Source organism: Nuphar pumila, chromosome 3 (genome assembly GCF_984573655.1).
Source record: "Nuphar pumila chromosome 3, dmNupPumi1.hap1.1, whole genome shotgun sequence".
Taxonomy (NCBI): Eukaryota; Viridiplantae; Streptophyta; class Magnoliopsida; order Nymphaeales; family Nymphaeaceae; genus Nuphar; species Nuphar pumila.
The window spans coordinates 124984945-125036817 of record NC_143251.1 but is presented as its reverse complement, the minus strand read 5'-3'; the positions used below and the strand labels follow the sequence as shown (position 1 = coordinate 125036817).

The window sequence follows — 51873 nt, the reverse complement described above, 5'->3', positions numbered from 1 at the left end:
TTGATTTAAAAACAAATGTCCAACCATATCAGGTCTATTTGCACCCTAATAAAGGATAACTAAAAGAAGCACAAGTGATGATCCAGATTTGAAGTCAGTCCTCCAACCCTACGAGAGTGATACTGTGCTAGGAACAAGACATGACTTGAGATCACTTTTCGTTCATATTCGGTTTCTAGAACTTTTTGGATTTTTTGACCTAAATTTAACCTATACTAAACATATTTAGAGTTAGGGCTTTAAATCCATTTTATCTATAAATAAGCATAAGCAGTAGTAGAGGCTTTTAATTAGAGGTTGGTTTGGGTTTTTGAGTTATCATTTATTTTTCAATATATTTTTAGTTTAACCTAAGGAAGATGAATTAGGATTTGATGTATATATGATAATTACTAAAACCACGTATGGTTCAACTGGTTCCGTGCTCTGGCCAATTAGCCCTTCCTCAAACTATGACTTGGATCATCAATGGGATGGGTGAGGGAGGGTTAGTTTAAAAATAGGGTACACATTTAATACAGTCGAATATAGGTACAATCTAGTCAGAATCTTATGATGCTAAGTTATTTTGACTCAATCTAACCCCATGAATGTATTCAATATAGTCCATTTAGTGAGAGTTATTTTGATTCAATCTAACCTCATGAATGTATTCAATATAGTCGATTTAGTGGAATCGACTATTAAAATCAAGTTTTTTGACAAAAAAGTGCGTTTTAAGTCTAAAAAGATCGGTACATTTACAACCATTAATTTGCACATCCCCAGAAAAACCTGTATACAAGTCAGATTCCAGTGATTCAAAAGCCAATTTCGGCTAGAAACATGTAAATAACATCCATAGGGTTGTTTTAACCAAAAAAGCAAAAAATAGTTGAAAACAAAAAAACAGAGTTTGTCAGGTTCTTTGTACATGCAAATGATCGTGGCAAACTTTCACCCTTAAATGAGATGGATTAAAAGATTGGATCATGACATGCAATACATGACTCCAATTTTTTAACAAAAAATAAAAAGATCATAAAATGAAAACAGAAGAACAGCATACTGTCACACTATGATCACTTTGACAGCTACAACTGACTGCACTCAACCAGGATGAGAGAGATGGAAAAGGAAGTTTATGAAGAAGAGAGGGTGATCAGAAGCACCAAGAGCATCGCTGCTGCAGCAGCAGCAGCTGCCCTTCCTCCAATTGTAGATCCCCCACTTGAGTATGAATCGTGAGAACCCGTGACGCCAGTAATACTCATTCCTCCTGAACCCTTCTGGCCCCCACTCCCAACCGAGAAACTGCAAAACCATTATATGACAACAAAGTTAGGATGGTTAACTGTGACCTTATTACGGATTTGGATGAAGTATCTGAATGAACCAACAACCAAGTCCATTTAGTCAGATTTGGTATGGCCCATCATTGATCATGCCCCCGCCTTGGGTCTGTATCAAGTACATAGCCTGAATTGAACCAGAATAATCGGGTATGGGCATTGAATGATGCTCAGGCCAACCCAAACCTGACCCAAGTAATATGTTGGTAGGGTTTGATCTATGATTTTGTTTGATATCTGACCTGTCCCAGCTTGACCCAAGTAATCTATATGCATTTTTAGCTATATCTATATTAGTTCTTCTATTATGGTACTGAACCACCATAACTTAGTTACAGTGGCACACACTTGATTTGTATTAGATTTAATCTCCAAAGACAAAAACTAACATTTGGATCATGTTTAGTATGTTATATATATATATATATATATATATATATATATATATATATATATATATATATATATATATATATATATATATATATATATATATGAAAACTGAACATATTAGGCCCCTTTTTCGTTAAGTCTGGTTCGGCCCTATAGGATGAAGTGTTTTATGATAGATTTAAACTGTTGGATGATCATGTTTTTCCAACGAAAAAATGTATTTTTATAAGCCTAAAAAAAATAAACAAAACGAGAAACTTCTTGAGAAAAGGAAACAGGGAATAGGTGCATGTGAAACGGAAAACAGTAAACCTATTGAAAAATGAACCGAAAAACGAATTAGAGAAACAAGGGAGGAACGTCTAACAAAAAGAAAAACATTTGCCAAGCATGTACGCCCATAAAAAGGAAACGCATGAAAAACGTGTGAGAAATGCATGGGAAACACATTTCTCAAATATGAGAAACGTCTTTCCCATGCTTCCCTTAAGGTGAAAAACACAGTTACTGTACGTTTCGGAAACGTGGTGTTTTCTGTTTTGGAAACGTTTATCGGAGAACGTGTTTCCCAACCTTCTATACTGCTTCTGGTAACCCTGATTACAACTGTGTGAGACCGGCTACACTTGTGAGTGTTGAACATGGTTCAGGTTTCAAAAATCGACGACCATGTCGGTGCCTTGCAGTGTGTTCAGATCGAACCCATTTTTTGCTCTATTTTTGATAGGCTAGCCGGGGTTAGGCGCAACCCTACCAGTTCATTAACAGTAAAGAATATACAAAAAGCTAAGAGAAAGGAAAGTTGAATGTTTGGATCATCATACCGTGGGAACTGAAACGAAAGACTATTCTCAGTCAGGACCTGGGATTTCAGTCAGAGTGAACTAACGAAAACCAGGGACACCACAGAAATAGTAAAACCCTTCACAGAATCACAGAACCCCAGAGAGAGAGAGAGAGAGAGAGAGAGAGAGAGAGAGAGAGAGAGAGAGAGAGAGAGAGAGAGAGACTCACCTTGATGGGAACAAACAATTACCATGGCCTGCAGAGATTCAGATTCAACAAAAGAAGAAAACACAAAATTAAGAATAAATCAGGGAAAGCGAAAACCACCATTTCCCATTCAACAATTCTAAAAGAAGAGAAAGATGCCCAAAAGAAAGAGGGAAAAGGCAAAATACTTGGATTGAGGGAGGTGAGGGAGGCGGAGCCAGAGAAGTCGCAGCTCTGAGGGGAGAGGCCGCTCTTGAGGAAGTAGTCGTTGAAGGCGAAGGAGGCGTGGGACTGGAGGTCGGTGGGGAGGTAGCAGGGTCCCCCGCGCTGTATGGCCGAGCAGTCTGCACCCCCGTACCCGCACACCCAATCCAGTGCCCCCAACAACGCCGTGTCAGGCGCGTTGTTCTTAGCCACGCACCACATCTCCACGTTCACATTGGACTTTTCTCCCGCAGACGACCCCCCAACCACCACCACCACCACAAGCAAGTTCATCAACAACCAGAAGCAGAAGCAGAAGAAGGAGAAGGAGGAGGGGTGAAGGGGTTTCCCCATGGTTGGTAGAAGAGCTCTGTCAACTGTGTGTGTGTGTGTGTGATAGAGAGCATAGAAAATAGCCGTTTGGGATGGAATGGTTGCGAGGGAATCGAGTCGGATTTTGATAATTCGTTTGAAATGAATCTCCGTGTCGTTATGTTGGGGTTGCGGGGTTCGGACGCGATTGACCGTTGGAAAAGCAGCAGATGCGTGTCAATCGGCGTTCCCAAACCCCTCCCATTTCGTTATTTTTATTTTATTTTAGTTTTCCTATACGGTGCGATGACGTTGCATACTTTGAATCTGCCGTTACACTCGCCTCTATCCACAAAGATGCATGGCACTCAAAAACCCATCCAAAAGGTCGGCTTTTACCTATAGACGGGCCTCACAAAAAATTTGATGTCGTTTACTTTCTGGATGAACAACATCAATGACAGATAAATGGACGGTTGAGAATCGAAAAAAAACAAAGTGCAGGTGTTGGGTGTTGTTCATTTCTATGATGAACGGCATCCAGGTGCTTTGGACGGTTGTTATGTCCATGGCTCCTTGAACCTGATCCTCTCTCCAACACTGCCTTAGATGAAGTGCAATCACATTGCACACTTTGAGTGTGCCGTTGCACCTGAGATCGCCCTTCACCTACCATTGAACCCTCACAATTGACAAGCTGTGAGCCAAAGATGGATGGCGACCGACCAGGTGCAGGGACGTCACACTCAAAGTATGCAACATGATTGTGCGCCTGATCCGCTCTTGTCTGCTGTGAGGCTCAATATAAGATGGAGGGGAGACTTGGTGCAGCAGCGCACTAAAGTGAGCAATGTGATTGCAGCTGATCTGCGTAGCACTAGACACATATCAGGTCATGTTATATCATCGGTTATATTCAATCTCGGTCGCACATCTCATTTGTAAACCATGCATCTCACTTGGAAACCCGTGATAGTGGGGCCCACTCTTTATCTCCATCGAGTGAGATGTGTAGTGTGGGAATTGATATAACCGAGTAATGAAAGTAGTGCTTCCTTCTGCTTTCTCTCAAATGTGAAAGTATCTTCCCCACTCCATCCTCCATTTCTCAAAAGTAATACACAAACTTTTGCCATTTTTTTAAGCAAATATCTCCTCCCCCTACTGATTTTAGTTTTAGAAAATTGGGTTAATGCTGATTATGAAGCTAAAATTGTCCCATTACCCCAAGCAAAGTGCTTGTACACAAATTTTCTTTGTGCTAAATACGAATTAGTTTTTTGGTTAAAACACTTATGCTGTTGAGTGTCAAAGATTACCAAAGCCAGGTAATTAAGGCTTTCATTTGTCAATGAGTTCTGCTGCTTGAGATGAATAGCTAGGTCAAGTTGAGAGATTATAATTAAGGATGTACATTTTCTACAATCAATTGTACTGAAAATTTGCTACAATCTATTGTACCCACAACCCACTTAGCAAAACCTATTCCTTTCACTTTTTTTGGAATAAATGTAACCTTATAGATATTTTTTTTGTACTGCTGAATTCTCACCAGTGTACAAGCTGTTTTGGCTATGCAAAAGTTAATCACCATACAAACACCATATCTTTTTGACTTTTTTTTTTTAATTTGTAAAGATAAATTGGTCATTTCAATATTCGCATTTATTGGTGGTTACCTCATGTGTTTATTTACTTAACCCAGGTTAAAAATTTGGGAGGCATTACATCGTCCATTTTCCCATATATTTATTTTGTTTGAAGTCTATGATTTCTGAGATTTAAGCCTAATAAACATTTTTTATAAATGACAAAAAATGGATGAACATATTAGTTAGGACTACAACTTGGAAAAAGCAGATCCAGTGTTCGGGGAATCCGCCCATACTTACAAATATTTTTAATATTATTTTAATAACTTTAACATGTGTTGCATTCTAATTGACACATAATGTTTTTTAATTATTTTTGGATCGATTCAGAATGACTCACTTGAGTATCGGTATCCACCGATTCACCTGAGTTGTTGGCCAAACGATACAGGGCAGATACCGATACTGACAACATTGCTCAAAGCATAGAAAATGCAAAGACAAATTTCACCAAAAGAATCACCAACGGGGGGCTCTGCTTGTCTGGTAGGAGCAACGGGTGCACGTCACCTTGTGTTGGGTGTCTGCCTAACCTAGGGGTGGCAATTTCTGACCCGACCTGCCAACCCGCCTCTTAGGCGGGTTCGGGTTGGGCTTAAGCCAACCCGTTTAATAAATGGGTCGACCCGCGTAACCCGTTTATTAAACAAGTCGGGTTTGGGTTGGGGGTATGCCAACCCGGCTAATAAACGGGTTAGGCGGGTGGGTCGACCCGCCAACCCGTTGACCCGTCAACCGATCAACCCGACCCGTGAACCTGAGAACCCGTTTATCCGACCCAGCCCATTTATTAAATGGGTTGGCCGGTCGTGTCGGGTTACCCTTTTATTAAACGGGTCGGGTTCGTGTTTGCCACAGCCGACCCGTTTAATAAACGGGTCGGGTTCGAGTTGAGGTATGCTGACCCGCAAACCCATCGGGTCGACCCGCCAACCCGACAGATTGCCACCCCTAGCCTAACCCCAGCTTGGGGTTTTGGGCCCGAGGTTTCATAGTAGCTAATACAATCTTTACCATCGAACTATCTCATTTGACCCCAAATTTTAGTTTCTTTAAAAGTCTAAAAATTGCAATGAAACTTTTTATCACAAGTAAATACTTGAAAAAGTATATCTTAAGAAAACAATTTTAGCAAAAAAAGTTGTAAGAGGTTGATGAATTATTTATGGTTTTATTAAGATTATCAGAAGAATACAAATGAAAAATTGGGGGACGCCATGGATTTAATGACTTGTTAGTGACAAATTTATTTCCCATATCAACTATAAGTTTTTTTTTATACATATTGATTTGGAAGAAAAATTCCTAAAAATGGTTAATCAATAGTGAAACTTACAATCCAGATTCCACTCCGTCGTGTTGTTTGTTTCATTATTCATGTAGCAACGTGTGTTAATACTTAGACTGGAAGCAAAAAAACACATTACAACTCTCATGTTATTTTAGCTTTCTCCTCCGCATCAGTTCCTTCGTTCCCAATTAAAGAAAGCAATCACTCCCACCAAAAGGACGCTCTTTGTATCTTCTATGCGTTCCATGTGAGATTCTCTGACTGAAAGTCGTTGTCTATAATGCTCTTTTTGGAAGCCTGTGGGAGGAGTGGTTGGGATGTAACAAGGGATAGTTATATGATGTGATACTGAATATGAGTAATTGGCTGACGTTTGAGAGGAGTTGGAGGGAGGCACGATTTTAGGCTGAAAATTATCTAACTCCAACTTCTCCAAAAATACCCATCTGATTTCATCTTAAAAAGAGGAGGCATTTGCAATCATACATATTTTGGTGGGTTCCTAAATTTCTGATGGTTCAAAAATTTTACTCCATTTTATCTCAATAAATCTTATATTCACCTATTTTACCTCACTATTAACTGCAATAATGGTGCTGTTAAGAGGCTAACAACTAGGGGTCGACAATGAGTCGACCCAGCCCGCTAATGGACCTGGCCAATCAAAGCTTGGCCCATAAATTGACGGGCTGGGCCAACAGCCCGCTTTGGGCCGGCCCATTGGGAAAACCTCGGCCCACACCCTGCCAGTTATGCTTGTGGGCCAATATATTTTATGTTATATATACATATATATGTTTACATAATATATGTATATATTATAAAATATATATATATATATATATATATATATATATACAAGCCACATTCCAATCCATTTTGGGCCAGGCTTAGGCCTAATTTATAGGCCCTAGCCCGGCCAAAATACCATGCTACGGGTTCCCAAACATGGAGTATTTGCAAGCCAGAAACTTTGAAAGACTTGTTTATGCTTCCAAAATAAAAGGAGTCCAGAACTCCTCCCAAATCCATTTCTCTTGATTTGTAGTAATTTTACTACACCAACTCCTTGCAACTCTCTCCACCAAGGGTTGCCAAACAAAGTCTAATAGGAACTTAATTTGAGAGGGTGACAGGAGGGTAGATAGTAATCAAACTGAGTCTCCTACTCGACTGTTGTTGGGGAGCTCGGATTTAGGACATGGGAGAGAGAGGTGTTGGATTAACCACCACGATTGACGTGGTGGTTATCCACGATGTGGATTCATCCCCACATCTCGGATGATCTCTTTCGATAAACCGACATAGGATCAAAAGAGAATGGTTACGCAAACCATTTCCACCCTATGCCCTATATAAGGGTGTCATGAGTAACCTTTAAAGTATCGGTAATCTGCTACAGAAGGGAAGAGGTCTACTCACTAGCTGTATTCAAAAGCTTGCATTTGTGGTGGCTGCAGCCCGATTGAGCAGAGAAATCTCCTTTGTCCTGAACGACTATCACCCTCCAGCAGTGACCTTTGCTTCACTCGAACCCCACCATCGAAAACAGTAGCCCGACAATGGCTGCCTCAGGTACGCAGCACCTCCCCTGTGTTTTTGCTATTTATATAACCACCTTTGTTTATTTGGCTGCCTAAATACAGGGTCACCGGAATCAACAGAGGAGGCGATACCGAACGACCCCAATAATGGGTTATGGGCCCAGACTCCGCTTCCACTGCGCGGGGTGTGTCCTGGTCATTTGGCTGTGCAGGTCGCCGTAGGGCGACGCTACAGTTGGTCGTCGGCACCGGCGACTGTCGTCGTAGGGCGACAGAACAAAAAAAAAGTTTCGGGTTTTTACCTGTGGCTGTTGGGCTGCAAGAGCATCAGCCATCAACGGTAGCAGCCGCAGAATGACGCCGACTTAATGGTTGGCATCTGTCCGATGACGCAACCGGCATCTGTCCGATGACGCAACACAAGGGTTTTTCTGTTTCCTCTATCGTCGGGCGAGGAGAGATGTTGCACCGGTCCAGGCTTCGTGAGGGTTGCCGACAGGTGTGGCGGCTCACCGACAGACGACGTCGGTCGCTGACAAGTAAATGGAACCCCCCTCCCCTTTTCGGCTTCTTTCATTGTTTAAAATAAAAAACAGAAACCCGAGGGTTTCAATTTATAAAAATAGTGAAATCGGGTCCGAATATTGGGTTTGATCCGATTTATTTCGGGTCTGACTCAGATCCAGCTAGTGTCGGGTCCGACCCGAATACGGATTCCTTCCGGGTCAGATCCGGTTATAAACCCGGTCGGACCCAGATCTAGTTCAAGTCGGGTCCGACCCGAATTCAGTTCAATCTGGGTCTGACTCGGATCTAGTTCAATTTGGGTCCGACTCGGATCCAGTTTTAACTGGTTTTGACCCGGATCCAGTAGGGTCCAGGCACTATTTGGCCTGAACCGGATCAGAGACTTATTCAGCCCCTTTCAGAACCGGTTTATTCCAGTTTCTCATCGGTTTTGAGATGCTAAGACCTTGTTTTCATAAATATAAGAAAATACATGGGTTTTGGCATACGGTTATAGGATTTTTATGAACTTTTGTTCATACTTGACACCAGTTCATAAGGTTTAGAACCGGTTTGGACTCTTGGATAACCGGTTTGGGGCTGTTTCAAAGTGCTTTCAGACAAGTTCCTGCGTAAGGACCTAGGGTTTTACCCATTTAAGCCTGACTTTTGTTATTGTTCATGCATTTATTTATAATTATGCATGCGTAAATGATTGTTTAATATTGACATCAAGGATAGCTAGATGACTTAGTGAATTCATGTCACCAAAGTGATTGAATACACGTATGTTATAAAATTTTATATTATCATATGGTTTTAGCCAATATTAATGTTGTACTTAGATTCATGAAACCATAAATGACCCAAAGATAATTTTATCGTGTTTGAAATTTTAGTAGGGTAGAATAAGATAAATGTGTCGAGATACATCACATGTGTATCCAAAGGTACCTTATGTCGATGGTCTAACTTCACAAGAACTTTAGTTTTACCAAATATGGTCGGTAGGTGAAGTGGTTTCGAGTGTCGGAGATCTTACCAAAGTAGGACTCCGATGACCCTCTTCACTCGCCTAGAAATAAGCATATTAAGAGCTTTTATTCTTTTGCTTTTTTCATTAAAGTTTTAGTCTCGTACGAATGCTTCTTGATATATGTCTTTTGTTGTGCAGTTTCTAGTCCTGTGATTTTAGATGGCTATAGTTGTATACTTTTTTCTGGATGAATCAAATTTTAGTGATTGGAAAGAGAATGTACTTTTTATATTAGGGTATATGGATCTGAATCTGGCCCTAAGGATAGAAGAACATGATGCTCTAACTGATCAAAACACTATTGATCAAAAGACTGTTTTTGAGAAGTGAGAGCGCTCAAATAAACTTAGCCAGTTGCTTTTGCAATCTAAGGTGGCTAAGAATATTCGTAGTGTCATACCACAATGCAAGTCAGTCAGAGAGTTTTTAAGTGCTATTGAAGCACAATTTGTGAGTTCAAACAAGGCCAAAGCCAATACCCTGATGTCTAAACTCATATCTATGAAATACACCGGAGGGGGAAACATTCACCAACATATTTTGTAGATAAGGAACATAGCGTCTCAGCTGAATGACATGAAACTCACTATCTCTGATTCTTTCCTAGTGCATTTAGTTCTAGCGTCCTTACCCTTGGAGTACAGATCTTTCAAAATCTCTTACAATACACATAATGATGAATGAACGTTCAATGAACTTATGTCCAAGTGTGTTGAAGAAGAAGAGAGGTTGAAAGGTGAGAAGATGCAGAGTGCACATATGACTTCTCATGCATCCAAGGTAGGACCAATGAAGAATGCATTTAAGAAAAATGCTAGGAAAAAGCCAACATGGGATAAGACATCCCAAGGCAAGCAATCTGACTCTGATCCCATAAAGTGCTTCTTTTGCAAGAAGAAGGAACACAGAAATATAGATTGCATAAAGTACAAAAAGTGGTTGAAAAAAAAAGTAATTTATCATTTATTTCTTATGAATATAATTTATTACAAATTTTTGAAAATAGCTGGTGGATTGATTCTAGTGCTACTGTTCATATTTCCAACTGTCTACAGTTGTTCCTGAGCAGAAGGGAACCAATAATACATGAGAAGAGCATCTATTCGGGAAACAAGATGCGTTCACATGTGAAAGGTGTTGGAACCTGCATGATTACTCTAGATACATGCGTAGTTTTGGATCTTCATGATGTCTTTTATATTCCATTATATAATAGAAACTTAATTTTAATTTCAAAATTGGATAAATTTGAATATTGTTTTAAGTTTGAAAATTTCAAATTGTTCATTTATAGAAATTCAACTGAAATTGGTTCTGCATCAGTTTATGATGGTTTGTATAAATTGAACGTGAAGATCCAAATTGAGGATTTCCTGACTTCTAAATACACATTGGTTGAAAATAAACATAGCTTGATAAATGATAAACCTTACGTGCTTTGGCATTGAAAGTTGGGTCATATCTCTGAAAAAACTAGGTTTTTGGTCAGCCAAACATCTAAAAACATTGGTTTTTGGAAAACCAAACCTGATTTAAAAGAAAAACTTAGGCCATGTTTAGATGACAAGAAGTAAACCATGGTTTTGGCTATTTGCATGACCAAAACCTGGTTTAAAGGTTTTTGGCCACCAAAAACTAAAAAAAAAATAGGGTCGGCCACTTTCTAACCAGATACTGGCCGTGGAGTGTCCTGGCCTGTGTCGCCTAAAAAGGGCGACACCGACCAGGCCACTTCCCGAGTGGTGGCTGGCTGAAAAGTGGCCGGCCATTGCCTGTAAAAAGAAAAAGCCTATAAGGAAAAGGAACTTTAGCGACCCATTTTTCAGACACTGACTGAGTGAAAAATGGGCGAGCTAGTCTCCCCCAGCACGGGTGGCACTAGCCCGGCCATTTTTCGACCAGTGGGTGTCAGAAAATGGCCGACCGACAAAAAATTGAAACAAAAAAACAAGAAAAGAGTAAATCACCGGCCAGCAACTGGCCGGGGACTAGCCATTTCTCGTCCAGTAGCTGGCTAGAAAATGGCCAGCAGTCTGGCTTGGCCGAAAATGTCCAGAATATTGAAAGGTATGGGAGGAGGGGCCAAAACGATGGAGAGGGAAGGGTGGTGGGGGTGTGATTTTGCAAAAATGAGTTGAAAACCCAGTTTTTACACAAATTAGTTTTAACCCAAGCCTGGTTTGGTGGCGCCCCAAACAGCCAGCAAATTAGGTTTTTGGGATAAAACCTGGTTTGGCAGCGAAACCATATTTTGGCCATGGTTTTGGGCAATGTTGTCAGTATCGGTATCGGCCCTCAATCGTTTGGCCAACTATTCAGCTGTATCGGCCAAACAATAATAAAGAAACATTACTTATCAATCAGAACGTGATACATGTTAAAACCATTAAAATAATATTTTAAAAACATTAAAAATTTATTATTTTTTACATTTACTAAAAAAATAGCATATTCAGAGGTGATGGGTATCGATTTTCTGACGATACAATATGTATTGGCCGATACCCACCGATATTGAAAACATTGCTTTTGGGTGTCATCCAAACAGGACAATAGTTTTTAAAAAACTTGGTTTTGCCCTGTCATGCAAACAGGGCTTAAGAGTTTGCTAAAAACCTAGTTTAGAAGCAAAACCTAGCTTTTAAAAAACATGGGTTTGCCTCTGTCATCAAAACGTGACCTAACTCGTCAAAAAAGATGATCTTTTGTGTTCATAAATACTATCGTTATAAATGACAACAATGACTAATAATTAAAAAAGTGTGATTATTCTTACTTTAAAATTTATTTCTAAAAATTATCATATTATATTAATAATTTGTTGTTTTAAGCATTTGTGTGTGCCAAAGTTGTCAGGATCGTATTAACCCTGAATCAATTTTCAAAGCGATTCAAGGAATCGGCCGATTCCTATTATGAGCTAAATTGAACAGAATCGGCCAATTTTTAACCCGAAAATCATGTCACAAAAATATTAAAATTAATTTAAACCATTTTTATTTTTAAATACTGGATCAGATTGGTTTGGTATCGCTTTCTGTCTGTCGTTCTTTGTTGATCCATAATCAACATATTGTCCGAATGAATGCAAAAATGTTGGGTATTCTTGATAAACAAATTTAAAAAAAAATGATTTTTTTTTTCAAAATTAGTTCAACAAGGTCTTTGACATCTTTATTTTAAAAGAGATCCAACTCAAACTTGACTGCTTAGAAGGATTGGGGATGTAGCAAGGCAGGAATTGGAGACGGGGATGTGGCAGAAACAAAAGTAAGTTCATCTCTGCACAGGTTTTAATTTTAACCTCCATCCCCGTTTCATATCGTTTCATTCCCGGTCCAAACGGGGAAAAATATCGGCAAAAAATCAATTAATATTTAATTAATATAGGGCGAAGATAAGATTCAAAACGAGGAGATACGTAAGAAGGTAGGTGTTGCACTCATCGAAAATAAGATGAGAATCGTTTACGGTGGTTTGGACATATTCGGCGAAGACTAATGATGCTCCAGTTAGAAGGATGGAGAAATGGGAAAATATATTAGTTAAAAGAGGTCGGGGTAGGCCTAGGAAGACATGGATGAAGGTGATAGAAAAGGGTATGAATGGTTTGAACCTCACCAAGGACATGTCATTGGATAGAAATGATTGGAGGAGAAGGATTCATGTGGAAGACCCATAATGATTTTCTTTTTTGGTTCATATGGCCGGCCTCAATTATTTTGGGATGAAGGCGTAGTTGTTGTTGTTGTTTGTAGGGCAAAATAAAAAATATAGAAAATGATAGTGTTTAATAAGGTCATGTTCAAAATTGAAACTTTTAAAGAAAATCATTTAAAACTTCAAAATATGGGTTTAATTTACTCGTTGGACTTTAGGAGACATTTCCTATTCTCAACCGATTTAAAGCATTTAATTTTCAAGATAGATTTTAAGAAACGGTTTTCTATTATCAACACTTTTGAAAGCTGCCTTGTTGAGAAACTAGTTTTATGTTTTTGGTGGATGAGAGAAAGTTTTATAATTATTAAATGTGAGAGAGATGGAGAGATTGAATTAAAAGATAGTTTCACGAGAATTTATTCATTTGAAATTAATGTTGTTCCAGGAATTTAAAGTGAATTTAAAGCAAGGGTCTCTCTTTTTTTAAAAATCTCGTAATAAAAACGTAAATATTGATGATAAAAACGTGATAATAAGCTTTGCCGAAAATATCACGATATTTTAACGTTTAAAAGTCAGATAATATATCGTGCTTGTTCACGATTATTTTTTAAAATATCACCGATATTTGTCACTATGGTACCAGGCCCAGAGGCGGTACTGTTGCTTTTTGCTGACCCCACAGTGACAAAACGAGACATGGGTCTGTGGGGTTTGGATTCAATGTTCCTGACCCACTGTGATAAAATCACCATTTTCATTTTAAAATTTATTAACGCTACGTGCCTGGCATTGAGGCAATCCCAATGAATTTAATTTCTTTCTTTTTATGGATATTTAAAATCAATTAATAAAATAAGACGTCCTCCCGTACTCTCACATTGCCCCCAATAAAGCAACCCACGTTGCCCCGTAAATACTTTATTAATAATTATTAGTATTAAATAGGTCTTACGGCGATGCTATCATCCCCCTATGACCCTATCAATATGATAACCGTGTTGGGCATAGGCTAATAGCTACACAATCATTGAACTTCCAATTCTACTTCTTGGTTTTGGACAAAACCGGATCCGGATCCAAAACCACAAAAAAGATTCAAGCTTTAAGTTCAAAAGAGGTAAAAAGAGTGAGTTAACAGGGACTGGCAGGCAGCAACTGTGCATGGATTTGTAGACAGACATAGACAGCTGATGCACGTTCAACATCTTACATAAGAAAAGGATAGTACACGTACGAGTGCAGTTAATTTTCATAAGAAATCAAAATCCAAAAAAGGAAAAAAAGATTCAAAAAATCATTACATCATGTCTCACCTTACAGTACTGAACTTTTCCATGCTTGAACCTCATGATCTGTGCCAACACTTGACGAACCGAGTGGCTCCAACAGACCTTTAAGGTCTGAGCCTACAACCGGGTCACTGGGCTCAGCCTGGGTCCTGCAAACTGGGCAGGTAGAGTGACAATGCAACCACATGTCAATGCACTCAACGTGAAATATGTGGTTGCAGTTGGGAAGCAGCCTTGCCATTTCCTCTTCGTCGAAGGCGCAGAGGCAGATGGCGCATTCTTGGCAATGTGAATAGCACTCACGTTGATAAGCAAAGATGGGAAGAGACGCCATCAACGATGCGTCGAGGCCGATCTCGGGATGCTCCGGTGCGTCCTCAATGGCGATGCTGATGCTCTGGCTGCGCATGCGTCGCTGGGGCGTGCCGGTGAAACGTCGAGTCATGAGGCAATGTGCGTAGAGATGAAGGAGTGCAATGAAGAGGATGACACCCGACAGAGAGAGTATAGCAGAAAGCATGGCTCTTGCATAGTTGTTTGCCTCTACGCCATTGTGATCACCATCCATCTTCATGAGAATATGTAAGAGCTGTGGGGATGGAAGTGTTCAACCCTTTTGTAGGGTAGTGTCTTGAACTCTTGATGAAAGAAAGGGATGCTACGCCAGAAAATTGTGAGGGCACCTCTCTCTCTCTCTCTGAAAATTGAGAGGGCACCCCCCTCTGTCTCTCTTCTCTCACTCTCCAAATTGAGAGGGCACCCTCTCCCTCTCTCTCAAAGTTGGATGAAGCTATAGGAAGGGAGGAAATGTTTCATAGAGGTGGAGGAGAATTAAAGGTGGCGCATTGATGGCAATGTACCACCTTTCATTTTTACCCTTTTTAGGCCTGTCTGGGCTCCTCGGTACTGAGTTTTTTTTTTTTAAAAAGGAAGTTTATTAATAAAGTAACCGGCCTGGTTGGATTTTGTAATGTTTTGATTGCGATGGCGTTGTACTGATGAAAGGAAATTAATCAATATACCTTCACAGGAACAGGATACGCTCATCCCTGTTATCAGGGTAGGGTTCATAGCCTAATTAATGTTATTATACCCTTGTGAGATTTCCTTCTTGTGGGTTGCTTTTTACTAAATCTGACACCATTGATGAATTTAACACAGTCGATTTGATAGGAAAACGACCCTTTCATTGTGTTAAAAAGTTGATTATAAAATTTTGATGATTTTATAGCTATTGATTTTTTAATCATCCAAAAATCCTGCATACTGGCATAGGAAGTGACATAAAACTTAAAATACACTTAAAAACTTTTTAAGTAAAAATTATTTTTCTTTTTCCACAGAGAAAGCTGGGGTTAGGCAGACCCCTACCAGTTATACAATTAAGTAAAAATTCTTATGGTACACTTAGGTTTATAATAAAAGCAAAATTACTAAAAAGAAAATAGAATTCTTTTATCATGAAAATGCAAGTTCAAACTTCCCATTATTTGAAAGTAAGTTTCCAAAAGTTCATAGTTTCATGCTTTTGATTTGAAGCTTTTAGAAACTTTAACTATTTACTTAAGCAAACTTGTGCACCATTAATTTTGTAAAATTACATTTGCATTTGACTTAACCTAACGTGCTAATCTATGTGTGCGATTGAAGGGTGCAGATGGTTTGCAGCTGCAGTTGGGAGTGGTAAGCCTGTTAAACAAACCAAACGAGCCTAACAAGGCCATTAGGCCATTTTACCAATACACTCAACTCGTGACTCAACTTATGCCCTTCAGTCGAGTGAGCTAGTGATGTCACTACTCAAGTAAAGGAGTTGTCGTTAGGGATGGCAGTGGACCGGGGGAAAGCGGGGGCCCGCCCCGTTTGGACCGGGGATGAAGCCTATGAAACGGGGATGGAGGCGGGGGTGGAGGATAAAATCCATCTCCGCCGCGGAGGCGGGGGTGGACGTGCACTTTTCCCCGCCCTGCCCCGTCCCCGCCCCGCCCCGCCTCATCCCCGTTTGGACCGGGGATGAAGGGTATGAAACGGGAATGGAGGCGGGGGTGGAGGATAAAATCCATCCCCGCCGCGGAGGCGGGGCGGGGGTGGAGGATAAAATTTTGAGGCGGGGCGGGGGTGTCGTCTTTCAAATGTTGGTTTTAATTAACACTTCCAACGTCAAGACATTTATGAAAAATCTCGTGCAAATCTCGTGAGAAATTACCTTAAGGTTAAAACCGATAATTTCTCACGATTTTTTTATCAGAAACATATTAATGTTTTTATCGGCTATTTATCGTAAAAAATCACGTGTCTTTTATTTTTAAATATTTATAATTTTTTTATTGCCGGGATTTTGCCACAAAAAGCAAGATTTACAAAAAAAAAATTTAATTTTTAGCGAGTTTTTGGCTCCTGAGATTTTTGCCGTTTTTTTTACTTTTGTCACAATGGTTTTAGGTGCCACCATTTTTAACGCTTTGAAAATGAAACATGGTTCCAGTCGATTTAAATTTCACAACTTAGATATTAAAATCCAAAGCATGCATATTCTTAAGGCCGACCTAGGACGTTCTCTACGATCTTGTCCTGTGTTTGACAACAGAGCCAGAACTAGAACTCGGTTGGGATTGGTTCGGGCCTCTCCATCCTTATACGAAGACCCTTATTGGTATCTATTTGGCTCGTCAAATCTGTATGGACGGGAACAAATCGGTAGGGATGCAAACCGTTTGGATCCGGAACAGCTACACACATGGGCGAGTCGGATTTTTGGTCGGATCCAGAACAACCAAAAAATTGCAAAACGTCCATGCTGGATCCAGCCCATTTGCATCCCTACGTGTCCGACATGTGCAAGGCCGCAAATTAATCAGATACTGGCCAGATCTTGTTAGATCTGAATCCAAAATGCGCATTGTAGTTACATATCTGGATCTGGATCCAGATCAGATCCAATAAGGTAAGGTTGAATCTGGATCCGGAATCCATGTCGTAGTACTGGATGCAGGAAAACAAAAAACAAAAAGTATATATGCTTTTTTCATGTAAAAAATGAAATTCGATTTGGATTTAATCAAGATCTATATAAATTACATCTGACTTGAAATATTGATCCGAATACAACGTCCCACAATAAATTTAATTTAGCAAATCCGAATCTCATCTGAATCTATGTTCGGATCTTATTGTAGGGACCTGGATCCAGAAATAACATATTGGATCTGGACCGGATATCCAATCCTTTTGCAGCAATAGACATGGGCCATGGACAATGTTTGTTTCCTGCAGCCATATCCGCGTACACTAAAATGCCTTGCGTCCAGATCCATACCATTACCAACTCGATCCTTTAATAAGATACTAAGCAACGTTACATGCTGGGTTATTCTGAACATGGTGATGCTAGATCTACTAAAAAAATGGATCAATCATAGATGTAAGTAGGAGGAGGCAAAAAGGGCAGTTCTGACCCAGATCCGAATTGAATATGCTACCCCAGATCCAAATCCCATCAAGCTCTAGCTAAGCCAGATTTAAATGGAGAATATGTTTTATATCTATAATATCAGTCCTTCCACATTGCGTGGTTGGTCCCGTAGCTCAGTTGGTTAGAGCGTTGGTCTTATGAGCCGAAGGTCGCGGGTTCGAGCCCCGCCGGGACCATTCATCAATGCTAAAATTGTGCATTTGGTTGAGGTTGTTTCTAGTGTGATTTTTACTGTTTTTTTTTTCCAATTTGTGGTTCCTTTGTAGTGATGTAGTCGTTTCTACATTTTTTAAGTTGGCGATCATTGGGTAGGGTGCACACGAGCCGAGCTTCTCGTTCAAAAAAATAGCTATTCAAGCTCGGCTACAACTTTTGTCCAAACTCGGCTTGAGTCAAACTCGAGCTTGGCTTGGCTTGGCTCGAGTCAAGCATTTTTTATTTAAAAAAAGTTTAAAGTATGGTGAAGACAGTGGGTTTTGAACTACCCACCTCCTCCGAGAAAGGTTAACATCTTTACCCATCTTAAAGAAAACAACATAATGTATTTACTTTACAAACAAACTTTATACATATACTATACTTGGCGAGCATAATCGGGCTAATCAAGCTCAACCCAAGCTCGTCTCGTTTATCTACCCGAAGGAGTTCAAGCTGAGCCCAAGCTAGCTCTGCTCTTTGTGCACTCCTATCATTGGGTTTTCTTTCTTGGTTCCAATGCGATTAGTGCCTAGTCTAGTTCAGATTAGTGAAAAAACACAGAAAAAAATTGCAGATTTTTATCCTGTGGGTGGCTTCAGAATGTCTTGCCAAGTACCCACTCCCAGTTTACTGGATCATTATTTCAAACTTTAGTCATGAATATCTAGAAATGACCGACTCCCAGTTTGATTAGTAATTTTCAATGAACTAAAATGCTTCAGATAATCATGTATGCTTTTCACATGTTGGTCTAAGTAGATGCTCTCTTCAGTGTAATTTGTATTTGGCTGATGAAGGTCCTTCACAGTCTTCAAATGATGTAGCAAGTGTAGCACACTGCAAGAAATTTGTGGATTAGTGACAAATGTAATTCATCGCTAATTTATCGCAAATCCATCGCTAAACAATTTGGGATCCACTATACTGATACTTATTGTTGCAAATTCAATAAAATTGTCAACACCATTCATATATTCGATCGATACCTTATTATCAACTATCATGCGGTGCATCCATTCACGGTTTGCAGTCATTTTATCCTATGATGTTACGAATATTATCTTTACCAGTTAAAAGAGAATCATAATAATGCTATGATGAAGAAAATATCTAATTTATCATGCATTGATGGTGGATGTAATGCTTTGATATATATATCACACACACATATATATGATGTCATTCAATCACAAGAACTATGATACATGCATTGATAACTTAATATTTTCATGTGCAAAACCATCACATCATATTTACACTCATCACAAGGATATTTAGAATGATGAAATCACATTCATCAACACGATACATTCATTTGAAACATGTTTTCATGATACAATTTCACATGAAAGGTATAATCAAATTGAAAATAACTTCATGCAAGCATGAATACAATCACATCAAACATGACAATACAACCACTCATTCATACTACAATAATGTCAAACATATACCTGTAACAAACACACTCCAATATCCTGCTAACTACTACCATAACTAGCATAAAATCCAAACTCCAAAAATAAGAGCACTTCTATTTTCATACATTCAAATCATGCTTAACATGATTTTCAAACTTCAACAAAGCAGTTCTAGATATCTACAACTAAGTGAGTATGTGTACAGAAAAGTGTTGCATCAAGAAAGTAAATAACCTGTGATGCATTTGCATCACTTACTCACCATGGGTAATTACCCGATTTGCATGCTTTTGCCTTTGCATTTTTTCTTACTTCTTTTTGCATGGCATTTTTAGCTGTATGCGATGCTTAGCACTAAGCATCACGCAATTAACTCAGTTACGCATCTGTAAAGCACAAATATACAAACGAGAACTCGGTTTCTCCAAATCAAACGAGAAACCGATTTCATAAATCAAAAGAAAACATTGACTCTGATTGGAGACATGAATGAGGCCAAGCACCTCGTGGAAAAAGCACAACACATAGCCATGACAACACTGGGTACCAAAGCCAACTCCACTCATGCCCAAAGAATGCACAGCAGGCCTCAACCTCCCCCCACTAGCCGACACAACCGCCGAACGAGTGAGTAAGCAAGCCGGGGGCACAGGCACACTGAACGCGAGAGAGGGGGAGCACAGGGAGTAGGGAGGGTCTTGCCCTCCCCTGTCGCAACAGGGAGACAAGAAATACTGGCAGGAGCTTTAGCCCCTGCCGAATTGCCATGGCTGCCGACCTGATGGAATACTGGCAGGGGCTTTAGCCCCTGCTAAACGACCATGGCTGTCGAAAAAGACAGACAAAGGTTTAACCACTGCCGGTCGATAGGAAAGAAAAAAGGAGGACAAGAAGAAAAATACACACAAAGGGGAAAGAGGTTACCTACGGAGGTGGCTGGCATCGCGGGTTACTCGGCAAGGGTCATCAGTGAGAGCATACGAGGGAGGCAAGGAGGCATCCGAGAGGGTTGCCTACGTCGATCCTCATAAATAAAAGAAGAGGACGAAGGAGCGGGAAGCAGTGGTGGTGGCGCTGTCGCCTGGCGGCAGTGCTCACCGATGACGGTGGGTCAGGAAAGGCGATGAGAGGGAGAGTGCTCGGGGGTCGTCGATGGTAACACACAACGGTGAGAGAGATGGAGTGAGAGAAGGAGGAGGAGGTGAAGGAGAGGGCGACGGGCGGTGGGCGACAAGATGAAACAGAAAGAGAAAAGAAAGGGGCTCATATTAGGGTTTTACGAGAAATTTAGCGATGGAGTAGCGACGAAAACATGTTGTCGTTCATCCGTCGCGAAGTTGTGACGGAGTTTGAGACGAAATTTTTTGTTGTTAATCCGTCACAAATTTGCGACAGCGTTTGTGACTAAATTTTTTCGTCGCTAATTCCGCAACTAATTCCAAATTTAGGGATGGATAATTTTCTCTCGTTAATCTGTCGCAACTTCGCGATGAATTATTTTCGTCGCTAAATAACATTTTTCTTGTAGTGGCTGGTGAAAATAATAATTCAATCGGATTAGAATTTAGTTGGAATTTCATTTTTCTGTTGAGCACGAGCACCCCAGATGAAGAAATGGAATAATATAATTAGAGCTGATGCCAACGTCTTGCTGAGCCGCTAAAATTTTATTGTATCAAATTTCTGATGTTGGGTGTTTGTTTAAGATCCAAGTGAAAGTGGTTGGATCTAGTCTTTTGAATGATTGAAAGTGCATACAACTATCACTGGACTGACTTTCTCATCTCATCTCATCACAACACTATCTTCCTGGGTTTTTAATAGTTCTTCCTCTATCAAAACATTGTTCACAAATAAGCAAGGGTTTGTAAAAATGATCAATGCTTGAAATATTCCTACTAGCCATGTTGGTACTATACTTTGGTTCCTTGCACTTTTATGAAGTAGCTGGCACATGCATAAAGAAACACTATTCATGAGGCACGGTGTCATTTCTCATCGGTTCATTTTATTCAATTTTCAAAGAGTTGTTCTTTGTGCAATTTGTTGTCTTGGCAAATTCAGCAGCTGGCACATGTATGCTGAAAATAAACAGGGTAGCATGCTTGCTAGTGAATGTAATTATCAGTGATTTAATTTCCATAGTGTAAATTATGCATGAATATTGAGAGGAATATATCTAATGTTCTTGTCCCGATGTGCTTCTGCAGTTTGTTTCTCCCTTTGCATTCTTCTGAGAGCAATAGAGGACTCCCTCGTTATGGATTTGAATTGACAAATCTCCCTTCTGATTTCACTTGTCTTCTGATGCAGCCCTATTTTGTGATGCATTCTTATGAGTAGGTATTCGCATTCGCCCAACCGTTTCTGCTATTTCTAATTTAACCTGATTCTCCATATGATGCATTTTAATGTATTTCAAAGTTATGTTAAAGCTTGTTACCTGTACTTTTCCAGAGTAACTTTCATGCATGTCAGGTTCCCAGCATTGCATATGTGGGTTCTGGAGATTGTCTCAAATCTTATTAACATAGATTCGAGTTGGATCTATTTGGATCCGACCTTCGGATCCACTCTGCAAAGCTGTTGAGGATCCATATCGTTTGAGACACACCGATCGAACACACAGTTGGATCCCGGGTCTCGGTCTTAGACCCGGACCCGGATTGCACCCTGCGTACATACGGTAAGTAAAAAAAGAGAGAATAAAACGTAATATAAGGCAACCCGATACAGGTTGCTCAATAGAATGAAGGTGGTTAGGGTTCAGAGTGAACCCTAACCCCGTAAGGGGAAATCGCAAAGGGGCAAAGGAGGGAGGGGGGGGGGGGGAGGGGATGCGCAGCCCCTGCAGGTGAGGGTAACGACCCTCTCTTTTCGACCAACCTTCTACAAAGGCCCTTCCGTTACTCTCTTCCTCTCACACTCTCTATTTCCCTCTCGGTTGTGCCCTCGCTTGTTGCGGTATCCCACCCAGCCCGTCGTCGACTCATTATTCTAATCGCCATCGCCAGCGACCTCACACGGCAGCCCAACATCGACGTCGTTGACCCCTCTTTCAGAGGAGCGAGTGTAGCCGATGGCAATTCCGAAATCAGGGCTGTTGGAGGAAAGGGTGGTTGGCAACACCTCCATCCATGGCATCTCCGAGGAGAAACACCGAATTAGGAAGGATTTTTGTAGCTTTTCCTGTAGCTATACATATGCTCGGGTGTGTGCGTGGGAAACCAAAAAGGAAAACCCCAAAATCAAACCCTTGGGATTTAGGAAAAGGGTTTCAGTGTTTTTCATGCGTGGATGTCCCGTATGCACGATATTGCGATATGAAAAGTTTCTTTATGAGATCTCGATTTTTCTGTCAATGTTTCCATGATTCAGTAGAATGATTGTCTCAAGTACTTTATGAGAAGTTACTCAGTTATTCAGGTGGATTGAGTTTTGAACAATAGTCTAGAAAATATGCCATAAGGCTTGCTGATATGCTTGCTCACATATAATACGAAATCTGTATCATACACATAGGTTGAATCTGTAGAGTGACACTGAAATATATATATATATATATATACATTTTTTTATTTATTTATTCAGTGTTAGCCTGATCTTAACATGGATTGTGGGAGGTATGGAATTTTGACAGAAACTGGTATGGATGGGGTTTGATGACAACAAAGTTTGTATGCACTGATTGAAATCAAATTCTGTTTGAACTCCAAGATCCAGGAAGTATTGATCTGTTGAGTACAGGGCAGCTACCATTTCGTTGTTGTTCCTCTTGTTAAAAATCAATAACTGCATTATTGTAAGTAGCCAGAAAGATGTGGTACGGTCTTATCATAAACTGAATATAATGTCAATTTCTGTTCATGGGTGTTTATATATATGATTGGCAATATGAGAAGTCTGTCTTCATTTTTCACATACATAGTCTCAGTAAACTTGCATATTCAAAAACACGTACAAGGTATTATTGAAGTATTCAATGGCATTAGGTATGTTTAGTTTTTCTGCATTTGATGAAGCACCAAATATGTTCGGATAACGAGTGAGAACTTGAGCTTAGTTGCTAAATGGCCATATAGACTCTTTAAATGCTTTTAGCAAACCTAGTATTTCATAGGATGGCCTCCTCACATTGTTTCCTTCCTCGTTCGATTAAGTGGTGATCCTTGGTTCTCATTGATTAATTATGTGTCTGTTTTCCCTATGGAATTTCTGAATTTCTCATTAGTAAATAAGTGATGTTTTAGATGTAGAGGTCAGAAGTTCTTGCTTGCTTTGCTGTGCATGTAAGATTTATAATAAATGTCGGTTGCGGTTTGTGTTCTGAAAAGGGGGTTGCACAATCCCCTCGATATCATGATGTTGTAATAGCAAACAAATAGTTGCATTTATATCCTATGTGGTTCTTGATAATATAGACAATATATAGATGTATCAACGTTATGACTTAATTAAGATTTCCTTTTCAATTGAGTTCTGAAAATCAGTCTTGACTAACCCTGTTAGAGGATGTCAAGCACTCGGTTACAATATACATAATCTGAGTATTGGTCCGAAAAGTAGACCTCGTTGGCTGAATGAAAACTATTGTGCAGGTTCTAATATGGTATGACACAGGCCAGTATTCTGAATTCTTAAATTTTTATACTTGTCACATGTTCTGAAAGTGTTAATACTCGAAGTTTGTACGATTATTTCTCCGTTTAAGTACCACAGATTATGAAATTGTAATATTCAAAGCATGGCATGTTCGGAATAGTTTCTCTATGATTATTGCAATTGCATATTATGATGCTATTATGTTTTATATGAAATTGCATAGTAACTTGATGCTCATTGCCTAGTTAGCTGCCTAATTGATGATAATATTTTGTTTCATAGGAAGTTGCTTACTAAGCTGATACTTAGTACATTTTTAGATGCATATTAAATTGTTAGTCGAGTTGATATGAGCTGCATATGAAATTGATATATGAAAATGATTTATAACACTTTTGAGATTACATGTCATGGTCCGTATATGAATCAGGTCTGCATAACTAAATGGATACCCGATACGGGTACTAGGACTATTAGCTTGTATGCTATGGCAATAAACTGATGAAAAACTTAATATTAAAGGTTGAGTGCCTGACTGGTTTAAAGGTACTGGGGCATCGGTGCTTGACAGTTTAAAGGTACCGAAGCACTTTGAGTAATAACCATAACATTGATAAGAAACTTAAATTTAAATCCTGTGGCCTGACTGTTTTAAAGGCACCGGGGCATTCGTGCTTGATTGGTTTAAAGGCACCGGACCACTTCGAGTGGGTTATGCAATCAATATGACAAAGGATTGAGATTGTTCTATACACCTTGGTAAAATGACTAAGGTTGAGAATTCTACTGTTGTGGTAGTAGAAGGAAGTTGGGGAAATGCCCTGTACTTCGGGAAACAAATTAAATGAAAAGATTAATCCATTCAGATTCGGGCTTACCTTGGAGAGGGTAGGTGGTACAAAACTCTGGGGACATGTGTTTGTTTTCGAGCGTAAAGCAACTCGTTGGTCCCAGTCCTTAGAGTTGGGGGACCCAAACTACCAAATGTGTTCTAGGTGGTAGCTCCATGTTCTTCTGCAGAAGTTAGGGATACATCCTGTTTTGGTTTTGGCCTTTGGGAGTTTCTCTCGGTCACTGGACGCTCCCTTGAGATTTCAGTCACAGTTAGAATGTTTGGGTTAATGAAACAACTTAGAATAATATACCCCCGAACGTTCTCTTCTGTGATGGTTGTCTCGGCCCGTGTGTACCCGCAGGATATGAAAATATAAACATCAATTAGAACATGTTAGGTATCACAGTGAGAGGAGTTGCTAGGGAGACATGTTTATATTCTCCCAGCATGTTCTGAGCTTGTGATAAAATGACATCCTGCAATATGTAGATATGAGATAATCAAATGCATATTGCGATTACTACATGTATGTTATGCATGACTGTTATTGTTGTTGTAGAATATGTTTTAATTGCTTAATGTCTTACTTGCTTAATTGTTGTCTTTGCGTAAAATGCTTTAATTGCTGCCGCATAATCTGCTTACTTGCTTAGATATATGTCTGTTACTGATGTTACATAGTCTTCTTTGTGTGAGTCTTAATAGGCTGAAAATTCACACACGACAACCACATCACATACTTGACACATGATATACATGCATAAAAAATTACAGTTTTCCTACTTAGACGTGGTAGTCTAATTCCAATCAATCTACTATTTTTCAGGTAAAGGCTAGGGTTTATGAGCGGCTGCAGGATGAGGCATCGGATCGAGTTTTTTGGATTTATTGTTCCAGGAATAGTTTGAGTTCCTTTTATGATTTTAACTCTGATGATTTTCATTGATAAATGGAATGAAATAAATGTGTTGGGTTTTTCAATCCACCGTAAGGTCTCGAAATACTTAACCCTATATTATTTCTTGTTTCTGCTATTAAAAAAAAATCCTATTAAATTTGGGTTAAAATTTTCGAGTGTGAAACAATCGGTTAAGGAATCCTCCCAATACTTGCTCCAACAATCAAGACAACAACAATTCTTGCATTGTGACATCCAATTCAGAAAAACCAAATTTGAGCCCCGCCATACCGCAACTCACCCAAGAACAATATGACAAGTTCATGGCCATTGCCAACTTGTGATATATGTAGATATGACAAATTGAGGTTCTGCATACCAAACCGAGAGTGTGTATACCAAGCTCCATCTATGCCAGGAGCTCAATACTTCTTGACCATAGTGGATGATTATACCCGATGCACTTGGGTATAGCTCATGTAGCATAAGTTAGAAACGTTCAATATTATTAAAAATTGTATTTTATTGATTCAAACTCAATTTAGTACCAATGTTTTAAATATTAGATTCGATAATGGTACTGAGTTTTTCTCTAATGATATGAAAACATATCTTAGAGAAAAGAGAATCAACCATCAATATAGCAGCATTGCAACTCCACAGCAAAATGAACTTATTGAATGCAAGTACAAAGGTTTGCTTAATGTTGCTTGCGCTCTTAGGTTTCAGGTCAATTTACCAATCAAGTTTTAAAGGAGAATGCATCCTTACTACAAGATGCCATATGAGGTTTTGCATGATAAAACACTCAAATATAACTATTTAAAGGTTTTTGGATGCCTTTGCTATGCTTTCAAATTTTATGAAAATGACTTTCTTTTTCGAGATTATAAGATTCCTAAAGATGATGATGGTATAATATTGCCCATACCTATACTTGAATCATAAGAACATAAACTTGTGATGCCAATTTAAAATCAAGATTCTCAACCAAGCCCTATTACCCAAGATGTAACAAGTATCCTCATATCCACTACCAAGTATACCTCTCATGAAATACCTCAAAATTGCAAATTCGATCGAGACCATCATATCTCAAGGATTTCAAGTGTTACTCTACAACTCTTGAAATTCAATCCAACACTTCAAGTGCTATGATCCACAATACTAACCATCCTCTTTGTCATTACCTTGGCTATAATAGATTTTCCAACCGTCACCGCGTGTTTTTAGCTGCCATCACCCAAAATCTAGAGCCAAAAATCTTTTCTCAAGACATGAAACACCAAGAGTGGCATGATGCTGTGGCGGCTGAAGTGAGATCACTTGAGGAGAATAACACCTAAACAGTGACAAACCTATATGAAAGAAAACAACCTGTTAACTGTAAAAGGATCTACAAAGTCAAATATAGATATGTTGGCTTCATAGAGCGTTACAAAGCTTGGTTAGTTGCAAAGGGCTACACACATATCGAAGGACTTAATTATAATCAGATTTATGCTTCGGTGGCTAAACTCGTCATAGTCCGATACTTGTTTGTCATTGCTGCTATTCGTAAGTGGCACCTGTATCAAATTAACATCAACAATGCATTTTTTTATGGGAACTTAAATGAAGAAGTATATATGCCAATACCACTCGACTTCTTTAGTTAAGGGGCACAATGTGTTTGTTACCTCAACAAAACTCTATATGGTCTCAAGCAATCTTCGAGAAATTGGTTTACAAAGTTGTCATAACAATTGAAGCAAATTGGGTTGGTATCTGTGGGCTTAACTTTTCTGTTTATCGACTTTATCATCTTAACAGTTTACCATCTTAACATGAGGTAAATTTTCAAATATTAATGATTTAAAAAGCTTTAGTAAGGCTAAACAAAATCTCAATCTCAACAGAAATTGGCCTCAATTCCCTGCTGCATGTTAATCTCCATAACACAAAATAATGCCTATCGACAACATTTTAATTTGATAAAAGGGGTCCAATGTGAAACGAAACCCCATAGAAAGTATTGGTGATGCGCAATAGCAAGATATTTTAGGTGCAATTAGGACCAGAAAGGTTGATCTTGAAATAATTCCATCAGATCGGTTTGAGTCATTGGGTGACTTGCAATAAAAGGGAAATGTCAACGGTTAGCATTGTTTACCTTTTTTTTAGCTTTAGGAAACAAGGCACCATTATAATTAGGGGTATCAATGGGTCGGGTTTGACCTGGACTTGACCCATATCAAACCCTATAGGGTCGGGTTATGGTGACAAAAAAGATGGTAAGATTAGAATCTGGGTTGGACCTGAAGGGTCCAATTAATATAAGGAGCCAGGTATGGTTTGTGAAATTTCATACCAAACCCAGGTCCGAACCCAATTCTGACTAAAATCTGCAACTTTTTAATGTAAAAAAGAAAAGAATATTATTTTACTGGGTATGGTCTGGGTCTGGTTCATGTAATTGTTATAAGATTTGGGTATGGTTTCTCTCTTGGCAGATCCGATTGGACCCATGTCTGAACTTGTTTCCAACATCTAAAATCAGGTATGGGTCTTGTTCTACTTGGATCTGAACCAAACCCTACCCATTGACACCCCTAATTATAACTGGAGGTGGGCACTAGGCTGCGCTGCCCGCTGGCCGGCCTGGCCCGGCCCAGCCCGAATTGGGCCTCCAGCACCGCTCAGCCCAGCTTGAATATATATATATATATTATATATATATATATATATATATTATATATATATATATATATATATATTATATATATATATTATACTCGTGTGAAATTTTATGTATATATAAATAAATATACATGATATATATATATATATATATATATATATATATATATATTCAGGCAGCCCGTTTAGGCCACATGCCTAATGGGCGGGCCATGGGCCAGGGTTTTCCCAATGGGCCGGGCTGTCAATTGACGGGCCAGGCTTTGACAGCCCAAATTATAACCTTCCTGCACAAAGAAAAAGACCCAACGTATGACCCCCAGGCTGTACTTGATTTTGACCACTGAAGGGAATTGGAAAAGTCTCTCCAAGTTGCAAACATTTGACTCATTTTCTCATAAAAAAAAATGTCTCAAATGGACATGTAAGTTTCACATGTGAGAGAATTTAGTTAAGAAAGTTTTCGCATCCTTCACCCTAAGTAAATAAATCTCAGCAACGTTCTTAGAGGCAGCAGTCTACTTTCTCACTGCCGCTAGCATGACCCAACTATAGATAAAAAGGATGTGCATCAATTCTCCTTCAATGCGAACACCAGTAGTTGATGCAACTTCATAGGGCTCGTTTGGATGACACATAGCAAAACATATCTTTAGAAGATTATGTTTAGACTAAAAATCAAGTTTTTGATCAACCAAGTTTTTGATCAACCAAGATTATGTTTAGACCACACACACACACTCTCTCTCTCTGTGTGTGTGTGTGTGTATGTGCATGGGTGCACATGTTTGTTTCATACTACATTCATGGGAAAGTACTGAGCTCGCAATCTTGATGTAATCCTTTCCTGCATGAATAAAAAAATGTTAAAAATATATATTTTACTGTGTATGAACCGGGTCTGGTTCATGTAATTCTTATAGGACTCTGGCATGTTTTTTTGTATGGCAAGCCTGATGGGACTCGGGACCAGCACCTCAAAGTCAGACATGGGTTTGAACCAGCTCTGACCCGTTGACACTTCCCAACAATACATCCTTATTTCAGTACCCCATGCATGCATAGACTGTGGGTCCAAACTAGTCTTATACCTGAAGATTGATAGGAATCCAAATCTCAGTTCGAAAAATACAATCATGCTAGTCCCAACCAGATTTGGATTTAAATTCGGATCTAAATTTAGGATCCAAAATCTACAAAATTATGTCAGATTCAGATTGTGGTTCCACCCAATGCAATCCATTTGCACCCCTATGACAGGAAGAATTTTGTGCCCTGTGTTTTCTTTGGCTCCTAGCATGAAGATGCTAAAACTGCCCTATAATTCAATTCGTCACTACGCAGCATGATTGACCATCAATTTGGTGTTACTTATTTCAGACTGCATAACTAAAATCTCCAGAATTAGTGATGGCAGTGGACCGGGGCGGGATGGGGGACAAGGTCTTCACCCTCCCTGTCTCAAAATGCCATCCTCCATCCCCGCACGGGTTTTGATTTTAACCTCTATCCCCGCCTTCATTTCCATTTCATGTCCTTCATCCCTGGTCCAAACGGGGCAAAGCGGGGTGGGGCCCTGTTTCCCCTCGGTCCACTACCATCTATAAAGAAGGATGGGTGAGGCATGGCAAGGCAAGGCGGAGATGGAGGACAGAGATGGGGTGGTTGAAAGCGTAAGTCCATCCCCGCCTCTATTCCCGCATGGGTTTTGATTTTAACCTCCATCCCAGACTCCATTACCGTTTCATGTCCTCCATTCCCGGTCCAAATGAGGCAAGGCGGGGCCCTGTTTCCCCCAGGACCACTGCCATCCCTATCCAGAAGCATTGGCCTGATTATGTAGGCTCTGTCTGATTAGGTAGATTGCGTTGGGAAGAAAACTTCATTTTCATGTGTTACCAAAATATGGCATTAAAGATGAAGTTGTCGAAAAGATCCTCCGGTGAATGGTGTTGAAATGTGGTATCGGGTCTGCCAACTCCATTCCCAGTGCAGTGTTTTAGCAAAACCACAACTCCCAAACAGCAGAAAGGGCGAGGCATTGGAAGAAAGCGCGACACACGCCTGATTTAAGGCTCCCAAAGCGAGCCTTAATGTAACCATGACTTCAATTCCCTAGGAAATTCTTTACTCATTGGCTAAAATAATTCTTGAAATTCCATGAGAATCACTCTCATACAGAGAGATTAATGTTTCTCATTGGCTCATTAGACTCGTTTTCTCACTTGCTGCAAGAATCGAACTCACAAGCTGCCCCTTTTCATTTTGTTTTATACAATTCCAAATCACATTTGATTTTGAATCTTATGTGGTCCATCCATCACATTCGATTCCGACGAGGAATTCCAATTTCTAAAAAATATGAACAAGCAAGAATATGCAAATTTTGATTCCAATCGATCTAAAAATAAGTGGTCCATAAGTACTGGTAACCACAGGAGCGTAAACAAAGAGTTCAGATCTTTCAATGCATCAGGCCAAAACAATAAAGATGAGATGGGAGGACCCCAGTTAAATATCATCTGTTTTTACGATAGATATTTGGATATGCTCAATACGGGTACAATATCTGCGATGGGTCCAGCCTCATATGATGCGACATCTCTATGTTGATCCATAACCATCTCAAGATGGACAAGGACAGACAAAAATGTTCCGTAATTTTTTGACATGGACACCATTCTAAGTTTTTTTTCTTGTTTATTATACAGATAAAACCGCACCCGAGATCAGAAACCTAATTCAGGCAGCGGACAATAGCACCATCAAATCCGCCTTCATTATATTCAATCTCCACCACACATGGATCCCCACCCCCCTCTCACCATTCTTAAATGAGATATGCAGTAGTGGGGATCTCTACATATATGACAATTGGTTATATACAATATGACCTGATCTACTCTCCCCAGATCCATACTCGAGACCTTTATATAATGAATAGCCAACAACCATAACACATGCATAGGGCTGGTAAACAAGCTCGTTTAATTACCAGTGGATCGAGCTCATGACTCAGCTGTGCTCGCGTTTAGCCAAGCCGAGTTCAAGCTCGTCTTGTACCTGAACGAGCCGAGCCGAACACGAGCTTGTTCATGTAAACTATTCCATGTTATTTATTTCATAGAATATATGTATAATGTTTATATTTTAAACTAAAAATTATATATATTTCTCTACTGTACACAAAGAAAAGAAAGAGTACATGCCATGCTCATCTGGATAATGTCTAGACTTTAGGGTAATTTCCTGATACAGATCCAGGCATGAAATATCAGGTAAAAGGTGGGTCTGTATCAGCAAATTACCCTAATGTTTACGCATTATGGAGTGTCTGTCCTGACGATCTAGCAGAAGCTAGCCAAGGACCACAACTTTGACATATCTAGCAACCAACCGCAATGAAGTGAGGACGTTGGAAGAGGGTACCCACCAAAAGAAGCTCACATAAATCTGACACCAATCTTAAGTCATTTACAGAACAAATAACCAGAAAATTCTCTAAAATGAAAACCGATCCCATCATTTGAAATATGATGGGTTTTATCATACATTCAATCGTAGCCATCAAGGAGAACCATTTAGCCATTGATTGGATGGCTAGGATTGAATGTATGATGGAATCCATCCTATTGCAAATGATGGGACCCGTGTTCCTCTAAAATATGGATGTATATGAGGATATGAGTAGGAGGAAGGTCACCATACAGTCATCAAGCTCATGTTTTGTCAAAATTAAGACCTTGTTCGGGAACTGGCTGTTGGAGGGAGTTTCTGCTTTGAAAAAGTGGCAGCTGCCAATTCCTAGATTTGGCAGCTACTACCTTACCAATCTCAGTTTTTAATGAAACATAAAAAAAAAAAGAGGGCCCCACCCTCTTTCCCGAATGCATAAACTGCTTCCAAAACACCGCTCTCCCAAACAGCAACCACTAAAACAGTATAACTAAGTTTCTACTGAAACATAAACTTACCAGTTCTGGGCTCCCAACATTTCAAACCGTTAGAAATATCAATATTTTTTAATTGCAGAAGGCGGTAAGGATAAAAATGAAAAAGCCTGTAAGAAACTTTTCCTTTGAAAAAAGCTTTTGATGTGAAAGACCATTTACATTGGTGAAATCAGCAAATATCCTAATCATAATGCCGTTCTGCCAACTTCTCACGCTCATTATTTTACAATTTCTTAAAGAAATGAGCACTCTGCTCAACGTGTTCTAAAAACAGCAAACGAGGTGTGTGTGTGTGTTGGTGGTGGTGTTGGTCGTGGTGGTGTGTGTGTGTGTGTTGGTGGTGGTGTGTGTGTGTTGGTGGGTGGTGGTGGTGGGGGGGGGGGGGGGGGGGGAGGGGGCGTACATACATTAAAAATACAAGGAGGGAACACGTGAAAAGCAGAAGGGAATATAATGAGTGGACATTAGGAATACAGCAAATCTATTGGACAAAGATATATATAAAAAAAATATATAAAACACCACACCCTTCCCCCAACCCCAAATCACAAAAAAAAAAAAAACTTAATTAGGCGCCCTGCTTTTCGCTTATAATTTAAAAAACAGCCACACTTATCTGAAATTTTAGATATGCACCAAACTTTTTCTTTAAAGAATCCCACAGCTACCTCAGGTCAACATCTATCATTCATCTTGTTAAAATAATAAATGTAAATGGTTTAAATGACGAAGGTTATTACTGTAATTTGACTTGTAATTTAACCTGAGTTAAAAACAATGTATAATCATTTTTTTATATTCAAACAAAGAAACCACTCCCAAGATCAGAAACCCAGCTCTGCCTGCAGTACTCTATGGGCTTACCGCTTACCCCTAAAAAGTTGGCAGGTTTTGGCTTGCGCAAGAAATGAAGCTCATGAGATTTGAACCGAGAACGCCTGCCTAGTGGTCTAGGCCCCCATCCCACTACGCCAAACCCCTTTGGGTGCAATATATAGTTGCTTGTTTTGACAGTTTCTAAGAAAACAGAGGGTCCTAATTACAATTTCAGAAACGTGAGGCCCATATTTAAAATTAGGGGCAAATGGATGGCCCTGAATGAATAAAAAAACAAAAAAGGGCAAGCAGGAAAGAACAATTGAACCACAAAGGCAAAGATGTTAAGACTAGGGCTACAAGCCTACAACATCCTGCCAATCATCACAATGTCATGAAAGGGGGTTAACGTCATGACCTCAAAGGGAAGGGAATCATGGTAGGCTTTGCTCGTTTTCCGTGTATTCCACGGAACCCATAATTTCATATTGCATTATTCCTTGAATTAGACCCTATTCAAAATGAAAACGACTGCAGGTGTGCATGATTTCTCCCTTAAAAGGAGAGATTTTTTTGCCCATCCCCACAACCATAGTTAGTTCGGAGATCCAAGTCACAAACAAACCAATTTTCTGAGAGGGTAAAGAGAAGCCCAAAAAGACTCGGGTTTTCCATAACACCTAAAGAAAAGATGACCTATTCCCATTTTGAGGTAAATCAAGAGACAAAGACACTTCTCAGTTTCTAACATGGAAATAAGCAAGCAAAATTCAATACCACTCTCTTCTACTTTTTTTTTTTATATCTCTCTGATTCAACTCAACCCCTCGTTACCACCTACCCTCAAGCAATCCAACACCCATCTAAGAGAGAGAGAGAGAGAGAGATTATAACGAAAGGAGATAAAAACACATCACCAACAATAAGAAAAGGAAAAGATGAGTGTTTTCCGGTGAGGATAAACTCTCTAGAGTCATGCATACCAATAAGGAAAAAAAGAGAAAAGGAGGAAACTGGAAAGCAGAAACGGAAACTATAAACCTACAACAATGACCCGCAACGGAGAAGAAAATGGATTTCTCTTAACGGCATATGCATTCATTCAAATCTGCAACTAAAAGTAGGTACCGTTTTCCGATTACTACTCCTCTTTCAAGCTGAGGTCTTTGTTTCTCCATCACCAAAACTGCCAAAAGAAAAAGCAACTATCTTCTCTTAGAACTCTACTCTCTTTAATCATTTGAACATTTCCAGCTAGTTCAGTAGCAGAGAGAACAAAGGGAAGGAAGATGGATGAATGAATACCTCTATGAGCATTTTAGTACAAGCAGTGACGGTAGAGCTTTAGGATACTCAATGGTGAGAAATAGAGGGAGCAGAGGACGGTTTGTTGTCATCGTCCTCGTGCTCCTCCTCGCCCTGAATTCGAGCCGGAATCCAGAACCCGGTGAACCCACCGGCCACGAATTCGGCCGGAAGGGTCATCTGGGTCTCCGGCAAAATCCCGGCGCGGACCGAAGGCGAGATACTGGACTGAAGGGGTCCCCTCTGAAAGAACAAGCTAGTGTTCTGGCCGGCAGGCATCGGCATCTGCGGCAGAAACTGCGGCATTGGGCTCAGGAATCCGGCACCACCACCGTCAGCAGCGGCGTTCCAGGGAGCCAACCTCTGGAACCTGCCCAGATCCGGCTGCTGCTGCCAATCTCCAGAAAAGAAGAGGCCCGGCGGCTCGCTCGGAGCATCTTCGCCGGAGAACCTCTGGTTGTGAAGAGCAGAGTGGTGGTGGTGCTGCTGCTGTTGGTCTTGAAACGATTGGAGAGAGAGGCGGAGCTCACTGGTGATGGATGGGGCAGGTGGCTGAGGAGGTTGCTGTTGTTGTTGTTGGTGGTGGTAGCTCTGGAAATTGATTAGGGATGAAGAGGAGGAGGTGGGGGAGAAAGAGGAAGATGGGAAGAAGGATTTGATGGTATCAGCAATGGCATCCGAATCAAGAGAAGGAGGGAGGAAGTTGGCCGGATTCAGTGGGTCAAAGGCAGAAGATGGTGTCGGTTCAGATGGTGGTGGTGGTTTCCTCATGGAGGAAGAAGACTCAGGTTCGGCGGGGGCTCCGTCATGGTGGTGGTGGGGGCGAGGTTCGGCGGAGGGTTGCCAAGGGGGAAGCTGGGAGAGCTCATCAATGGCGGGTTTGGCCTTCTTGATGAGCCAATCGACGGCCTTGCTGGGCCGGTCGTAGCCGAGCCGGTCCTGGACATCGTAGAACTGGATGGCGGTGTTGGCGGAGAGGCGGACCCGCCGGTCCCTCGGCCCCTTGGCCGTGCAGACCTTACTGTGACGGTCCTTCCTGCCCGTAGATCTTACAATGTGACCACCCTCCACCTCCACTATCTCCCCTACCTTGCTGCTGCTGCTGCTGCGGCCTCCCCTAAAGGAATAGGCCGGCTTTGGTGTGGAAGTAGGCTCGCCCATCCCCTTTCCCAAACTTGCATGTTCAGTGGAGGAGGAGGATGGTACGGTCAGGGGGTTCGGTTGATGGGTCGTCTTCTTCCTCTGCTGCTGCTGCTGATGATGAGCTTCCAGAACCCTCTTTTCTTCCTCTTCTTCCAGCTTTCAATTTGGATGGTCTCCCCCTATTGGGTTTTCTCTCTCCTGGCTTTGCCATTCAGCTCACCAAATTCCATTACCAAGTGAAGAGGAAGAATGACAGGTTTTAGAGAGAGAAGGGTGGAAGGGAAGAGAGGGTTTTAGCTCATCATAGTGGTGTATGTAGGGGGGAAGAGTCTCCTTTTGTTTTTTTTTGTTTTCTTATTTTGATTTTTGTTTGTTGGATAGGGTGCCCTTCTGTTTTTTTTTTTTTTAAATAAAAAAGAGAAGTGACAAACGAAATAAATAAATAAATAAATAAATAACGTGTGCCAAGAAGGAACGGGGAGAGGAGCGCAGGAGGCCGCAAAACATATGAAGAATACAAACAATTTTTGGCTTATTTTTCTCAATCCAACAAGTGGGGATTCGTTAGATGCTCGTGCGATAAGCAATTTAGAGAGAGAGAGAGGGTGTAATTTTTTTTTTTTGCTACTTTCTCTCTCCCCTGCACTCTTCCCTGAGCGTGAAGGAATTAAAAAGGGCATAGAAATTTTGGTAGAGAGAATACTAGGCGTTGATCAGCCTGCAAGAGTCCCAGCCTTACTTTAGTGCGTCAGTGAGTCCCGGTGTAACTCACTTTCCCTACCTTTTTTTTTTTTTCCTGTAAGCATGTTTGGTAAGTTACCGCGATATTCAAGACACGAGTAAGAGAATGGATCTCATTAGCATGGCTAGATAAACATCAGAAATTGAGCTGTGAGAAACCAACTCTCTCATTTGCAATTAGAGTCCCAAACCAAACAGGCGTGAGAAACCAAGCATCTGTATTTTCATACTTTCATAATTCTTTTGTAGATTAAGCTCTACGGCTAGGATTTCTTTAGGCAAAAGCATATTTTAGACCGTGTGATTACAAATATATAAGTAAATTTGTAAGAAGCTTCAAAATTCATTGGTCCCAATGCATTACAATTTTACAATTGACAAAATCATGTTTTTACGTCAAAACCCGTCGACCTAAATTGCATCTTTTAATAGATAAACCATGTTGAATGCATTTGTAGGATCATCAAGTAAAGCTCTTGCCTATGACTTTTAGTTAGAGGGTCTGGTGCACTCGAGGGTGGTCAATATTTTCACATATATGTATATCTTCACTGTTTCTTTTATTTCTTGGACCAGTTGCTATTTTTTTTAACAAAAAATGCCAAGTACTCTTGCTACTGGAAATAAATATTCAAGAAAGCCAAATTCACAACGCGAGCGCCCAAATAAACATCATTTGCATGAAGAAGGTCGCTGGCAATTCCCTCCCATTCTTCTATAAACCCAAAAATTCAAGAAAGAAAATAGTAAAAAAATGCAAGAAACAAAAGATGACAACTTCAACCATTACAGATGAGAGAAAATTTTTGAAAGGTTTTTTTTTTAAGTATGGTTTTTTATAAGCAAAATTCCTTTACTTGGGAGAGTGAAATATTTTTTATATAAAAAATCCTTTTTGATTAAGGCAACCATTCAACCACAAAATATCTCATCCCACGGGCTATCACAATAAGAGCTTTCTTCGTCTTTATCTTCCTTCCATCCACCACCATTTTCATCTCTCTCTCGGAGGGCGTTGATCCTTCCGCCTACCACCTATTGTAAAAATAGTGTTGTCACACACTGAAACAACAGAGTGAAAGCTTTGGTCACTCGCACGACTCGACAATTCTCACTCATGAATCAAATACACAGAAACAACAAACCACAAAGAACACAAAATTTATGTGGTTCAGAGATGAACTTCCACGTCCATAGGACGAGTACAAAGAAAGGCTTCACTATAGATTCATACAAAAAAAACTCTAATTAGCGTCCGAAATTTGTGATGGATTTTTTTAATCACAAATTTGCAATGGATTAACTAGAGAAAACTATTTGTCGCTAACATTCGAATTATTTGTGGAATTAGAGACGGAAAAAATTTCGCTGTGAATTAGCGACGAATTCGCGATGGAACAATTCCATCTTAAACTCTGTCGCAACTTCGCGATGGCTCAGCAATAGAAATTTTCTGTCACTACTTCGTCGCACATTTGTGACAGAATTTTGTCATCGCGAATTCATCGTTAAATTTCTCGTAAATCCCTAATGAGAGCTTCTTTTCCCTTTCTATTTCATTTATCGCCCACCGCTCGTCGACCTTTCATCGCTCGCCCACTGCCCGACGACCTCCCATCGCTCGCCCGACCAACGCCCATCGATCTCCCATCACCCACCCGTCGCCCAACGACCTCCTCTCTCTTTCCCCTCCCGTTCTCTCTCTCATTGCTCCCCCCTCTGTGTTTTCCGAAGAGCCCCATCCGATGACCTCCTTTTTCGTTTCCCTGTCTCTCTCTCTCTCTCTCTCTCTCTCTCTCTCTCTCTCTCTCTCTCTCTCTCTAGTTGCTCCCCCTTTGGTTGCCGGAGGGCCGACGACCCTAGCCCGCCCGTAGGTAACCCTCCCCCTTTCCCCTATGCTGGAGCCTTTCCCTTCCCCACCCCTCTGTAGTCAGCGAGGGCTGGCAGAGGCCTCGATCGCCTCTGTCAGGCCCTCTCCTTGCCTCGATCTCCGGCAGGACAGGGGGCTTTGCCCCTGTCCTTTCGAATGCCGACAGCCCCCCCCCCCCCCCCCTATCATCTTGACTTCTCCTGCAGTGGGGCTCCGACCTACTGTCGGAGAATAATCGACATGGGGAGAAGCCCCCTGCCCTTTTGTTTTTTCTGGCAGGGGGTGGCTTCACCCTCTGTTCTAGATAATTTCAATAGGGGGCGAAGCCCCCATGCCCCTTGTCTATTTTCCCGGCAGGGGGCGGATCTCCCTGTCGAGAAATTTTGCCTCGGCAGGGGGCGAGACCCCCCTTGCCTCATGATTGATTCCCAGCAGAGGGCTCAGCCCCTGCCTCTTGATGCTTCCCTTTGGGGGGTCCCACCCCTGCCTCCTGTGAATATTCCAGCAAAGGGTTTCGCTCCCTGCCTTGACTTTACTGCCAGTAGGGGCAACGCCTCTGCCTGTCTCGCTTTCAACATAGGGTTGCATCTTCATGTTCGGGCTCGTTTCCGACAGGGGGCATCACCCTCCTTGTCATCGGGTAATAAACTTCATTTTAACACAGTGTCTTTTGCAGATTCTGCAATGGATCCCGCTTGTGCCCCACGACTCGTGGTAAGTAAGTGACAAAAGCAATGCAAATCGGATAAATACCCGTGGTGAGTAAGTGATGCATGTGCATCACAAGTGATTTAATTTCTTGGATGCAACCCTTTTCTGTTCACGCACTCACTTAATTGTGGATATCTAGGACTGCTTTGATGGAGTTCGAATAACATGCTGAGAATGATTTTAATGTATGAAAATAGAAGTGTTCTTATTTTTGGAGCTCGGATTCCATACTAGTCATGGTAGTAGTTAGCGGGATATTGGAGTGTGTTTATTGCAGGTACATGTTTGACATTGTTTTGATATGAATGATTTGAATGTATTGCAATGTTTGATGTAATTGTATTCATGCTTGCATAAAGTTACTTTCAATTTGATTATGACTTTTATGTGAAATTATATCATGAAAACATGCTTCAAATGAATGTATTGTGTTATCAATGAGTTTGCACATAAAAATGAATGATAAGTTATCAATGCTTTAAACATGCTTCAAATGAATAGTTTTGCACATAAAAATATTAAGTTATCAATGCATGCATCATAGTTCTTATGATTGAATATGTGTCTGTGTGTGTGTGATATATATCAAATTATTACATCTACCACATGCATGATAAATTTGATATTTTCTTCATTATAGAATTCTGATTATTCTCTTTTAACTGGTTAGGATAATATCTGTAACATCATAGAACAAAATGACTGCAAACCGTGAATAGATGTATCGTAAAATAGTTGACAATGGGGTATCGCTTAAATATATGGATGGTGTTGACAGTTTTATTGAATTTGCAACGGCAAGTGTCAATATAGTGGATCCTACAGGTTAGATTAGGTGCCCATACACGATGTGTAAGAACAATCGATTTGTAGAACCTCATGGCGTTAGACATCACCTATTCAAGAAAGGTTTTATAAGTGATTATCGAAATTAGACGTTTCATAGTGAAAAATTTAAGAACAATTTTAACACACGGGTGAATATGGTGCACGATAATCCATATGTGAATTTGATATTTGATGCCATAGGATTAGAACTGGGTTCTGTTATGGGTCTTAGTGATGTATCAACTGGGGTAGAGGAAGAAGCAACAAACATTAATGCAACTAGTAAATTTTATGATTTACTTAGAGATGCAGATGAACCACTTTGGAATGGTTGCGAGAGTCACACTATTTTGTCTGCAGTTCTTCAACTATTGAATCTGAAGTCCGAGTTTAATTTGAGTCAATCAAGTTTTGACTGTCAGTGCTCTATTGTGAAGAGTATATTGCCCAAAGATGAGAAATTGCCACAAAATTTCTATCGTGCGAAGGTTATGGTCAACGCTCTAGGTATGATGTATCAAAAGATAGATGCTTGTCCAAATCATTGCATGTTGTATTTCAAAGATTAGAAAAATAGCAGATCATGCCCATCATGTGGGCATCCTATGTTCAAGCCAAAGACAAGAGGCAATGGTAGCACGAGGTCAAAAGAAGTGTCATACAAGTCTCTCTGCTACTTCCCTCTAACCCCTAGATTGTAACGATTGTATATGTCTTCAAGGACAACTAAACACATGAGCTGACATGCAAATAAAGTTCGACATGATAAAGACAAGATCACACATCCTGTTGATGCGAAAGCTTAGAAGCACTTTGATCGTACTCATCAGACCTTCACAATGAAAGTGAGAAATGTTAGGCTCAACTTATGTACAGATGAATTTAATCCATTTGGGGGTAGATCAACTCCATACTCGTGTTGGTCAATATTTGTCACCCCATACAACCTTCCTCCAAGCTTGTGTATGAAGCGTCAAAATCTTTTCTTGTGTCTATTGATCTCTGGTCCGACCTCTTCGGGCCAAAATCTTGATGTATATTTAAGGTCATTGATTGATGAACTAAAAATACTGTGGGATGACGGTGTTCTCACGTACGATTCTCACAAAAAATAAAACTTCAATATGAAGGTTGTTGTTTTATGAACAATCAATAACTTTCCTGCATATGGTATGTTATCTGGTTGGAGCACACATGGAAGGTTGGCATGTCCGTACTGCATGGAGGATACAAAATATTTTAGATTAAAGCATGGAAGAAAGTCGTGCTGGTTTGAATGTCACCGTCGATTTTTACCCAGCGACCATTCGTTCTAACGACAAAGGAATGTGCTTCGAGCAGGCACAACTGAAATGAAAGGTCCACCTACAAGGTTGTCTGGCATAGAAATTTTAAGAAGATTATAATACTTTTTATATGGACTGACAGATGCCCGTAGCCCGATGTCCTTCCTTGAATTTGGGAAGAATCACAATTAGACAAAAAAATCTATATTTTGAGAACTACCATATTGGTCGACCTTATTGATATGACATAATTTGGATGTGACGCATGTAGAGAAAAATATGTTTGATAATGTGTTCAATACGGTAATGAATGTTAAAGAGAAAATGAAGGATAATCCGAAAGCCCGTATGAATTTGAAAGTAATATATAAAAGACTAGAATTGGAACTCAAAGTGTACAATGGAAAAATACTGAAACCAAAGGCAAGGTACATGCTTGAACCAAATCAAATAAAGCAGGTATGTCAATGGTTGAGACAATTGAGATTTCCAGATGGATACGTCTCTAACATTGCTCGGGTTATGAAGATAGACAAGAGACAATTATATGGGTTGAAGAACCATGATTGTCATGTCATTATGCAACAGTTGATACCCCTAACATTCCATGATATGTTAGATAAACCTATATGGGGGGTATTATCCAAGTTGAGTAGATTTTTTAGAATATTGTGCGCATCGAAAGTCATAGTATCTGAGGTAAAGAATCTCGAGGATTCTGTCATCACTACTATTTGTCAGCTAGAGAAAATATTTTCACCAGCATTTTTCGATGTTATGAAACATGTGATCATACATTTGCCATATGAACTAAGGGTTGGTGGTCCTATGGAATATCAGTGGATGTATCCATTTGAAAGATATATATTTTTTTTATATTTTTCTCTTCAATGCTATTGAGATTTTTTTTGTAATTCGAGATGTATATTGTTGACAAATGTATGTTTGACCTCAAAAAAAAGGTTTAGAATAAAGCAAAAGTAGATGGCTCTATTTGTGAGGCATATACTTTAGAAGAGATTTCAAATTTCTCATCTATGTATTTTGAACCTCACATTCCAACACGTTACACATGCCCACCTCGTAATGAAGATGAAGAATAATTTGCTGCAGTTGACAAGTTGTCGATATTTCAACCACTTGGGCATGTCTTTGGTAGTTGCCAGTCAAGACTCTTGAAAGATCGAGAGCAAGAAGCAACACAAATCTATATCCTTTTTAATTGCTCATCAATCGACCCATACATCGAGTAAGTATAATTAATATGTAACACTAAGTTCTATATGTGCATACATAGTTCGGTAATACAAGTATTTGTTAAGTGTAGACGATTTGATCTAGAGTTGCGAAGAGAACTTTCATATCTCACTGATGCAGAAGTACAGAAAGAACGTGAAAATAAGTTTGTGGCATAGTTGAAAAAGTTGGTAAGAACAATGACATATATTCTTTCTGTGTAAACAATAATAAGTTACTTAATTGGTCGTGATCACAGGCATTGTTTATGCTTGTAGGTCCGCCATGGCGATGTTAAAGATCAAGGAATATGTGATTTACAAAATGGTTTGACCAAAGTTGTGCAATGTTACAACGGGTATATTGTAAATGGTTATCGATTTCATACAAAAGACTATGGTGTAAACAAGTCAATAATAAATAGTAGCGTGTGCGTCAATGGTAGCAGCTACAGTGAAAATGAACATGACTACTACAGTGTTATAGAAGAAATAATGGAGTTGACTTACTTTGGCATAAATAATAGGATAACTTTATTTAAATGTCATTGGTTTGATCCCACAACAACAAGAGTCGACAAAGCCTCAGGCATTGTGGAGGTGAATCATAAATCAATGTTTGAAACATATGAACTATTTATATTAGCCTCGCAAGCTCAACAAGTTTACTATATTTCATATCCGAGTACAAGAAAGTCAAATAGAAATGAATGGTGGGCAGTTTGCAAGGTAAAGTCTAAACTATACCCCGAGTATGATCAGTTACAGGAAGACAAGTTAACTAAAGAGAGTGATTACTATTATTCAGATGATATGTATGACTTCTCTTATGGTCACGATATCGCACATGGTATGCATGTCATATCTCCATTGTTCGATAGCACATGCATGAAAGAATGTGATCCAAATGATATACCAAATAGATGGGCGGTCAATGAAGAAGAAGAAAAAGATGACGAAGAGGGGGAGGAGGAAGAAGAAGAATATGAAAGTCAAACAAGTGATGAGGAAGCATTCTCAAGCTAGTAAAATATATTTTGTAATACATACCTCTATTTGATGTGAACGATTTGAATGTATTGAAATGTATTGCAATGACTTGAATGATTTGAATGTATTGCAATGTTTGAATGTATTGCATAAAGTTATTTTCGATTTGATTATGTATCTTTGATACGTATAGAGTTATGATTTGGATGTATTATAACATGTTTGAATGATTTGAATGTATTGCAATATTTGAATGTCTTGCATGAAGTTATTTTCGATTTGATTATATATCCATGAAGATATAGAGTTGTGTAACTGATCTAATTGTATTGCAAGTTAAGGATAAATTATCCATGATTAGCAAGTGATGTCATATCTTATGCTTTAATGTATTGCAATGATTTGAAGGTATTGCAATGTTTGAATGTATTGCATGACATTTTTTATTTGTTAGAATATGGTTCGTGAAGATTACAATGGTTGAGCACCCAATGGTAGCCAATCTCAACCTTCATCTTCACGGGCTGCTTCGATAGATATATCATTTAACTAATTGTATACTTGATTAGTTTAAATACGCATTGTGTGAATTTTTAACTTATTTTTCTATAGATGATGTTTCGCCTGCACATGACCCACCTACACCAGTTGTTCATACAAGTCACGAGACAACGCTGGATGCAGGGTCTTCTCAGTCTGACACACGATGACTCATTCAAATAGTGTATATTGATAATCGATCGTAAGTATTTCATTTTCACTTATCCTATACTTATCTTATAAATATTGTATATTGATGGTTACTGTGTACCAATTTATGTGCAATGCGAGGTTCAAGCCACAATAAGTAATACGAGAGATTAGGCATTCACTAGTTCAACATCTACCAGGACCGGTTGCTTAATGGAAAGAGTACCCAAAGGAGGTGTTGAACAGATTATGGTCGTCATTCATGGTATATAATCATTTCTCATAGTTAATGTGTTTCATATTTAATTTTTTGTTATAGTCATATCTACTAACTTTCTAAAATTATTTGTAGGCTTTGAATCGCCTCGCGACTACGATGGAGGAGCAAGACGTGAGGAATGTATAATAAAAGGTGATTGTCAGTCAATTTGCAGACATGTTGCACAATATGAAGACTACAACAAGAAAAACATCTAGCGGGATAGATGATCCACTGTAGTGGAAGGGCCATGACCCTTCTACTATCAGGTCAGATGTTTGGGATACAATGTGCGATAAGTGGGCAGAGCATGAATTTCAAAACCGCTCAGCGAAGGCTGCACAAAATCGAGCGAAGATGCCCGAGGCCCATCTGCACACATGTGAATCTAGGACTTTTGGGAGCCACCTGAAGAAAATGGTAACTCATCAATATATCTATTGTCAAATTTATAAGTATTGTTGCATACCTGTTAAATAATTTTTTTATCATTTAACTTCGCAGGAAGCAGAATAAGGAGACATTATGTCATATAAGGATATGTTTGTTGAAACACATAAACGTAAGACCACTAGAGAGTTCTTACCAGAGAAGGCGAGAAAGATAACAATATGTATTTATTGTATTAATAAACATTGTAATATACAAGTTATCATAAACATTATAATTCTTAATTATTAATCTACATTGTAATCATTACTTTGTAGGAGTCATACGAGTAACAGGTGGTAGAGCGATATGACGATGACTCCACTAAGCATCCGCCTTTTGATCTTGCAGCATGGGTGACTGCAATAGGTGAACCCAAAAAAGGGTTGTGTGTTGGAGTTTTGGAGTAATATGAAAACCTCACCAGTCGTTGCCTCCTCTAGTCATGACTCTCAGAGTTCTCCCGCCAGCATCAACTCTAAGCATCCGACTGACCCGCCTAATTCTTGGGATGGTGTCCCCCAGCTTGTTAAGGAGACAATGCGTGACTATTTACATGAAGCAATTTCTGACGTTATTTGTAATGAGTTGTGCAACTTTTTTCAGGATAGGGGAACTTCGTCTGCAGGTGCCTGTCAGGTATGAAAGTTTCATGTTGTTAGATTTCAAGCTAGTATATGCATGATTTCATCACTATGAAAGTTTTTTACTGTCTTATAACATATATATGCATGATTTCATCACTATTAAAGTCTTTTTACTACATTAGAACACATATAAGCATGATTCCATCACTATGAAAGTTTTTTCACTGCCTTAGAGCACATATATGCATGATTGAATCACTATGAGAGTTTTTTGACAACCTTAGAACACATATTTGCATGATTGAATCATTATGATTTTTTTCTGTCAGCCTTAGAACACATCTGAATTTTGTTAATATCCTTCACTTTATTGCTAGTTAGACTATGTGTAATTCACTCATGTTACTTTGATTTTCTTAGCTTAGGTGCATTGTATATAATTTATTTCAAATTTAGTTTGTTTATCAATATTTACATTTCTTTTCTCTTATAGGATGCTAGAGATAATCAACATAGAGGAGCTAAAGGGGAAAATTGAGACAATAAAGAAGATGACACACATAATCTTGGCGATGATTAGATTCATATATTGAATTTATTATACCTTTTTGTTGTTTCAAAAGAAACTCTTTGTAAATGTTCACTTGTAAATAATTAGAACTTGGCGAAGATTATAGTGGATCGCTAAATTGTTTGTAGTTGCTTTGTATATGTATTTTTTATGTGTACTTTGTTTTTTATTCACGGAATATACAAATTGTATCACAAGAATTTTTTTCTTGATATTTATATTTTAAACAAAAAAATTTAAATTTTTTTATTTTTTGCGACGAATTAGTGATGAATTTTATCTGTCGCTAATTAGTATCAGCCTTTAATTTAGTGACAAATCATGGATGGATATATAACCGTCACAAAACTGAATCGACTGATGCTGTGCAACAGATTTTAATCTGTCACAATTCCGCCGCTAAAATAGCGACAAAATTAGTGATGAATTCATATCTATCACAAACCAAAATCTCTGTAGATTAACGATGGCCTTGCGACGAATCATAGCATTCGCTAATTTATTGCAATTTAGCGATGAAAGTAGCGACAAATATGTTCTATCGCTAATTAGCGACTAGAAATTTGCGATGAGAAAGTTAGCCATCACTAATCCATCGTTAAACTCTACAGCAAGGGATTGACGACGAATTAATAACGAAATGCAACCGCCGCTAATCCACAGATTTCTTGTAGTGATCAAGAGGAAATACAGACCTTACACTCGACATTATGATCTTTTTCCTCGCAATATATAAACACTGATAACAACTCTCAGATCTCCCTCCCTCTCTTCTAAACGTGACTGATAACCTCTTATGGTTACTCTCACTCATACATCTTATGAGTTATACCTCACCTCTATTTATAGAGGGCCAAGAGTGACTCTAACGTGTGGAGAGAGAGAGAGAGAGAGAGAGAGAGAGAGAGTTTTATTATAGGAAACTATCCTCCATATGGGATTGATGAGTCCCTAATAGGACTCTCCTCCACTAACACCAGTTTTCTAGTTTTGACTGTGTCAATAATAACAATCTCCGCCTTTTGACACAATCAAACCACTACCATTGCTCTTGCATAGCTTGACTTCTTCAATAATAACCTATTCTTTGTAAAGCATTACCTCTTCTCTCTAGGGTCTTCATTCCTTAACATGCACAAATATTAGCTAAGCCAAGACTGCTTGAACTTAGCCTTTAGCAAAGGCTTGGTCATCATGTTTAATGCATTATCTTAAGAAAGAATCTTGATAATTTAAATACAACTACTTTCAACAAGCTCCTTGAGATTGTGATATTGAACATCGATGTGTTTGGTTCTTGCATGATACATCAGATCTTTGGCAAGGTAGATATCACTTTGATTGTCACAATACATGCAAACACTCTTCTGAACTCTTCCAAGTTCTTTCACCAAATCTTTCAACCGCACTACCTCATTTGTAGCCTCAACCACAACTATATACTTAGCTTTCATTGTTCAAAAAGCCCCAATGTCCTACAACATTGCCTTCAGGACCTCTACCTAGAGTAAAAATATACCCTGAAGTTAATCTCCTCCTATCAAGGTCACCTGCATAGTCTGAGTCAACAAACCCAACAAGAACATCATTATGAGGATCCTTTTGAAACAACAAACCAATGTCTGATGTGCCTTTTAGATAGGGGTATAAATGAGTCTGGTTTACCCAAACCCAACCCGGACCACCTATAGAGTCGGGGTATGGTGACCAATAAAAAGACCTAAAGGTCCAATTAATACATGGACTCAAGTATAGTTTGTGAAATTTTATACCAAACCCAGACCCGACCCAAGTTTTGATTAGGACAATTTTTCAATGTAAAAATGATAAAAAAATATTATTTTACTAGGTATGGTCTGGGTTTGGTTCATGTAGTTCTTATCAGATCCAGGTATGGTTTCTATTATAGTAGATCCAATTAGACCCGAGTCCGGACCCAATACCATACCCAAAACTCTGGTCCAAATCTGGTTCCACTTGGGTCCGAACTAAAGCCGACCCATTGACACCCCTACTTTTAGATATCATACTTGACTACTTTCCAATGCTCCTACCCTAGATTTGCCATATACTCTGTTGACCAAACTCTCTACTTGAGACAGATCTGACCTAGTATACATCATAGCATACATTAGTCACCCAACTGAACTGACATATGGAACATTTAGCATCTGTTAATGTTCTTTGTGTGATTGAGAACACTACTGTAAGGATAATTTAAAGTGTTGTGCCAAAGGTGTGCCCACTGACTTGGCTTGTTTCATACAAAACTTGGCCAAAACCTTCTCAATGTATTTCTTCTGAGTCAAGCATAGCTTTTCATTCTGATGATCACAATATATTTTCATGCCTAGGATTCTAAGTACTTTCTAGGTCTTTCATCTCAAATTCTAAGTTAAGTTTGTGCTTTAGCTTAGAGTTTTCATTCATATGGTTATAGGTTATTAGTATATCTCAGAAATAGGCACAACTATCATACCTGCTCCTTGTATAATCTTGAGAAATCATAAAAGTGTCAAACCTTTTATATTGTTGTTTTAGAACTTGCTTCAAGCCATAGAGCGACTTCTTGAGCTTGCATATAAACTTTTCTTTTTCAGACTCAACAAACCCTTCTGGTTTTAGCATGTAAATTCCTTTATCAAGAGTGCCATGCAAGAATGCGATCTTCACATCCAACTGCTCAAGCTCCAAATCCCACATAGCTACAATAGCAAGACCCTGATTGAACAATGTTTTACCACTGGAGAAACAAGTTCATCAAAGTTTATTTATTTCTTTTGAGCATAGCCTTTGGCAGCTAATCTTGCCTTGTACTTAATTAGATCAGATTCTAATAAATCTTCTTTTCTTCTGTACACCACTTGCAGCTAATTGCTTTCTTTCTCTTGAAAAGTTGCACCAATTCTCATGTTTGATTCTTGTGAAGATAATTCATCTCTTCCTCCATAGCACTTAGCCGCATTTTACTATCTTTACTCTCACTGACTTCATAAAAATAAGAATGGTCAGTATAGATAACTGAAAAGGCATACGCTACAGTGTCTCATAATCTCTCTCTTCTTTTCATTTCTCTTGTAATCGAGTAAGGCTCTTCCTGATAAGGTTGTACAAATGATTCATCCTACTGAGAAGACTCCTCCTGATCAATATTATCTTTTGAATTTTCAAGTTCTACCTAAACTGAGCTACTGAGATTCTTCTCATGCTGGACGACTTGTTGCATGTTCTCCTTTAGCATGAAAGCCTCATCAAATATGGCATCCCTGCTGAGTTCTACCTTATTGGTGTTAGGGTGCCAATGCTTATAACCTTTTACACCAACCTTATGGCCCAATTAGATGTACCTTTTGAACTTATCATCAACCTTAGTCCCTTTTTCATATTGCAACAATGTATAAACATGATAACCAAACACATGAATGTTAGAGTAATCAACCGGTTTACCTGTCCAGACCTCTTGTGGTGTCTTAAGTTCCACTATTATAGAAGGTGAATAATTTACAAAATAACAAGTTCTATTTACTGCTTTGATAAGTCTGCAAACAACCTCATGCACCATGCTCTCTCCGTTAGTGTTCTTTTCATATGTTCAACTACTCTGTTTTGCTGAGCCTTGCCTGGAATAGTATAATGCCATGAAAATCCCATCTTTTGAACAAAACTCTTCAAACTCCTTTAAGGTATACTCTCCACTATTATCTGTTTGAAAGAACTTAATTCACTTGTCTATTTGCTTTTCAAGTTTGAATTTACAAACCTTAAACTTCTCAAACACCTCTGACTTAAACTTAAAAAAATAAAACCCCACTTTTCTGAAAATATCATCTATGAAAGTCACAAAATACCTGACTTCTCTTAGAGAGATAACTGGAGCTGTCCTCAGCACATCTGAGTGCACATACTCAAGGATTTCCTTGCTCCACTTGGTAGAGGTAATAAACTTTACATTGCATTGTTTGCCAAGGACACATGACTTACAGAAATCCAATGTGTAAGACTTGATTCCCTTTAATAGATTCTTATTGTGCAAATCTAAGAGTTCTCTCTCGCTCATGTGACTAAGCTTAACGTGCCATGTCAGAGTGATATCTTTATCTGAGGAAGTCGAGACTGCTGCATCACCTGTAACAGTCTTGCCAATCAGCTTGTATAGTTGTCAGAACCAGTAAACACACATCTACTTGCATCAAGAGTCTCAAGAGAAATAAGACTATTTATTAAATCTGACACGTGTTTAATAGTGTTGATTGCTTTGAGGTCTATTTCTGCCCAATCATCTTCCTTCACACTGGATTTTTCCTTGCCTAGGAGAACCTTGTGGAGGTTGTTCTGTATCAGAACTGCTTTGGTTTTCTTTTGCCATAGACCAAGGTCGATCTTTCCAATCTTGCTGTCATACTAACACCTGAAGCCAATAGAGCCTAGCTCTTATGTCAGATGTAAAAACAGTGTTGCCGCATACCAAAACGACAAACAACAAAAACTTTGCTCATTCTCATTGCTCGGTAGCGCTCACTCATGAATCAAATAAATAGAAACAACAAACCACAAAGAACACAATATTTATGTGGTACTCTCACGTCTACAGGAAGAGCACAGATAAAGGCTTCACTATAGATTAAGAGAAACTACATAAGAGGAAAATAAACCTTACACCCCCTACTGACCTCTTATGGGTTACTCTCACTCATACACCTTATGGGGTTACACCACACCTCTATTTATAGAGAACCAATAGAGACTCAAATGTGTGTAGAGTGTGAAAGAATAGGAAACTATCCTCCATGTGGGACTGATGAGTCCTTAAATGGACTCTCCTCCACTAACACAGGTTTCCCAATTTGATTGGATGAATAGTAACACCCCCATTTCCATGTCTCTCTCTCCTCTCTTATATCTTTCATATATGTTTTTCTCATGCTACGTAAGCAAGTAAAAAAATTTCATTTAGAAAAATTATCATATCAACACTTGGACAAATATTTCTTTTCTTTTGAGAATTCTTCTTGCTTCCAAACCTGCCCTAAAAGTTAGGAAGTATATTCTCTGGGAGGGCAAGGAGTCCTAGATTTTATGCCAAGGGTCATTGCAAACAAGGGACGAATCAATTTGATTGTACTTTTCAATGATCAAAAAATTAATAATTGTTCTCCAGCTCTCCAAGAAATTTATTTATGGGCCAACGTTTTGCCCTTAGTATTGAAATGGCCCCACATTTTTTGAATTTACTAATATGAGCCTCTATTTTTTTCTAAAAATAGCCATACCGAGACTTATTCTTATCATTGACCATTAACATAGGTTAAATATCAATTAAAATCAACAAATACCAATGACCCTTAAATGACTAAAATACTTACCCTTATTTCTGCTAGGGTAAATAATCATTTTTTAAACTCCAAATGACGTACAAAAATCTCAATAGAATAACCTCAAGTCTCTATCGGTATAGGGCTAGAAAACAAGACAAGTAGTTCATGAAATAGGCTTGGCAAGCTGAACACGAATAACAAGTGTTTGGTTCAGCTCAACTCTTATAAGCTTGTTAACTAGTAATAAATATATTTTACATATATTTAATACTGAAATTGATGTAGATGACACTAACAAGTAACAAGGAGTTTAAATCCTATTGCTTACGACTTTGAAATAATATTATTTATTTTGTAAATGAGCTAGTTTGAACTTAGCTTAGTTGGTTTAGAGTCCAATTTTTATTATTTTTATTTCAAAAAATATAAATATTTGTTAACAAGCTGACTTGAGTTCGGCTAGTTTGACTTGGATTTGCCATGAGCTCGAGTTGGATTCTTGCCAAAGGAATGATCGAGTTTAAACACCCTCTTTTTGGTTCGTTCAGCTCATTTACTAGTTCTATTTGTTGAGCAGTTTTCAGAAAAACAGAAACTTATATTAAAAAAATTTAGAACATAAGTCTTTTTTTTAAAAAAAAATTAGGGACAGAATATTGCCACCAATTGAAAAAAAAAACAAGGGGCATGTTGGTAATTTAAGTCATTATGATTAAAAAGAAAAAAAAGCCTGATAGGTTGGAAAGAGAGGGCTATGAAGTCCTAGGCCACCCAGGGGAATCGTTTATATGAATTCCTATTTGGGATGGTTTTTCACCCGA

At 39.2% G+C, this 51873-nt stretch overlaps 1 protein-coding gene, 1 non-coding gene and 1 pseudogene across 3 annotated transcripts; 1 reads left to right on the top strand and 2 right to left on the bottom strand.

The window, feature by feature from the left end:
- Positions 1–14243: 14243 nt before the first annotated feature.
- LOC149843634 (RING-H2 finger protein ATL2-like) lies at positions 14244–14786 on the bottom strand. The gene has a single exon (XM_090000943.1). The coding sequence runs from the start codon at positions 14784–14786 to the stop codon at positions 14244–14246; it is 543 nt and encodes a 180-aa protein (XP_089857069.1).
- A 3006-nt stretch (positions 14787–17792) lies between these two features.
- TRNAI-UAU (transfer RNA isoleucine (anticodon UAU)) lies at positions 17793–17866 on the top strand. Its single transcript has one exon. It is a non-coding gene; the product is annotated as a tRNA-Ile (tRNA).
- Positions 17867–33985: 16119 nt separating this feature from the next.
- Positions 33986–35864, bottom strand: LOC149843632 (transcription factor TCP4 pseudogene; annotated as a pseudogene). The gene is made up of 2 exons (XR_016431145.1): positions 34398–35864; positions 33986–34278 (listed from the first exon to the last, which is right to left on the bottom strand). The product of XR_016431145.1 is annotated as a transcription factor TCP4 pseudogene (transcript).
- Between the last annotated feature and the right edge of the window lie 16009 nt (positions 35865–51873).

Coding starts and splice junctions, on each gene's coding strand:
- LOC149843634 (XM_090000943.1), bottom strand. CDS start 14,786: ATGGATGGTGATCACAATGGCGTAGAGGCAAACAACTATGCAAGAGCC.